This window comes from Nicotiana tabacum, chromosome 10, assembly GCF_000715075.1.
Source record: "Nicotiana tabacum cultivar K326 chromosome 10, ASM71507v2, whole genome shotgun sequence".
Classification (NCBI taxonomy): domain Eukaryota; kingdom Viridiplantae; phylum Streptophyta; class Magnoliopsida; order Solanales; family Solanaceae; genus Nicotiana; species Nicotiana tabacum.
In genome coordinates this window covers 57,322,914-57,395,002 of record NC_134089.1, presented here as the reverse complement: position 1 = coordinate 57,395,002, position 72,089 = coordinate 57,322,914, and the positions used below count along the sequence as shown (strand labels likewise).

Here is a 72,089-nt window from a genome sequence, read left to right as displayed (position 1 = left end):
TCCTTTTGTTAGATGTCTCTTCATTCTCCTTTTCCTCCAGGATAGGCTGAAATTTCTATAGTAGATGTCGCGCCCAATTTTTCCTTCACGGAGTCTAGGTTTCGACATTCATTGGGAACAACTCGTTTCCTTTTGGGAATTAGGTATTTGAAGAGTCGCCACCTAACGGATTAAGATGTGTTAGGGCACCTAGAGCAATTAACTCATGTAACCAGTTTGCATTACCAGAGATTAGAGTAAGGGCTCGAAATAACCTTGAGGGAAAGGTCTTAGGCACCCATCGTAGTCCACAACGGTGGGTCCCGACCGAACTTAGTTATGTGAATTAGTCATTAATAGGTGAACAGTCTAAGCACCCATTTGCAAATAAGAGAAGTGTATACAGTCTAAGCACATATATAATCAAGGAAGTTTAGATGGTCCAAGCACACATATGTAAATTTTAGACAATCTAAGCACACATACTTAAATTAAAGAAGTTTGGACAGTCTAAGCATATGTACATAAGTTAAGAAAGGGAAGTCGAAAGTTCGTTAGCCTATAGGATCAATCTGTGCAATGTTCGGACGTAATCCTCCTCAACTAGAGGGGCTACACGTGACATTAGCGCACAGGTCATCATATCCTTTTACTACACATTACCCTCCCCTTAGTGGTTATATAAGCAAGTTTAATTAACGAAATCTAAGTGTGCTTTTCCCGTCCTTTCCTTGTGGTACCGGAGGTATTTGGGACATCTATACTTAGGTAGTTCTAAACACTCCTAAGGTATTTAAAAGGTAAAATCTAAATGACAACAAAGAACACGTAGGACTGTCAAATAAGGAAGCAATTAGGGGCTCATGTTTGCCTCCACGCATAAACAGATACATAGCACGTCTCAAACAACTAATTTTAAAGAAATTCAGAAGACCCTAGAACATCATATCTAGACGAACATCATAAACATAGAATATACAGCATTTGTTTAAGAGCGAAGTAGCAGAACTCTAATTAGCTTGCTTATTGTATTTATAGCCTGTTAAACATGGATAATTTCACACATAAACAGAACCTGATTTCACAGTTATAAGACCATTAAGTACCTAAGGCTTGCCTAGGTGTGGGTCTATATGCAGTCATAATTCTATGAATTGGTTAAGACAACTTGAGATCATTCAATCCTATATGCATACTGAATTAGGTGATTAATGTTGCAGAACTAATTTCATGCAGGTTTACACTAGAACATGATATCTATGTGTTGGACTATACTTAAACCTTTTTATAGATAGTTATTCATTAAGCGATGTAAACATGATTTAGAGCCAATGCAAACAGAGTCCTACATTAGGATTTCAAATGCACAGAGAGGTGATCATTTTATCAAGCATGATTATAGCGGTAGTTTAATGATATGAGTTCTAGGTGATAACAACTTATGCAGAGTAAGAGAAAGAAGTGATGAACTGATAACATGTTTCTAATATGAAAAATATAAACGTGAGTGACCTAAGGCAAGTTTTTCTAATGCAAATAATACAGGCTTATGACATGTTTTGATGCAAGTAACATAGCATATGTGCCTAAAGCATGATTTCTATCATAATGTAAACTCCAAGCAGGATTTCTATTGCAAGTATATATATAAACTAAGAGCATGATTTCTACTGTGTATCCACCTAAAGCATGATATCTACCCAGTTTCCCACAAGCATCACATAGGAACCCTCCCTTTTTACTAATTGCCCCAATATCTGTTTAAAAATAATATTATTACAGACCATAATCCAATAATTACATAAGTAACTGAAACTATACTATAGGGAGCCTAAATAAGGCCCAAAGTAAACCTGGGGATGCCAGGCCTTCAATACAATCTCAGATGCCAAATATCTCATAGGCAATAGTGTGTCTTGGTGTGTCAGAGTTCCCTATGGACCTCAGAAATCCCGGGCAGTGCTCACATCAAGACCTATCTCAAGTAGGGGATTGATTATGTGCAGTGTGGAAGGGCCAGCCCTACTATGCCAGATTTCAGAGGGATCTCAAGGATCCCTAAGCAATACACACATGAGTAGAAGTGAGAGTTCTTGACATAAAATAGTGTTGAAATAACCTTTCAAGAGTGAAACAGGTTTTCAGGAATAGACACAGTTTAGAGAAAATACTGAGAGTGAAAAATAGTTTTGAGACCAATTCTGAGAAGAGCAATCACAATCATTCAGCAATCAGCTTTACAAATAAGGGTCAAGGAGTTTAGACATAGGGAGCTCAAATATACAACAGGGTCTAGGGGAGCATATGGAGCAACAACTGCACAAAACAAACAGGAGTTTAATAGTTTAGAGACTTATCAAACTAATCATGATAAAAAGCAATTAAGACATAGTCATGTTGAAAACAAAGTATGTGCTCATAAGGATCAACCAAATACACTAGACAACTAAATTATCAACATGATTACACCATGTAAAGAGAGTAAACAGGGGCTAAATAAACATGCTGGTAGAGTATCAAACAATCAAGTAAGACTTAGGCATGCTGACTACACATTTAACAAGAGAAAGCAGAATTTAAACATGCTGGCTAAAGCAGTAAACATGGGAGCAAATTGAATAACTAGTACACGAGCAAGCAGCATGGATGTATAGACATGGAACACATAAAGTTGAGTTTCAAAATCTAACTAGAGACATACCAGTTAAATAAGGAAATGCAGAATGTGAAAAGAACAGGTGCAATTCCACTATCTAGCCTCGGCTTTCACCAGGCTAGACACCCAGTTAGCACAAGTAGCAAAGAAAGAAGAGAGAGTTTGAATGTATGTGTGTGTATTCTGAATTGTGTGTTCGTCTGTTGAATGGAGCATAATGATAGAGCTTATATATCAGTTCAAGAGTAGAGCCAAAATAAGGTAACAGAATCAGCATTCAATCAATTAAGTAAATCATAGGATTACAGAATCCAATCACATAAAGGAGTTCAGAATAGACTCCTTAATTAGGGGTAATTGATCAAATGGTAATAACAGGGGTCTAATTAAGGAAAGAATCTCAATCATACCATGTAAAGGAATCAGAAAGAATCCATAAAACCATGCGGATAGCTTATTAAGGCGAGGCAGGTAAATATTGCAAATAAGGTAAAAGAAGTAATCAAATAATCAATCAATCTTTACAAGGGACTGAAAATCAAGGAATTATTCCCATAAATAACTCAGATTGAGTTTCAAATAAGGCAAGGAGTGGATTTAACAGACAGTTAGAGTTAGAGCCCATAAATCAAGCAATCAATCACATGAATAAGTTAATCATCTGTAATTAAAAACCAATCAAAGGTATTTAAAAGGTAAAATCTAAGTGACAACAAAGAACACGTAGGACTGTCAAATAAGGAAGCAATTAGGGGCTCATGTTTGCCTCCACGCATAAACAGATACATAGCACGTCTCAAACAACTAATTTTAAAGAAATTCAGAAGACCCTAGAACGTCATATCTAGACGAACATCATAAACATAGAATATACAGCATTTGTTTAAGAGCGAAGTAGCAGAACTCTAATTAGCTTGCTTATTGTATTTATAGCCTGTTAAACATGGATAATTTCACACATAAACAGAACCTGATTTCACAGTTATAAGACCATCAAGTACCTAAGGCTTGCCTAGGTGTGGGTCTATATGCATTCATAATTCTGTGAATTGGTTAAGACAACTTGAGATCATTCAATCCTATAGGCATACTGAATTAGGTGATTAATGTTGCAGAACTAATTTCATGCAGGTTTACACTAGAACATGATATCTATGTGTTGGACTATACTTAAACCTTTTTATAGATAGTTATTCATTTAAGCGATGTAAACATGATTTAGAGCCAATGCAAACAGAGTCCTACATTAGGATTTCTAATGCACAGAGAGGTGATCATTTTATCAAGCATGATTATAGCGGTAGTTTAATGACATGATTTCTAGGTGAGAACAACTTATGCAGAGTAAGAGAAAGAAGTGATGAACTGATAACATGTTTCTAATATGAAAAATATAAACGTGAGTGACCTAAGGCAAGTTTTTCTAATGCAAATAATACAGGCTTATGACATGTTTTGATGCAAGTAACATAGCATATGTGCCTAAAGCAAGATTTCTATCATAATGTAAACTCCAAGCAGGATTTCTATTGCAAGTATATATATAAACTAAGAGCATGATTTCTACTGTGTATCCACCTAAGGCATGATATCTACCCAGTTTCCCACAAACATCACATAGGAACCCTCCCTTTTTACTAATTGCCCCAATATCTGTTTAAAAATAATATTATTACAGACCAGAATCCAATAATTACATAAGTAACTGAAACTATACTATAGGGAGCCTAAATAAGGCCCAAAGTAAACCTGGGGATGCCAGGCCTTCAATACAATCTCAGATGCCAAATATCTCATAGGCAATAGTGTGTCTTGGTGTGTCAGAGTTCCCTATGGACCTCAGAAATCCCGGGCAGTGCTCACATCAAGACCTATCTCAAGTAGGGGATTGATTATGTGCAGTGTGGAAGGGCCAGCCCTACTATGCCAGATTTCAGAGGGATCTCAAGGATCCCTAAGCAATACACACATGAGTAGAAGTGAGAGTTCTTGACATAAAATAGTGTTGAAATAACCTTTCAAGAGTGAAACAGGTTTTCAGGAATAGACACAGTTTAGAGAAAATACTGAGAGTGAAAAATAGTTTTGAGACCAATTCTGAGAAGAGCAATCACAATCATTCAGCAATCAGCTTTACAAATAAGGGTCAAGGAGTTTAGACATAGGGAGCTCAAATATACAACAGGGTCTAGGGGAGCATATGGAGCAACAACTGCACAAAACAAACAGGAGTTTAATAGTTTAGAGACTTATCAAACTAATCATGATAAAAAGCAATTAAGACATAGTCATGTTGAAAACAAAGTATGTGCTCATAAGGATCAACCAAATACACTAGACAACTAAATTATCAACATGATTACACCATGTAAAGAGAGTAAACAGGGGCTAAATAAACATGCTGGTAGAGTATCAAACAATCAAGTAAGACTTAGGCATGCTGACTACACATTTAACAAGAGAAAGCAGAATTTAAACATGCTGGCTAAAGCAGTAAACATGGGAGCAAATTGAATAACTAGTACACGAGCAAGCAGCATGGATGTATAGACATGGAACACATAAAGTTGAGTTTCAAAATCTAACTAGAGACATACCAGTTAAATAAGGAAATGCAGAATGTGAAAAGAACAGGTGCAATTCCACTATCTAGCCTCGGCTTTCACCAGGCTAGACACCCAGTTAGCACAAGTAGCAAAGAAAGAAGAGAGAGTTTGAATGTATGTGTGTGTATTCTGAATTGTGTGTTCGTCTGTTGAATGGAGCATAATGATAGTGCTTATATATCAGTTCAAGAGTAGAGCCAAAATAAGGTAACGGAATCAGCATTCAATCAATTAAGGAAATCATAGGATCACAGAATCCAATCACATAAAGGAGTTCAGAATAGACTCCTTAATTAGGGGTAATTGATCAAATGGTAATAACAGGGGTCTAATTAAGGAAAGAATCCCAATCATACCATGTAAAGGAATCAGAAAGAATTCATAAAACCATGTGGATAGCTTATTAAGGCGAGGCAGGTAAATATTGCAAATAAGGTAAAAGAAGTAATCAAATAATCAATCAATCTTTACAAGGGATTGAAAATCAAGGAATTATTTCCATAAATAACTCGGATTGAGTTTCAAATAAGGCAAGGAGTGGGTTTAACAGACAGTTAGAGTTAGAGCCCATAAATCAAGCAATCAAACACATGAATAAGTTAATCATCGGTAATTAAAAACCAATCAAAGGTATTTAAAAGGTAAAATCTAAGTGACAACAAAGAACACGTAGGACTGTCAAATAAGGAAGCAATTAGAGGCTCATGTTTGCCTCCACGCATAAACAGATATATAGCACGTCTCAAACAACTAATTTTAAAGAAATTCAGAAGACCCTAGAACATCATATCTAGACGAACATCATAAACATAGAATATACAACATTTGTTTAAGAGCGAAGTAGCAGAACTCTAATTAGCTTGCTTATTGTATTTATAGCCTGTTAAACATGGATAATTTCACACATAAACAGAACCTGATTTCACAGTTATAAGACCATTAAGTACCTAAGGCTTGCCTAGGTGTAGGTCTATATGCAGTCATAATTCTGTGAATTGGTTAAGACAACTTGAGATCATTCAATCCTATAGGCATACTGAATTAGGTGATTAATGTTGCAGAACTAATTTCATGCAGGTTTACACTAGAACATGATATCTATGTGTTGGACTATACTTAAACCTTTTTATAGATAGTTATTCATTTAAGCGATGTAAACATGATTTAGAGCCAATGCAAACAGAGTCCTACATTAGGATTTCTAATGCACAGAGAGGTGATCATTTTATCAAGCATGATTATAGCGGTAGTATTCTAGGTGATAACAACTTATGCAACTTATGCAGAGTAAGAGAAAGAAGTGATGAACTGATAACATGTTTCTAATATGAAAAATATAAACGTGAGTGACCTAAGGCAAGTTTTTCTAATGCAAATAATACAGGCTTATGACATGTTTTGATGCAAGTAACATAGCATATGTGCCTAAAGCATGATTTCTATCATAATGTAAACTCCAAGCAGGATTTCTATTGCAAGTATATATATAAACTAAGAGCATGATTTCTACTGTGTATCCACCTAAAGCATGATATCGACCCAGTTTCCCACAAACATCACATAGGAACCCTCCCTTTTTACTAATTGCCCCAATATCTGTTTAAAAATAATATTATTACAGACCAGAATCCAATAATTACATAAGTAACTGAAACTATACTATAGGGAGCCTAAATAAGGCCCAAAGTAAACCTGGGGATGCCAGGCCTTCAATACAATCTCAGATGCCAAATATCTCATAGGCAATAGTGTGTCTTGGTGTGTCAGAGTTCCCTATGGACCTCAGAAATCCCGGGCAGTGCTCACATCAAGACCTATCTCAAGTAGGGGATTGATTATGTGCAGTGTGGAAGGGCCAGCCCTACTATGCCAGAGTTCGGAGGGATCTCAAGGATCCCTAAGCAGTACACACATGAGTAGAAGTGAGAGTTCTTGACATAAAATAGTGTTGAAATAACCTTTCAAGAGTGAAACAGGTTTTCAGGAATAGACACAGTTTAGAGAAAATACTGAGAGTGAAAAATAGTTTTGAGACCAATTCTGAGAAGAGCAATCACAATCATTCAGCAATCAGCTTTACAAATAGGGGTCAAGGAGTTTAGACATAGGGAGCTCAAATATACAACAGGGTCTAGGGGAGCATATGGAGCAACAACTGCACAGAACAAACAGGAGTTTAATAGTTTAGAGACTTATCAAACTAATCATGATAAAAAGCAATTAAGACATAGTCATGTTGAAAACAAAGTATGTGCTCATAAGGATCAACCAAATACACTAGACAACTAAATTATCAACATGATTACACCATGTAAAGAGAGTAAACAGGGGCTAAATAAACATGCTGGTAGAGTATCAAACAATCAAGTAAGACTTAGGCATGCTGACTACACATTTAACAAGAGAAAGCAGAATTTAAACATGCTGGCTAAAGCAGTAAACATGGGAGCAAATTGAATAACTAGTACACGAACAAGCAGCATGGATGTATAGACATGGAACACATAAAGTTGAGTTTCAAAATCTAACTAGAGACATACCAGTTAAATAAGGAAATGCAGAATGTGAAAAGAACAGGTGCAATTCCACTACTAGCCTCGGCTTTCACCAGGCTAGACACCCAGTTAGCACAAGTAGCAAAGAAAGAAGAGAGAGTTTAAATGTATGTGTGTGTATTCTGAATTGTGTGTTCGTCTATTGAATGGAGCATAATGATAGTGCTTATATATCAGTTCAAGAGTAGAGCCAAAATAAGGTAACAGAATCAGCATTCAATCAATTAAGGAAATCATAGGATCACAGAATCCAATCACATAAAGGAGTTCAGAATAGACTCCTTAATTAGGGGTAATTGATCAAATGGTAATAACAGGGGTCTAATTAAGGAAAGAATCCCAATCATACCATGTAAAGGAATCAGAAAGAATCCATAAAACCATGCGGATAGCTTATTAAGGCGAGGCAGGTAAATATTGCAAATAAGGTAAAAGAAGTAATCAAATAATCAATCAATCTTTACAAGGGATTGAAAATCAAGGAATTATTTCCATAAATAACTCGGATTGAGTTTCAAATAAGGCAAGGAGTGGGTTTAACAGACAGTTAGAGTTAGAGCCCATAAATCAAGCAATCAAACACATGAATAAGTTAATCATCGGTAATTAAAAACCAATCAAAGGTATTTAAAAGGTAAAATCTAAGTGACAACAAAGAACACGTAGGACTGTCAAATAAGGAAGCAATTAGGGGCTCATGTTTGCCTCCACGCATAAACAGATACATAGCACGTCTCAAACAACTAATTTTAAAGAAATTCAGAAGACCCTAGAACGTCATATCTAGACGAACATCATAAACATAGAATATACAGCATTTGTTTAAGAGCGAAGTAGCAAAACTCTAATTAGCTTGCTTATTGTATTTATAGCCTGTTAAACATGGATAATTTCATACATAAACAGAACCTGATTTCACAGTTATAAGACCATTAAGTACCTAAGGCTTGCCTAGGTGTGGGTCTATATGCATTCATAATTCTGTGAATTGGTTAAGACAACTTGAGATCATTCAATCCTATAGGCATACTGAATTAGGTGATTAATGTTGCAGAACTAATTTCATGCAGGTTTACACTAGAACATGATATCTATGTGTTGGACTATACTTAAACCTTTTTATAGATAGTTATTCATTTAAGCGATGTAAACATGATTTAGAGCCAATGCAAACAGAGTCCTACATTAGGATTTCTAATGCACAGAGAGGTGATCATTTTATCAAGCATGATTATAGCGGTAGTATTCTAGGTGATAACAACTTATGCAGAGTAAGAGAAAGAAGTGATGAACTGATAACATGTCTCTAATATAAAAAATATAAACGTGAGTGACCTAAGGCAAGTTTTTCTAATGCAAATAATATAGGCTTATGACATGTTTTGATGCAAGTAACATAGCATATGTGCCTAAAGCATGATTTCTATCATAATGTAAACTCCAAACAGGATTTCTATTGCAAGTATATATATAAACTAAGAGCATGATTTCTACTGTGTATCCACCTAAAGCATGATATCTACCCAGTTTCCCACAAACATCACATAGGAACCCTCCCTTTTTACTAATTGCCCCAATATCTGTTTAAAAATAATATTATTACAGACCAGAATCCAATAATTACATAAGTAACTGAAACTATACTATAGGGAGCCTAAATAAGGCCCAAAGTAAACCTGGGGATGCCAGGCCTTCAATACAATCTCAGATGCCAAATATCTCATAGGCAATAGTGTGTCTTGGTGTGTCAGAGTTCCCTATGGACCTCAGAAATCCCGAGCAGTGCTCACATCAAGACCTATCTCAAGTAGGGGATTGATTATGTGTAGTGTGGAAGGGCCAGCCCTACTATGCCAGAGTTCATTGGGATCTCAAGGATCCCTAAGCAGTACACACATGAGTAGAAGTGAGAGTTCCTGACATAAAATAGTGTTGAAATAACCTTTCAAGAGTGAAACAGGTTTTCAGGAATAGACACAGTTTAGAGAAAATACTGAGAGTGAAAAATAGTTTCGAGACCAATTCTGAGAAGAGCAATCACAATCATTCAGCAATTAGCTTTACAAATAGGGGTCAAGGAGTTTAGACATAGGGAGCTCAAATATACAATAGGGTCTAGGGGAGCATATGGAGCAACAACTGCACAGAACAAACAGGAGTTTAATAGTTTATAGACTTATCAAACTAATCATGATAAAAAGCAATTAAGACATAGTCATGTTGAAAACAAAGTATGTGCTCATAAGGATCAACCAAATACACTAGACAACTAAATTATCAACATGATTACACCATGTAAAGAGAGTAAACAGGGGCTAAATAAACATGCTGGTAGAGTATCAAACAATCAAGTAAGAGTTAGGCATGCTGACTACACATTTAACAAGAGAAAGCAGAATTTAAACATGCTTGCTAAAGCAGTAAACATGGGAGCAAATTGAATAACTAGTACACGAACAAGAAGCATGGATGTATAGACATGGAACATATAAAGTTGAGTTTCAAAATCTAACTAGAGACATACCAGTTAAATAAGGAAATGCAGAATGTGAAAAGAACAAGTGCAATTCCACTATCTAGCCTCGGCTTTCACCAGGCTAGACACCCAGTTAGCATAAGTAGCAAAGAAAGAAGAGAGAGTTTGAATGTATGTGTGTGTATTCTGAACTGTGTGTTCGTCTGTTGAATGGAGCATAATGATAGTGCTTATATATCAGTTCAAGAGTAGAGTCAAAAAAAGGTAACGAAATCAGCATTCAATCAATTAAGGAAATCATAGGATCATAGAATCCAATCACATAAAAGAGTTCAGAATAGACTCCTTAATTAGGGGTAATTGATCAAATGGTAATAACAGGGGTCTAATTAAGGAAAGTGTCACGACCCAAACCAAAGGGCCGCGACGTGCACCCGGTGCTTTATTCAACCGAGTACCAACGTAACATATCTTTCTTATCATATTATCATGAGTAAATGAGCCAGAAAACCTGTCATGAGATAACAAGAATAAAACATAAGGGAATACTCAACATATGAAGACCCAACATGATATACAAACTAATATATGTGACATACTGGCCTATAAGGCCGACATGACCATTAGTAAACTCGAAACATAGGCCGACAAGGCCATACAAGTATCCATACACCTGACATCTGTCTACAAGCCTCTAAGAGTACATAAAATCATAAAGGTCGGGATTGGGCCCCGCCATACCAATCAATACATATCCAAAGCATACTGACCAAATAGGAAACTCCGGAGCAAGTGGAGTGCACCAACACCTTCGCTGAGCTGATAGCCTACTGGAGGACTGTCAACCTATCAATCGAGACCTGCGGGCATGAAATGCAGCGTCCCCAGGCAAAAGGGACGTCAGTACGAATAAAGTACCGAGTATGTTAGGCAGGAAAGCTTAAATAAGAACAGTAATGTAAAGAGAGAGATAGAGGAGATACAACCTGTAATATCAGAGTGCCTCTGGGGGTTACTAATATGAAATTCATAATACATATATATACATAAACTTTTTAAAACATTCGCCTCTGTGGGCATCATCATCATCATATCATACCTGGCCTCAAAGAGGACTCGGTAAAAGCGTATCCGACCATCATAAGGTTCGGTAGAATCGTACCCGGCCACGTGGAGCTCGGTAAACCAACTGATCAGTGGTTGCCCAATAGGTGTCATACCCGACCGACAATAGTGCGGCTCGGTAGAGTAAAATAGATTCATATATATATAATGCATGCTCAACTCATGGAATCACCTTCTAAACCTTTTGGAGTGACTTAAGAGAAATATGGACATCCATACCCTCAATATGAACCTTAGTAGGATTCAAGGATCGTACACACTAGCTTAGAATAATTTTATAAGAAAAGAACAACATGGACAACCTTAGTTGCTAGGAGTAGATCCGTTATGAAGTAGCGTATTCATTTCACCTTAGATCATGCCAAAAGAAAGAAGAAAGTGCCTTAACATACCTTAAACCCGTTGAGTCCATAATCCTTTCCAAGCAACTCTTCAAACAAGTCAACTCAATCTATGATAGTATAAGGAGATTCAAAATCAGTGCTGAGCAAAGGCTAAGTCTATAACTTAAGCTAGTAGCTCGTTTACGTAAATTTGGGTAGCATCTCCCTTGTAACAAGGGCCTCCTCCAATACCATATACCAACAACAATTACCAGAGCAATCCATCAATACATAATTATCAATATCAAGACACCATATAACAACAAGTCACAACTACATTACGACAAGCGACAAGCTCCGATTGGAATCCGTATACCCCTTATCAATCCTTATAGACTTCTTAATTCAACATAAAAGTATCATTAACATGATAATGAAGTCATTAATCAATGATTAAGCCTTAAACCATATATTTATAACAACGAAAATAATCCACAACTTCAACTATCCTCAATTAGCAACTTTATTCACTAGTTCATGTCTAGCCCATCCATTTAACTTAATCAACATCAAGATAACCTTAGGCACAAACAAGATCACAATATACATACCTTATAAAATAACTTCAAGTCAAAATCCAAGTTATATTCAGTTAACAACAACCCTTAATAGCAATACAACACCATAGAAGTGACTTAAGCTAATCCAAGTATTATCTTGTAGTTTATCATCCTAACAACTTAACCAACACACAAGAAAGATTAAGCACAATTAGTAGGCTGTTATACTCACCTTATACAGCAAAAAAAACTTGGAATTTCATCCAAATACAGCCCACAACAATCCTCAATGACAACACAACCTTAAAGAGGTGTTGTTCTTCACTAGAACTAAGTTTTGATGTTGAAATATGGTGTAATCACTTCAAACACTTGTGGTATATGTTTAGGAGGGTTAGGATAAGTTTGGAGACGAATTTTAGTTTAAAAATGAGCAAAATTAGGCGTCCAAATCGTTTATAAATTGAAGTAGGTCAACCACCGCCTAACTGGGTCCCATTGGGAGCTGCTTGCGCGGTCTCGCAAAAACGCGAATATCTCTCTACTCCGTGTTGCATTGACGAATGGTTTAATGCGTTAGAAACTAGACTCGTTGATCTTCAATTTGGTAGGTAGAACACCCCATGATTCCAAGTATATTTGGAGAAATTCTCATATACATTTGACCTAAATTTCAGCAAATTTATGAATGTAACTTGTGATGACCTTTGCCAACTCTTGTTCCACAACTTGCTTGCCTTCAAAATGTAGAAAGTGAATATCATACGACTAAAATAACTCATAGAATAACCTTCTTATCATGTTAATAACCCTAGTCTCACCCCAAAGTACATGTTATAACATTCGAAACTTGTCGACTTTCGACGAAACTTATTTTCTTCAATTGGTTTAGCTTCTAAGATTTCCAACCCTCTTGGTACTCGTTATTCATGATCTTAAATATTTGTAACCTCCAAGGTAACATGATTAACTTACTTTATTTGCTTCCAAATATAATCTCTTTTCCGAGCTTACATCAATGACTTACGACGTACTCTCACGTATGAAAACTTGGGGTGTAACATCATTCCCCCCTTTGGAGCATTCATCCTTGAATGTTGACTGATGCGCTTATCAGTTTCATAAACTATGGCTCTTACGAATACTTTAATGCTCATCTTTCCATCTAAGCAATTGTTTTGTGAATAAATCCAAATGCTTGGGCATTCCCCCCTTTTAGGCCTCTTTGTCACACCATGACATGTGGTTGGAATTCTTCCAACATCGTAACATTTGATACCTTATGTCATGCAGTATGTACGGTTGTGTCCTTGTATGAGCGCCTAGCGACTCGTATTCTCTTTTTCCTCCATCTTTTAGCCAATCTCTAAGCCTCACTTTATGAACATATACAGAATTATGACAAGCTGTCCCTCTAGGCATCTATAGGTGTACTGATGTCTTTCGCTTGGTACTTTATCGAACTTAAGACTATTTCTATCTCTTATTTCATAGCCTTGTATATCTATCCTCTTATGGATTTACTACATCTAGGTAGGTTATACTATACCATAAAACTTACTTCGGTTTATTATTACCGAGGTTTGCTACCCAACTCCAGGTTACTCTCTCGCTGCTTATCCTATATGTATAAATCTAAGTCCTTTAGTGCTTCCTCATTATTATTCATCTAAGAATAACAAACAAATCTCATCTCTAACTTTGGAACTTGTACCCATCTATTGTTTATTCACCTTAATGTTGATCTATAATCTATCACTGATAACTTGCAACCTCTTACGTAATACACTGTCACTAGGGCTCACATCTTATCGGGGAACATATGAAGTGATTTTCCTCATCCACCTAGGGATAATACTATACTTCAATAACCGTATTTCATTGCATCCCAACGTGATTCATCTTATGGGGGTATTCTAATCCCGTGCAATTAATGAAATCCCTTTCTCGTTAAATCATTACTCAATCAAAGGCCTAAGAATCATCCTTTTATCTTTCACAATTACACCCTTATTCTACCGCCAGGGCAGCATTTCATCTCTTCTAAATGCACCTAGTCTCAGACTCCTCTATGTTCATTCAGGCTGTACCGAGCTTTTTATTACATATGGAAATCATCAGCTCCTTTGTTTTGATGGGTTTAATCCCGAGGACATACATATTCTCGTCACCTTCTCACTCACATTTTCATATCCTTACACCTATCTACCTAAAACCTTGTTGCTCTACAATACTTTACCTTAGGACCTATACCGATCTATTTATACTACTCGCAACCTTCCTTTAACTTGCTAGCACCATAAATTTCCTTTCGTGCCTTCTCAGTTGTCCTTAAATGTAAGCAATTACTTTTGCTGGTCGTTCTATCACTTGTTGCATGAATACTTGGCTTGTCTTTTTGCCCACGAATTAAATAATTTCCTGTACCTCATATGATCTCAAACATCACCTTTGATGTCTTTTTTTTTACCATTCATTAGCCATGATAGGTGCCACTTTATTATGGAGTGTATACAATATTGTAGTGAGACTGTTGTTACAGGATAATTTACTCTTTAGCTCACTATGCTTAGGTGGAAACCTTCTTCCTTATTTCCTCAGCTAGTCTTTCATTGTAGTACTTAGGGAGACCTTCTGGCTCTTGTAAAGTTGCGAGCTTGATATATCGTACACCCGAAGGTAATTTTCGTTATTCTTACTCGCCCATAATAATCCTTAGTTACATAAATTTATGCCTTTGTGCTCGTAGGGTTACTTCTAAGCTCAAATTTTTATTGTCTCCTTAGTGGCACTCTCTCTTATTTTTATAAACCTTAAAAATGGTACCTTTAATTGCCTCAACTCCTATCTGAAATTTTTTCAAATGATTGCGATCTCGTATCTGCGAGACTGAATTCACTATGTTGCGGTTCACTACATTTATCTTGCATGATCTATTGATTTATCCATGACCTCTTATCTAGCCATAACTGGGCTCTTCCTGAATCAACTACTAATTACTCGTTGGTCCATTCTCATATATATATATTCTGCATAATCCCTCTTGGGATATATCCTTTGTCTTAACTTATCTCTCACCACTAGCTCCTGATGTATCAAGTGTCCATTCACACTTATTTATCAATAACATCCTGGCCGGAAACTTTTACTGCCTCTCCCCGGTGTCGTGCTTGTATAATGTTCTGGAGTCGCAACATATCTGTAAGAACTGAATAAATGCAACATCATCCCTTTCTCCTTTTTACCACATTCTTCCTTTACCATTCCATAGTTAACTGAACCGCTTAACTCCAACTTAATATCATATCACACCATATTCCCCCTTCAGGGGAGTACTAAGATTTAGTACTACGATGATCTACCTATAGTTGTTTTACCTCTTCATCTTTGGCATTTTTTCACATTATCAATGAACCTTAATCACCTTATGGTAACCTTCTGTACCAGGTATAATTAAATTTCTTACGCCCGAAGGTGACACCTACGGTAACTGGCACAGTTAGTCCCTTAAGATTAACTCTGCTCATAGTACTTGCTTTAGGTAAGCGACTTCCTAAATAACCTTTAAAGATTATTCGTCTGTTGTCTATTCTATTATTGTTGGAGCACGATCTTTGAAATTCTCACGATGTCGACCATTATCAAATCATCCGATCCCTAATTCATGTTCGGTTTTATCTTGTTCACTAGCCCATACTGATTTTTATTACTCTGGGGTCTAACCTTTCCTCATGGTAATTACGTTGAAGTCACCAACTCATTTCTCGAAATAAGAATATGACTTTATGGCTTATACTCTTTTGTTGCCTTAAGGCTTGTCACCTCTTGTATTTTCCTTTACTTGACTATAGACTCTATCATCGTGTCATATTTTGATTTACTGTTATCACCCATATATCACATCTTACTCATGATGCTTCATTTATTTTCTTCTTATTCTTTGGATAATATTTCTTTTGTCTATCACTTTATTCTGAAAACTTCAACAAAAAGTTTTTTCCCTATAAGCTCCCCTAGCTTCATCTCACTGGCTCTTGGGAATGCCTAACATTCTTTTTTTTTAACTCGGGGCTAGAGTTATACTAAGGTAAATTATTTGTCCCTTCTGGGATCCCACTGCCTATCTTCTGAAATTTTTGAATATTCCAATATTCGTATCTGATTGTACTACTCTAGAGTTCACCATATGGGTGTCTTAGAAGGAGATCTATTACCACATTTGCACCATCTTTCGGAAACGTTAGTTAATGATAACAACCTATCCACAATTTTTGGGTTACTCTAACTCCAACTGGATCCTGATATCCTATCTTTCTCTTAAATAATATCTGTTAGCTCCCATAGAACATAACTGAGATGGGTGTGGCCAATTGTACTTACCTCTGTCATTGATAAAGGTACCAAAATGCTTATATTTCTCTGCCTGATTTGAAAATATTGATAATCTTCATTATCTGGGTGCCTCGTACCCCTCTTCACCTTACTTCTTTTACTTGTTAAAACTTGTATCTAGCTTCTGAATTCCTCATAGATTTTCACCATATTCGTGAATAGATATACGTGCCTTAAGGCTCCTTATTAAGAAGCATACACATCTTAGTACACACATGATCTGTTGAAGACCTCATATTTACTCATCATAAGCATGATGTGAAATCGAGTTCCTCTGACTCAACTCTTCCACATCCACATGCAATCTCTTACCAACTGTCTTTGTGGATGTATGTATCGTTGTATTACGACTAAAGTCGAATTTAGGAGTTTGAATTCTTACAACTGAGCTCTACTGCACGATCTAGAGTAAGAAGAAAGAGTGACATACCTAAATGCCCTGTAGCCTCCTGCTTATAAGTGTGGTGCACAACACACCCATAAACAAGACTCTACTAGACACGTCTTGTAGACTCCCTAGGACAGAACTGCTCTGATACCACTTCTGTCACGACCCAAATCGAAGGGCCGCAACGGGCACCCAGTGATTTACTCAACCGAGTACCAACGTAATATATCTGACTTATCATGTTATCATAAGTAAATGAGCCAGAAACCCCGTCATGAGATAACAAGAAAAAAACATAAGGGAATACTCAACATATGAAGACCCAACATGATATACAAACTAATATATGTGACATACGGGCTTATAAGGATGATATGATCATTAGTAAACTAGAAACATAGGCCGACAAGGCCATACAAGTATCCATACACCTGACATCTGTCTACAAGCCTCTAAGAGTACATAAAATCATAAAGGTCGGGATAGGGCCCCGCCATACCAATCAATACATATCCAAAGCATACTGACCAAATAGGCAACTCCGGAGAAAGTGGAGTGCACCAACACCTTCACTGAGCTGATAGCCAACTGGAGGACTGTCAACCTATCAATCGAGACCTGCGGGCATGAAATGCAGCATCCCCAAGCAAAAGGGACGTCAGTACGAATAAAGTACCAAGTATGTTAGGCAGGAAAGCATAAACAAGAACAGTAATTTAAAGAGAGAGATAGAGGAGATAAAATCTGTAACATCAGAGTGCCTCTAGGGGTTACTGATATGAAATGCATAATACATATATATACATAAAAATTTTAAAACATTCACCTCTGTGGGCATCATCATCATCATATCGTACCCGACCTCAAAAAGGACTCGGTAAAAGCGTACCCGACCATCATAAGGTTCGGTAGAATCGTACCCGGCCACGTGGAGCTCGGTAAACCAACTGATCAGTGGTTGCACAATAGGTGTCGTACCCGGCCGACTATAGTGCGGCTCGGTAGAGTAAAATAGATACATATATATAATGCATGCTCAACTCATGGAATCACCTTCTAAACCTTTTGGAGTGACTTAAGAGCACTATGGACATCCATACCCTCAATATGAACCTTAGTAGGTTCCAAGGATCATACGCACTTGCTTAGAATAATTTTATAAGGAAAGAACAACATGGACAACCTTAGTTGCTAGGAGTAGATCCGTTATGAAGTAGCGTATTCATTTCACTTTAGATCATACCAAAAGAAAGAAGAAAGTGCCTTAACATACCTTAAACCCGTTGAGTCCTTAATCACTTCCAAGCAACTCTTCAAACAAGTCAACTCAATCTATCATAGTATAAGGAGATTCAAAATCAGTGCTGAGCAAAGGCTAAGTCTATAACTTAAGCTAGTAGCTCGTTTACGTAAATTTGGGCAGCATCTCCCTTGTAACAAGGGCCTCCTCCAATACCATATACCAACAACAATTACCAGAGCAATCCATCAATACATAATTATCAATATCAAGACACCATATAACAACAACAAGTCACAACTACATTACGACGAGCGGCAAGCTCCGATTGGAATCCGTATACCCCTTATCAATCCTTATAGACTTCTTACTTCAACATAAAAGTATCATTAACATGATAATGAAGTCATTAATCAATGATTCCATCCTTAACCATATATTTATAACAACGAAAATAATCCACAACTTCAACTATCCTCAATTAGCAACTTTATTCACTAGTTCATGTCTAGCCCATCCATTTAACTTAATCAACATCAAGATAACCTTAGGCACAAACAAGATCACAATATAAATACCTTATACAGTAACGTCAAGTCAAAATCCAAGTTATATTCAGTTTACAACAACCCTTAATAGCAATACAACACCATAGAAGTGACTTAAGCTAATCCAAGTATTATCTTGTAGTTTATCATCCTAACAACTTAACCAACATACAAGAAAGATTATGCACAATTAGTAGGCTGTTATACTCACCTTATACAGCAAAAAAAACTTGGAATTTCATCCAAATACAGCCCACAACAATCCTCAATGACAACACAACCTCAAAGAGGTGTTGTTCTTCACTAGAACTAAGTTTTGATGTTGAAATATGGTGCAATCACTTTGGAATCACTTCAAACCCTTGTGGTATATGTTTAGGAGGGTTAGGATAAGTTTGGAGACGAATTTTAGTTGAAAAATGAGCAAAATTAGGCGTCCAAATCGTTTATAAATTGAAGTAGGTCAACCACCGCCTAAGTGGGTCCCATTGGGAGCTGCTTGCGCGGTCTCGCGAAAACGTGAATATCTCTCTACTCCGATGTTGCATTGATGAACGGTTTAATGCGATAGAAACTACCCGTAGACCTTAAATTTGGTAGGTAGAAAACCCTATGATTCCAAGTTTATTTTGAGAAATTCTCAGATACATTTGACCTAAATTTCAGCAAATTTATGAATGAAACTTGTGATGACCTTTGCCAACTCTTGTTCCACAACTTGCTTGCCTTCAAAATGTAGAAAATGAATATTATAAGACTAAAATAACTCATAGAATAACCTTCTTATCATGTTAATAACCCTAGTCTCACCCCAAAGTACATGTTATAACATTTGAAACTTGTCGACTTTCGACGAAACTTATTTTCTTCAATTGGTTTAGCTTCTAAGATTTCCAACCCTCTTGGTACTCGTTATTCATGATCTTAAATATTTTTAACCTCCAAGATAACATGATTAACTTACTTTATTTGCTTCCAAATATAATCTCATTTTCGAGCTTACATCAATGACTTACGACGTACTCTCACGTATGAAAACTTGGGGTGTAACAGAAAGAATCCCAATCATACCATGTAAAGGAATCAGTAAGAATACATAAAACCATGCGGATAGCTTATTAAGGCGAGGCAGGTAAATATTGCAAATAAGGTAAAAGAAGTAATCAAATAATCAATCAATCTTTACAAGGGACAGAAAATCAAGGAATTTTTCCCATAAATGACTCGGATTGAGTTTCAAATAAGGCAGGGTATAATAGTCAGTTAGATTTAGAGCCCATAAATCAAGCAATCAATCACATGAATAAGGCAATCATCGGTAATTAAAAACCAATGAAAGGAATTTAAAAGGTAAAATCTAAGTGGCAACAGAGAACACGTAGGACTGTCAAATAAGGAAGCAATTAGGGGCTCATGTTTGCCTCCACACATAAACAGATACACAGCACATCTCAAACAACTAATTTTAAAGAAATTCAGAAGACCCTAGAACATCATATCTAGACGAACATCATAAACATAGAATATGCAGCATTTGTTTAAGAGCGAAGTAGTAGAACTCTAATATAGCTTGCTTATTGTATTTATAGCCTGTTAAACATGTATAATTTCACACATAAACAGAACCTGATTTCACAGTTATAAGACCATTAAGTACATAAGGCTTGCCTAGATGTGGGTCTATATGTAGTCATAATTCTGGGAATTGGTTAAGACAACTTGAGATCATTCAATCCTATAGGCATACTGAATTAGGTGATTAATGTTGCAGAACTAATTTCATGCAGGTTTACACTAGAACATGATATCTATGTGTTGGACTATACTTAAACCTTTTTATAGATAGTTATTCATTTAAGCGATGTAAACATGATTTAGAGCCAATGCAAACAGAGTCCTACATTAGGATTTCTAATGCACATAGAGATGATCATTTTATCAAGCATGATTATAGCGGTAGTTTAATGACATGATTTCTAGGTGATAATAACTTTTGCAGAGAAAGAGAAAGAAGTGATGAACTTATAACATGTTTCTAATATGAAAAATATAAACGTGAGTGTCCCAAGGCAAGTTTTTCTAATGCAAATAATACAGGCTTATGACATGTTTTGATGCAAGTAACATAGCATATGGGCCTAAAGCATGATTTCTATCATAATGTAAACTCCAAGCAGGATTTCTATTGCAAGTATATATATAAACTAAGAGCATGATATCTACCCAGTTTCCCTCAAACATCACATAGGAACCCTCTCTTTTTACTAATTTCCCCAATATCTGTTTAAAAATAATATTATTACAGACCAGAATCCAATAATTACATAAGTAAATGAAACTATACTATAGGGAGCCTAAATCAGGCACAAAGTAAACCTGGGGATGCCAGGCCTTCAATACAATCTCAGAAACCAAATATCTCATAGGCAATAGTGTGTCTTGGTGTGTCAGAGTTTCCTATGGGTCTCAGGGATCCCGGGCAGTGCTCACACCAAGACCTATCTCAAGTAGGGGATTGATTATGTGCAGTGTGGAAAGGCCAGCCCTACTATGCCAGAGTTCAGAGGGATCTCAAGGATCCCTAAGCAGTATACACATGATTAGAAGTGAGAGTGCTTGACATAAAATAGTGTTGAAATAACCTTTCAAGAGTGAAACAGGTTTTCAGGAATATACATAGTTTAGAGAAAATACTAAGAGTGAAAAATAGTTTTGAGACCAATTCTGAGAAAAGCAATCACAATCATTCAACAATCAGCTTTACAAATAGGGGTCAAGGGGTTTGGACATAGGGAGCTCAAATATACAACAGGGTATAGGGGAGCATATGGAGCAACAACTGCACAGAACAAACAGGAGTCTAATAGTTCAGAGACTTATCAAACTAGTCATGATAAAAAGCAATTAAGACATAGTCATGTTGAAAATAAAGTATGTGCTCATAAGGATCAACCAAATACACTAGACAACTAAATTATCAACATGATTATACCAAGTAAAGAGAGTAAACAGGGGCTAAATAAACATGCTGGTAGAGTATCAAACAGTCAATTAAGACATAGGCATGCTGACTACATATTTAACAAGAGAAGGCAGAATTTAAACATGCTGACTAAAGCAGTAAACATGGGAACAAATTGAATAACTAGTACACAAACAAGCAGCATGGATGTATAGACATGGAACACATAAAGTTGAGTTTTAAAATCTAACTAGAGACATACCAGTTAAATAAGGAAATGCAGAATGTGAAAAGAACAGGTGCAATTCCACTATCTAGCCTCGGCTTTCACCCGGTTAGACACCCAGTTAGCATAAGTAGCAAAGAAAGAAGAGAGAATTTGAATGTATGTGTGTGTATTCTGAACCGTGTGTTCGTCTGTTGAATGGAGCATAATGATAGTGCTTATATATCAGTTCAAGAGTAGAGCCAAAATAAGGTAACGGAATCAGCATTCAATCAATTAAGGAAATCATAGGATCACAGAATCCAATCACAAAAAGGAGTTCAGAATAGACTCCTTAATTAGGGGTAATTGATCAAATGTTAATAACAGGGGTATAATTAAGGAAAGAATCTCAATCATACCATGTAAAGGAATCAGTAAGAATCCATAAAACCATGCAGATAGCTTATTAAGGCGAGGCAGGTAAATATTGCAAATAAGGTAAAAGAAGTAATCAAATAATCAATTAATCTTTACAAGGGACAGAAAATTAAGGAATTATTCCCATAAATGACTCGGATTGAGTTTCAAATAAGGCAAGGAGTGGGTTTAACAGTCAGTTAGAGTTAGAGCCCATAAATCAAGCAATCAATCATATGAATAAGGCAATCATCGGTAATTAAAAACCAATCAAAGGTCAGTTAACCCATAAATAGGAAAGACATGTAAATTAAGAGCCTCGGGATTAGGGGAAACAAACAGAAATCAGTAAATTACTTCAGTAAACAAATGAAAATCTAGATAATTAGGCTAATCAGTTAATTATTCCAATAATAATAGACAAGAGGGTGACATCAAACAATGAATAGTCAGTCAATTGAACCAGAAACATAATCATGCGAGAAAGATTAAACAAAACATGAGGATCTCAGAAAACCTTTTGCAAAAACAGAAGAAGTAGAAAACCCTAACTTGAAAACACTTAAGGTTGATTGACAGTATAGAAATCAAAGGACCCTTAAATAAAACAACTATGGAAACTTGAAACACTTCAAATATGCAGGGATTCGGACAACAAATAACGAAGAAACCAAAAACCCTAGAATAATATAGTGCTGAAAATTGATTAACAGTAAGGAAGTAAGAGAACCTTAAAGAAAATTAGTGATGAACTCAGAATCGCTCCAGATCTTCAAAGATCTGAACTGATTCAAGTCCAAGCATTAGGTTTTTGAAGAAAAAAGGAAAGGGTAAAGGGAAATTTGGTCTTGAACTAGAGATTTGAACCGTAAAACATCGATAGAAAAAACACTTACAGACCATTGACGGACTCTCATAGGGTCTTAAACAAGATCTGGACTAGATCTCTTCGAGATCTTTCCATGAAATCACAAAAACGAGCAACCGGGAGACGTAGGAGACAAGTATAAGTCTCAAACAGCCATGGGAATCCATGGATCGAGTGGGAATCGGAGGGGTTGGGGCTGGTTTAGGTGGCGGCGGCTACGGTTAGGGTTGGTGTCTTAGAGAGACAGAGAGGAGAGGAGTTTTAGGGCGGCTGTTTGTATCAAAATGAATTAGGTTAGGGGGTTCGTTGGGTTAAAAATGGTAAGAAGTGATAATGGTCGTTGACCTCTGTGATCAACGTCACGATTTAGATGGTTTGGGGCCGGGTTTAATTTGATTTGGGCCTGGTCTTAATGGGTTAGGGACCTGGAGGTTGAAATTGGGCTGTTTAATTAGGCTAGATCCGAAAATAAGAGGGTTATTTATTAAATTCCCATTTAATTGATAAAACAAATTTTTTTAAAAATAACTAATAGATGATAAAAAATGATTTTCATGCCTATAAATGTTTTAAAGTAATTATTTAATGTCTTAAAAACATAAAAGACTATTTTCTGGTAAAATAATGTAATAAAGCATGCATGAGCTATAATTGCAAATTTATTGCAATTGTAACCAAAAGGTATAAATCTGGCCATTTGTGAAATAATTTGAACTTAATATAGCTATAAATAGAAAAATTAAATCAATGAAATGTTATAGAGTCATTTGTGATGCATCTTTGTAATTATTTATATAAATAAAATACTAGAATAAATTAATTTAAAAATATAGAAATTATGGAAAAATATCAATTGATGCTAATGCATAGTTTTGAAAGTATATATGCACTTTAAAAATATTATAGGGAAAAATTGGGTATCAACAGCTGCCCCTCTTTATCCGGGAAAGATGAAACAGTTTTCGGGTAAAGAAATGATGACCAATTTTGACCGAATGGGATGTTTTTAGAAGAACAATAGAGGCTGAACTCTTGTCTTTGAGCTGCCTACATATCCCTGGTTTTACAGGAATCGGGCCATGTGTAGTTCTGGATCCACCGGTAAATGAAGTCGGTAGAGTTCTTATAGGAATGGTAACCAATTTTGGCAAAGGTTCTTTTATGAAGGGTAATATCGGTTGGAGTTATGATTTTGGGTTTGAAGTGTATCGGATGTATTATACAGTAGATAGCTAGATATCATGAGGTAAGATGGGTAACTAATGAGAATCGGTAGAGAAAATGGTATGAGCGGAAACCGGAGTGAAGGTTGGTCCTATTTGAAAAATGGTTACCTCCGGGACCACCTGCAAACTCAAAATACGATGCGTGCAAGTACGTATATTACTAGAAAAATTTAAACGTGATGAAAATTCTCTTTGGACCATGAAAGATTGCCCTTGGACAGTGCGGATGACGTCCTTATACTATGGTATCCTAGGCCATGAATTTTGAGATAGGAGATTCGCAGGCCATGAAATGATGTTCTCAGGCCATGAAAAATGGTGCCTCCGAACCATAACGCCTTTGAATAATGATATGCAAATTTGAGAGATCCTTAGGCCGTGGCGTGGTGTCTTCAGGCTATGAGGATGATGCCTTTAGACAATTATGCCTTTTGACAAGTTGGTGATATTTTAGCCCATGAGATGTAATAATATGATGCTAAAATTAACAAGACAAGGCTTAGTCTTGTGATGTTGAGGGGAGAGCTTAGCCCAAAAGAGGAGCAAATAGATAGTGCTGGAATAGAGCAACAGTTATGCAATGAGGGACAATGCTTAGTCCCATGGAAGGTAGAGCTTAGCCATATGCAAATATGGAGGCAGGGGTTAGCCTCACGCAAGATTCCAAACAAGGCTTAGTCCCACGGGAATGAAAGGCAGAGCTTAGCCTTATGTAAATATGGAGGCAGGGCTTAGCCTCATGCAAGATTTGGGACAGGGCTTAGTCCCATGCAAGATTTGGGATAGGGCTTAGTCTCATGCAAATGAAAGGTAGAGCTTAGCCTTATGCAAATATGGAGGCAGGGCTTAGCCTCATGCAAGATTAGGGACAGGGCTTAGTCCATGCAAATGAAAGGTAGAGCTTAGCCTTATGCAAATATGGAGGCAGGGCTTAGCCTCATGCAAGATTCCGGATAGGGCTTAGTCCCACGCAAGATTTGGGATAGGGCTTATTCCTATGAAAATGAAAGGCAGAGCTTAGCCTTATGCAAATATGGAGGCAAGTCTTATCCCCATGAAAGATTTGGGACAAGTCTTAGTCCCATGTGAATGAAACGCAGAGCTTAGACTTATGCAAATATGGAGGCAGGGCTCAGCCTCATGCAAGATTCGGGATAGGGCTTAGTCCGATGCAAATGAAAAGCGGAGCTTAGCCTTACGCAAATATGGAGGCAGGTCTTAGCCTCATGCAAGATGGAGATAGAGCTTAGTCTCATGCAAATGAAAGGCAGAGCTTAGCCTTATGCGAATATGGAGGTAGGTCTTAGCCTCATGAAAGATGGAGACAGAGCTTAATCTCATGCGGGACAGGGCTTAGTCCCATGCAAATGGAAGGCATAGCTTAGCTTTATGCAAATATGGAGGCAGGGCTAAGCCTCGTGTATGATTCGGGTTAGGGCTTAATCACATGCAAGATGCAGGACGGGTCATAGTCCCATGCAAATGTAAGGCAGATCTTAGTCTTATGCAAATATGGAGGTAGGGCTTAGCATCATCCAAGGTGCGGGACAGGGCTTAGTCCCTTGCAAAGAACAAATAGCAAATATGAGTAGAATATTTCTTAGCTGGAGATATGTTCAGTGTCTGGTGGCCCGATTGATAGTGATTTCGCTGCATGTATATATATTTGCGAATGCTACTACTACGTCAGATGTGCCTACGCTTAAAGAAATTGTAAGTTTCGTAAGGGGAGGTTGGTTCATTCCTTCATCTGCTCGCCTTGCTCTCCCGTTCTAGATGCCTTGTTTGAGTTTCCATGGGTAACACCTGACTGTTATAGAAATAGAGTTTTCAAAAATATGCAATCATTGATGAAAAATAGAGTTATTTTAGAAACATGGTGAAATATCAAGTAATTTTTGCTGAACTGGTGACTATAACACACTTCAGAGACATTACAGTTTTCTCGTGTTAGAATTTTGAGGGCCTTCCTCAAAATTCTTCCCTAGTATGGTAGATGATCTTTCGGTCGTTTATGAGTGACGAAACTTGTTGAACTTTCTTCGGAATTTTGAGAATCCTTCTCAAAATTCTGCCCTAGTTTCTTCGTCAATTGCTCACTTTCTAGCCTATGAAGGCGTTGGTTGGACTTGCTCCGAAATTTTGAGGGTCCTCCTCAAGATTCTGCCCCAACTTCTTGTGAGGCCCCGTGAAAAAATTTCCACCCTAAACCCAAAAGCTTGTAGTGGCAATTAGGATCATGTGTTAGAGATGAGTAAAATTCTTCGCGACGAGCTTGCTTGCTGCGGTTCGGACCTTTTTGGACTGATCTATGCTATAAAAAGTCAAGAAATAATGTTTTTCAGTAAAGTGCGATTCTGCCGTCGAGAATGTGGTCGCATATTAGGTATGCAGACCGCATAATCGCTGCAAAGCGAGTCAGTATGTTGGGCAAATTTGAAGTTAAAATTGTTGTCCATTATGCAATCGCATAACCGATATGTGGACCGCATAGTCGTCGCATAATTCCCTTGGGATTTTGTAAGGAACAGTTCTGCGGTGCATTATGCGACCGCAGAATGGTTATGCGGACCGCATTTCTACCGCATACCCAGATAGTGTGTTCAGGTTTTGGGGAGCATTTTTGCGGTCCATTATGCATGCCGCATGTGAACTTTACGATCGCAGATCTGACTCGGGTCTCCTATTTGCTAATTTTTAAAACCCGACCCCATCCTATTAAAAACACCCCAATAGACCATTTTTCTTTTATTTTTCACGACATAGAGAGAGAGAGAGAGGGAGTTCTAGAGTGAGAAGGAGTAATCTTCATCAAGTTCTCTCTAAATCCTTGCCCCAAATCCTTGAAGATTGTCAGTTGAAGCTACTAGGTCTTCATCCTGAGAGGTAAGAACTGTACCCTCATCAATAATTTCAAAATTTTTGTTAAAATAGGTAATTAGCAAATGGGTACATGGGTATAAGGCTAGTAATGTTCCATGCACAAGAGATAATGGGGCATGGGGAGGATAAGAACTAAGGAAACAACAATTGGGGTATAATATTAAAGAAATTTCATTCAAAAAGGGGTCTAAGATCATAATGCACCTTTGATGTTTGATGATATGCTCAAAACAAGCTAGAATCTTAATCTTGTCTCTAATTCTCGGTTTAATTTGTAATTCTTACACAATAGATCGAAGTACTAGAAGTTCCGGAATTTTGTAAGGAATAAGGAAAGATGTATTGAGGTATGTATGGCTAAAACCCCGTCTTTTAGAAATTGAACTTCATCGTTGGTTGTGAGAGTACAGTAAGACTAAATTGAACTGTTGTATTGATTGCTATTTCACTTGATTTGGTGTTTCAACCTTATATGTATGGAAACTGTGTCTCAAATTGATCAACGTGCTATTCTTGATAATTTGAAAAGGTGCAAGGACTATGAATCATGTATCGAAATGCTTAGAATTTACATTGAAATTGAAGTGTGTTGTTGTTCCATTTACATAAAGTCTCATCTACGCCTACAACCTTATTTGCTCTTGTGTGCTATACTCTCTTGAATTACATACCTAATGTTGAAAATGGGAATAATGTGAAACGTGAATTGTGGAATGTGAAAATTGTGGCCCCAAGTGCTGGTAAACTAATACATATGTAACCAAAGATTGGAGTGAGATGAATAATGGAAAATGGTAACGCCTCGGTAAGGCGGCCTAGCCGATCAGCACGTGATCGAACGCCATGACATATACACATGGCGGTTATGCATTGATGATTAAAACTGGAAAGTGTGAATAGAATATTGGTAACGTCTCCGAGAAATAGCCCAGCCCATCGGGTCGAGATCGGACTCTGCTCAAGATAGCGGTGGTAATGTGAACGATGTGGAACAGTATGAAATGCCCAACTAAAGGCTATAGAAACATGATGTGAAGATTGTGTAATTCGTTCATGTTGATAATGTTGTGATCGTTTAAAGTTTTGGAGTGATATCTCTGATTTCCTTATTTGTGTATGAAAGTTCTTTCTAATTTTATGGTGTTTAGTTATACATACTATTACTATTCCATAGTACTAACGTCCCTTTTTCCGGGGGCGCTACATTTTTAAAATGAATGTAGGTGGCTCCATAGCGGATAGTGCCGATCATGGGTAGCAGAGCATCCTTTTCTCAAAATCTTGATGAGCCCCTTCCTCCTTCAAGGGGTCATGTGGTACACCTTTTGTTATAGACATCCATTTTGAGATATAGTCGGGGCCTTGTTGTCGGCATTGTTATCACTGTCTTTGTACTCTTAGAGGCTCTGTAGATGTTTGTGTGGGTTATGTACGGGTATTGGATAGGTCAATGAACCATGTTGTAACCTTGTACTCTCGCTTCCTTTTAAATTATAACTGTATGGAATCTTGGTCACTTAACTACGATTTAATGTTGTGATATAAAATGAACTAAAATGTTGAATGTACTATCTTTCCTTGTCTAAATAAATGAAAGCATGGTTTCCCTATTCATATTGAGTTGGATGGGTAGTGTTTGATGAGGCTTGCTCAGTTGGGTTCACTCGATTGAGTGCCGGTCGCGCCTCCCGAGGTTGGGGCGTGACACTTCTGGTTCTGGGGGAAATGGAAATTTTATTATGATATGACCGAACCCACAGGGCTGCTTTTGTATCCCCTCTTAAATGGGAATCACGTCAAACGTAGTTCAATTACATCAGATGAAAGAGTGTAAACAATATAAACATAGTATCTCTTGACTACGTCTAAATTAATTGGTTTTGGTTAGATTTCTTTGTCCATTTCTGCAAGTATGAGTGCTCCTCTTGTTAGTACCCTATGAACCATGTAAGGACCTTGCTAGTTAGGAGAGAATTTCCCTTTGGCTTCATCTTGATGCGGGAAGATCTTCTTCAGTACTAGCTGTCCTGGTGCAAGCTGCCTTGGTTTGACCCTTTTGTTGAAAGCTCTAGACATTCTGTTCTGATAAGGCTATCCATGACATACTGTGTTCATCCTTTTTTCCATCTATAAGGTCCAATTGCTCATAGCGGCTCCTTATCCATTCTGTATCGCAGAGTTCGGCTTCCTGTATGATCCTTACAGAAGGAACCTCTACCTCAGCTGGGATGACAGCTTTGGTACCATAAACTAGTATGTAGGGAGTTGCCCCAGTTGATGTGCGAACTGTAGTGCGGTATCCCAACAAAGCAAAGGGTAGCTTCTCGTGCCATTGTTTGTGATTTTCTACCATTTTCCTCAGTATCATCTTGATCTTTTTGTTGGCAGCTTCTACGGCTCCATTCATCTGAGGTCTATAGGTTGTGGAATTCTTGTACTTGATTTCGAAAGTTTCACACATGGCTTTCATCAAATCACTATTGAGATTGGTGGCATTATCAGTTATAATGGACTCAGGAACTCCAAATCGGCACACAATACTATCCTTGACAAAGTTTGCGATGACTTTCTTGGTTACAACTTTGTAGGACGCAGCCTCTACCCATTTTGTGAAGTAGTCAATGGCTACTAGAATAAACCTATGCCCGTTTGAAGTAGTGGGCTCGATAGGACCGATGACATCCATTCCCCAAGCGGCAAATGGCCAAGGTGAGCTTGTGGCATTGAGCTCATTTGGCAGCACTTTTATCATATCGGTATGTACTTGACACTGGTAGCATTTTCGGACATACTGGATGTAATCTGTCTCCATGGTCATCCAAAAATAACTGGCCCTAAGTATTTTCTTGGCCAAGACAAAACCATTCATATTCGGGCCGCAAGTTCCATCATATATCTACTCATGTAGCTTAGAAGCCTCTTTTGCGTCAACACATCTTAGTAATCCCAAATCAGGAGTTCTTCTATACAAGTTTTCTCCGCTGTGGAAGAAGTGATTGGACAATCTATGAAGTGTGCATTTATGAGTATGGTTCGCATGCTTCGGGTATTCTCCTTTCACCAAATGTTCCTTGATGTCATGTAACCAAGGTTTTCCATCCGTTTCTTCTTCAACATGGGCACAATACGCTGGCTGATTATGAATTCTCACTAGGATAGGATCATTGAAATTCTTATCTGGATGTTGTATCATGGATGACAAAGTGGCCAATGCATCGGCAAACTCATTCTGAATTCTAGGCACATGCTGAAACTCTATCTTCATGAACCTTTTTCTCAATTACTATACATGGTGCAGATATGACAATATTTTGGAATTCTTGGAGGCCCACTCTCCTTGTACCTTGTGCACAAGCAAATCTGAATCACCGATTACCAGCAACTCTTGAATATTCATGTCGATTGCCATGTTGATTCCTAGTATGCAGGCTTCATACTCTGCCATGTTTTTGGTGCAGGGAAATATCAGTTTAGCAGACACCGGATAACGCTGGCCAGTTTTCAATACCAAGATGGCTCCAATGCCCACTCCTTTGAAATTTGCAGCTCCATCAAAGAACATCCTCCACCCGTTGTAAGCTTCGGTAATGTCCTCTCCTACGAATGACACTTCTTCATCAGGATAATATGTTTTTAAGGGTTCATATTCTCCTCCCACGGGATTTTTAGCAAGATGGTATACCAATGCTTGTCCTTTGACCGCCTTTTGAGTTACATAGATGATATCAAACTCACATAACAATACTTGTCACTTGGCTAACTTCCCAGTCGTCATGGGTTTCTGAAATATGTACTTTAGGGGGTTCATCCTAGATATTAGGTACGTGGTGTAGGCACAGAAGTAATGCCTCAATTTCTGAGTTGTCAAGGTCAAAGCACAGCAAGTGCGTTCCAGCAGAGAGTATCGTGCTTCATAAGGTGTGAATTTCTTACTCAGGTAGTATATGGCTTGCTCATTTCTCCCTGTCTCGTCATGTTGTCCCAAAACGCATCTGAAGGCCCCATCTAATACAGATAGATAGAGTAGCAAAGGTTGACCTGGCTCTGGCGGGGCCAAGATCGGTGGTGTGGACAGGTACTCCTTGATTTTGTCGAAAGCTTTCTGATAATCCTCAGTCCAACTTGTTTTGGCATCTTTCCTCAACATCTTGAAGATGGGTTCACATATAATTGTGGACTGCACAATGAAGCGACTGATATAGTTGAGACGTCCTAGGAAGCTCATCACGTCCTTTTTGCTCCTAGGTGGCGGTAACTCCTGAATAGCCTTAACTTTGGATGGGTCTAGCTCGATCTCTCGATGGCTGACAATGAATCCCAGTAACTTTCCTGTGGGAACCCCGAATGCACACTTTGCGGGGTTCAGTTTTAAGTTGTACCTCCTTAACTTGTCAAAGAACTTGCTCAAGTCCTCTATGTGATATGCGGCCCTCTTGGATTTGATAATGACATTGTCAACATATACCTCTATTTCTTTGTGTATCATATCATGGAAACTGGTTGTCATGGCTCTTATGTAAGTAGCCCCAGCGTTCTTTAGACCAAATGGCATCATCTTGTAGCAATACACCCCCACGATATAATAAAAGTTGTTTTCTCTACGTCTTCTTCATCCATCCAGATTTGGTGATAACCTGCAAAGCAATCTATGAAGGATTGGAGCTCATGCTTGGTGCAATTGTTGACCAGGATGTGTATATTTCACAGTGGGAAGTCGTCATTGGGAATTTCTCTATTTAAGTCTTGATAGTCAATGCATACTCTAACTTTCCCATCTTTCTTCGGAACTGGAAAAATGTTGGATAACCAGGTGGGGTACTCAACCTTTATTTTGTCTTTGTTCTGCTTAGTAACTTCCTCCTTGATTTTCAGGCTCATATCTAATTTGAATTTTCTGAGTTTCTGCTTCACTGATGGACATATTGGATTGGTGGGCAACTTGTGAGCAACTATGGATGTGCTCAGACCGGTCATGTCATCATATGGCCATGCAAATATATCCTCATATTCCTTCAACAAGCAAACATACTCCTCCTTCTCTGTTGGTGATAGGTGAATGCTTATGCGAGTTTCCTTGATGGTTTCGGCATCTCCCAAATTTATTGCTTCGGTTTCGTCCAGGTTGGACTTTGGCTTATTCTCAAAGTTCTCAACCCCTCTAACAATCTCCTTAGGTATTTCATCTTCTTCATCCGAGCCACTATCCTTATATTGCGTTGCCTCATTACATGTCACAGTCACTGATTCATTAGGAAAAGCAACAATAACAATGTGGAAAGAAAATGTGGAATATAATAATGAATAATAAATAGCAACGCATTGATTAAAACTGAAAACATCCAAAACAAGTATGGCTCGATGAATCGAGCAATTATTTCTAAACGAGTCTTTAAAACAAAATTACTAAAAATATTTTAGATTCCTAGTATGGCTATAAAAATAAAATTAAGCTGATTGCCAAGCTACCCAGGGACTCGGTAGGCCCGGGATGGTGTGGCAGTCCAGTTCCTAAGAACAACTCCCTTCTCTATAGTTTGAATGGTGAGGCCTTCCTTTTCCTCCTCCTCGATTATTGCACCGCAATACATATCCTCGTCTTCTAGGAACAGATTCTTCAGCCCAGCTAACACTTCTTCTTCTCCAGTTCCCCATATTATATCAGCTTGGTGAAAAATCTGACCCAGATGTGGCACTAGTTGCTCGAGAGGGTAATAAGGTCCATGCCATGGAGGCGAACAATCATCATACTCTTGCCATGTATACTGGTATCCGAGCCCAAAAGTAGTACCATGATGTTTCAGCTGTATTGGTTTGGTGATGCCTTGGAGATTCTTCCCAAGCCCTTTGTTGGGTTCATACCTAGACCATGCTAGTATACTTTCTATCTTGTTACTCCACCATCTGTTTTTCTCAACGGCATTGACACGTTTGATGTGATGATAGGTTTTCCCTCCTAGCCTTCTTCTGTTCCCGATAACCGGGATGGTTTGATTAGTGTAAATGGAATTACTCCCGTCGCCATGAATGATCACCTCCTAATGGTTCCATTCGAACTTCACGGCTTGTTATAGTGTGGAAGCCACAGTCCCAGCGGCATTTATCCAAGGTCATCCCAACAAAAGATTGTATGAGGCTAATATGTCAAGCACATGGAATTCAACATCGAACCAAGTTAGCACCATCTGTAGACAAAGATTAATCTCCCCAATCATGGCCCTTTGAGACCCATCAAAGGCTTTCACATTCATGCTTCTTACCCGTATTTCATGGAAACCTTTGCCCAATCATTTCAGAGTATCCAATGGACAAATGTTGAGGCTTGAAACTCCATCGATCAGAACTCTGGCAATGAATTTGTCTTCAAATTGTACCGTGACATGCAATGCTCGGTTATGATTCAACCTTTCAGGCGGTAGTTCATCCTCGTGGAAGATTATCTTATGACTTTCCATCACCTGCCCTACCATGTTGGCCATCTCTCCGCAGGTGATATTGTTGGGTACGTAAGCTTCACTTAACACCTTCATCAAAGCATTCTTGTGTGCCTCTGAATTTTGCAACACTGATAGGATGGCTATCTGAGCTTGTGTTTTGTTCAAATGCTTAATGATGGAGTATTACCTTGCATGTACTTTCCTCTAAAGGTCATCTAGTCCTGTTTCAATGACAAGGTTCTTGGTAATAGCATCCTTACTTGGTCCTCCCAAATGTTCATGTGTATAGATTTTTTTGGTCCTGGTCCTTCCTTGTGCAGCATCAGATTCTTCCAAAAATATTTTAAAATTGCATATATACCTTCAAAATCATGCATTAATAGAAATTAGTATTTTTTCATAATTTTCCTATATTTTTAGTAATTTACTCAGCATTTTATTTCCAATAAATAATTACAAAATGGCATTACAAATGATTTCAAAAGTTGTTTACCGTGAAAATGGTAATAATAATTAGATTTGTTAATGGGACTCTAAAAATACATTATCTATTTTTATGCTAATTGTTTAGAGTAGTGGATGCTAGGCATGTGAAGCTTAACGACGGAATACGAACTAAAACGGGGTAGTAATCAAACCGAGGAGCTAGCCGTCCGGCCTCAGGCTAACCGACGAAAGGCCTCGAGGTCAATGCCTGGGCTCGAGTTCGAGCTATCGGTGGTAACCGAGAAGGGAATAACAGTTAGAATATAATTAAAGGAGGCTCTTTATGGCCAATATCAAGCAATAAATGAAGAACAAGTATGAAAGCAATGAATGAGAGAGGCAGCCTCGAGCGAGCAAGTTAGAGAAAAGAGAGAGATAGTTGTTATTGATCTTGTATAGAATAGTTGGAGTAACTTGCTTACAGAGCGCCAATGATTCCCCTTTTATACGAGGGGGGATCCAAACTTTGTACAAGATACGTTAAATGATAAAGGAAGTGGGATGGGACAGCTAACTAGCTTCGTGATGTAGACGTAGACCAGTGTTAGACTGCCCTAGTATACTTACTCTGCCCCAAATGCATTCTTCGGAAGCCTCTCATGCTCGTCGGGGTCTCGACCAACATTATCCCCGGGCTAGGTGTCGATAGATCTTGAGAGAAGTATCCGGCTCGAGGTCTCGATCCTTCAAGGCGATCTCCTGAAATACTTTATCAACGAGAAATCAGTCCCCCTGATTTTGCCCTTATGCATATATAGGCTTTGTTTTCCTCTCATTAAGGACTTTTTGAAATGATTTTACCCGACCCGTCGTCAGTTCGGGAAGAACCTCGATTTCAATTCGTTTGCAGCGATGTTCGAGCACCTCGGAAGGTTTAGCTCGTAGGCTGAGTAGCTCGAAGCTTTGTGATTTGGAGCTGACATGGTTGAAGCTCATTTGCCTATCGAGGTTAGCCTGTTTAACTGTTTCTTTTCGAAGTAGATTCGAAGTAATGGCCTGTAATTTTATAGCGATGGTCGGGCATCCCCGTGTCGCGTTAATTTGGCTGGTGCAACCGTATTGACCGTAGTTATTTGTGTTTTGCCAGATCCATTTTTGATCCCGAGTGTGGTAATTTAGGTGTCTACATCGAGGGTATGTCCTATTAGGAGTCTTACAAATGCGACATATAGCCTAAACTTCGGGATCGAGTTTTATGCCTGTAGTAAGGTCTTACAAAATTTTCATGCCTGTTGAGGTCTTACAGTTTTTTCATGCATGTTGAGGTCTTATAGTTTTTTCATGCCTGTTGAGGTCTTACAGTTTTGTATGCCTGTTGAGGTCTTACAGTTTTTTCATGCTTGTTGAGGTCTTATAGTTTTTTCATACCTTTGAGGTCTTACAGTTTTTTCATGCCTGTTGAGGTCTTACAATTTTTTCATGTTGTTGAGGTCTTACAGATTTTTTATGATGTTGAGGTCTTACAGGTTTTTCATGCCATTGAGGTCTCACAGATTTTGTTGCTATGTTAAATAGATCTTTCTAGACCGAGTTGTCCCGTTCGGGTTCTTACGGCCTCGGGTTTTTAAGTGAGTGGCAACTATTGACAGTCTCCGAGTCATCGAGTTTGCTTAGGCTCGAAGGCCATTACTCATGAGTTCAGAGTTGCCTCATTAAGGGCTTACGAGCATGGAGTTCCGACTCTTGAGGACGTGCGTTTCTCTTTCGATCTTTTGACGTCAGTCCCCGAGTACTCGAGGTACCTTCGATGTTGGAGATGCTTAGCAATTTTCGTGTTGCCTTACCTGAAGGCTTTATGATTTCTGTGTTTCGACCCGGAGGTCGTTTAAGTGTTGAATTGCCGATGTCAGTCCCCGAGTGTTTAGGACGTTTCTAGCAGAGGAATTGTTGCCTTGTCTTGCGAAGGTGTCTTGACAAACGATATTCTTTGATTATTCGGTACAATAGTACACGTATTCGCTGACGGGAGCCCGGCTATATGGACACGGTTCGTTTGACCGTTTAGCCCGGTACATTACTTTCCTACAAGGACCCTATTTGGCATTTCATGACTTTTCTGAGCGGGTGGCTTCCTGGGGGAATGCCCCCCAGCGTTCAAAGTTGACTGCAAAAGAAGTTTTGAGCATTTGTTGAGTTTCCCTTAGGTTGCACGCAGACGTTGCCTCATTAAAAGCCTTGCCGGTAAAACCCTTCTTTTGGGACAAAAACTTGATCGAAGGAAAAGAGTGCAACGGGTGCTTTTGGAACCTTAAGGTCTTCGAGTAGGGTTAGCGTTCTGACCGCTCCGATCGAGTGCCTGCATAAGGGTTAGTCCTAAATTCGAAATAAAAAGGGAGATGGTCGTACCTTGAAGTGAGATATGTTGGCGACGCCTCGAGGATTGATACGCTACAATCGTGAGGGCTGATTTATTTCAATCGCCCGAGGTGAGGACGTGGTATGGTCCTTTACTTTGTTTTGTCAAGTTTGATCGAGGGTGAGGCCCGATCGCCTTTTGGTTTATTCGAGGGCGGAGGTACGAGCGTTGGTGCCACATCGTGTATTGTGAATATTTCCCTTGCCGCATACTATTCCCCGTAAATGGTTTTAATTTTGTCCTTTGTTGGGAATTTCATCATCTGGTGAAGGGTGGACGGTACTGCTCTCATGCAGTGTCTCTATGGCCGTCCGAATAAGGCGTTATACCTCATGTCTCCTTCGATGACAAGGAATTTGGCTTCTTGGGTTGTGCTGGCCACGGAGACTGGAAGGATGATTTATCCTTTCGCTGTTTCAATTGCCATGTTAATTCGTTGAGGACTCGAGTGGCGAGCACGATTTGGTTGAGCAATATGAGCTGCTCTATCACCCTCGACCTGACAGTATTGGCCGATCTATCGGGATCCACGAGTACACGTTTTATTTGAAAAGAATTTACAAGGAAGGAGATTACCAGTGCATCATTATGAGGTTGACACAAGGTCTCGGTGTCTTCTTTGCTGAATGTGAGAGCATCCTCGGGAATATATCCCCGGGTCTGCTTTTCTCTGGTGATGGATATTTTCGTTCTTCTCATTACGTGTTCCTACGGGGCATCGGTACCCCCATGATCATGTGGATGATATGGTGTGGCTCGTTTGCCTCACTTTCCTCCCTTTCTCAGAACTGATTTTTGGCTCGATCAGTAAGGAATTCTTGAATATACCCTTTGTTAAGCGGTCGAGCTACCTCTTCTCGTAGCTGATGACAATCCTCGGTCCTGTGGTCGTGCGTGTTGTGAAATTTGCATACTAAGTTGTAATTCCTTTGCGAAGGATCCGACTGTATAGGCTTGTCCACTTGGCGTCTCTGATTTTACTGATGGCGAACATGATGTCTGACACATCGACATTAAAGTTGTATTCTTACAAGTGGGGCGCACTCGTTGGCACTACGTTCCAATCGAACCTGGCTCCGTTGATGAGCCCTCGAGGATCTTCTCCTCGATCCACTCTCTGATCATTGAGAGATAGGTTTCTCCTCGGGGCATTCCTCCGATCTTTGAGGTATGGAAGATACCTTTCTTTGTTTGATTTTGGTTCCTTTGCTAGGAGCCTACTCGGGTATACTGATCTTCGACTGGTACCGGTTGTGGACGTCTGACCAGGTAATAGCTGGATACCCGATCAGGTTCTGTTCAGCTGTTTTGAAGCCACCGAGCTTCGTTCATTCAGACCTTGAGTGAAGGCCTGCACTGCCCAGTCATCAGATATTGGCGGTAGCTCCATCCATTCCATCTGAAAGCGAGACACGAATTCCTGCAGTATCTTGTTCTCCCTTTGTTTGATTTTGAAAATGTCGGACTTCCTTGTCGGTACTTTGATGGCACCGGCATGTGCCTTTACGAAGGAGTCTGCTAGCATGGAGAATTAATCTATGGAGTTAGGAGACAAGTTGTGATACCACATCATGGCCCCCTTCGAGAGTGTTTCCCCAATTTTTTTCAACAATACGGACTCAATCTCGTCATTCTTTATATCGTTGCCTTTTACCACACAGGTGTAGGCAGTAACATGTTCATTAGGGTCTGTGGTCCCATTGTACTTAGGGAGTTCCGGCATTCTGAACTTCTTTGGAATGGGTTTCGGGGTTGCTTCTTCAGGGAACAGCCTTTGTATAAACTTCTTTGAATCCACACCCTTGAGGACCGGGGGTGCACCCGGGATTTGGCGACCCTAGAGTTGTAGGTCTCAACCTTCTTGTCGTTGGCTGCTATCATTTTCTCTCCCGATTTGATCCTTTTGGTAAGATCCTCAAGCATTTTACCATGGCAGTATCAACTATCAATCTGTTATTGCTCGATCTCTCGGGTATCCGTTCGGCTGGGGGAGCTGTTTCCGATACTGCTGTGCTGGGAGTCTTGGGGTGGCTTTGAAACTGAGCGATAGCCAACTGTTGTGCCTGCAACATTTCAAAAATAACATGAAGACTAACTTCTTGTTCTTCCCGAACTGGGGTCTTTTGGGCTTCTTGTTGGTCGTCATGTCATATGCTTCTATCGGTGTGTGAGGTTTTGTCGACCTGCTGCGTGTCTTACGAATCCGCGTCCATTGGAATCGGTCCAGGTGCGTTATCGGGGTTCTGTGGTGGCGCCCCAACGACTGGAACAGCCACACCATTTTCTCCATGGTTTTCAAGGTTATTGTTCTCAACTCTATTTACTGAGCCAGATATTTTGACTTAAATTGAAGATCTTGGACAAGAAAAAGTGTGAAAGATAACTTGCGCGGTGTAACGAAACCAGCAAAAAAATAATCATTATTATTTTTAGCCCCACGGTGGGCGCCAAACTGTTTATCGTGAAAATGGTAATAACAATTAGATTTGTTAATGGGACTCTAAAAATACGTGATCTATTTTTATGCTAGTTGTTAGAGAAGTGGATTCTAGGTATGTGAAGCTTAACGACGAAATATGAACTAAAACGGGGTAGTAATCAAACAGAGGAGCTAACCGTCTGGGCCTCAGGCTAATAGGCGAAAGGCCTCGAGGTCGATGCCTGGGCTCGCGTTTGAGCTATCGGGGGTAACTGGGAAGGGAATAACAGCTAGAATATAATTAAAGGAGGCTCTTTATGACCGATATCATGCAATAAATGAAGAACAAGTATGAAAGCAATGAATGAGAGAGGCAACCTCGAGCGAGCAAGTTAGAGAAAAGAGAGAGAGAGTTGTTATTGAACTTGTGTAGAATAGCTGGAGCAACTTGCTTACAGAGTGCCAATGATTCCCCTTTTATAAGGGGGTGATCCAAACTTAGTACAAGATACGTTAAATGATAAAGGAAGTGGGATAGGACAGCTAACTAGCTTCGTGATGTAGACGTAGACCAGTGTTAGACTACCCTGGTAAACTTACCCGGCCCCGAATGCATTCTTCGGAAGCCTCCCATGCTCGTCGGGGTCTCGACCAACATTATCCCCGGGCCAGGTGTCGACAGATCTTGAGATAAGTATCCGGCTTGAGGTCTCGAACATCCGAGGCGATCTCCTGAAATACTTTACCAACGAGAAATTGGTCCCCCTGATTTCTCCATACACAAAATCATTTCTTGATTTAATTTATTATTCATGGTCCTATTTAAATCAAATTATTTCATAATTAGCCAAATTGGCATCTTTTGGATATAATCACAATAACTTTGCAATTATAGCCTAATCATATAATTTTATACCATCTGTACCCAAAATTTAGTCATTTGTATTTTAAAATACTAAATAATCATTTTAAATTATTTTCTATGCATGAAATTCATTTTTGTCATTATTAGCTATTTTTACAAATTATTTTAATTAATTTAATTGGATATTTAACAAATAGCCTACTTTCATTTCAATTCTAGTCTAATTAAACTAGACCCCAAACCCAATTAAAACAGCCTAAATGTCAGGCCCAATCCATTAATTCCACCCGACCCAACGTCTTGTTTAATCTGGACCGTTTATCGATTTTGATCAACGAACCAGATCTTCTCTTACCTTAATTAACCCTAAAGACCTACCCCCCCCCCCCCATTCTCTCATTTCTCTCTTTCTCTCCGCCGTTACATCCTCTCATCTCTCTCAAGCTCTCTCTGCTAAACCCTACTCTCCTCTCACCGGCCGTTGGCTCGCCGGTAACAATGATGGTTCCACCACCACCCCTAGCCTCCATGGCTCCCCCCATGCTATATTATTTCTACCCTAAGGTCCTCAAGGGACTAGCGGTTGTTCAACTCACACCTATGGTCTGATTCTGGCCGTTCTCAGGCCATCCTTGGCCTGTCCGAGTAAGATCTTTCTTTTTCCGGCTAGATCCATGGCTTCTAATTCGGAATCTCTCTATATCTGGGTTCTCTCTCTCTCTCTGAAACCCTAATTTTAGCTCTTGACTTCTTAGATCTGTAACAGATTGAAGAATTTTCTGAGTTATCTTTACTATTTTCTTAAGAATCTCTCCGATTTTTCAAAAAACGCCTTTTCATCTTCAAACTAGGGTTTCTTACCCCTTTTCAAAATGACTTTCCCTTTGATTTTTTTGTATTTTTCTATGATTCTTACTATGTTTAAATGGTTATTTAAGTTTTTCCCTTTTATCTAATTTATCATGTTAAAAATCCTAGTTCTTGGTCTTAATCCTGGGTTTTGAGTCTGTATTTGATGATTGTTCTGTATACGTGCTTGTTTCTCATGAATGTTCTGAGTTTCTGTGATTTTACCCTATTATGCTCATTAGGGTTTCTGATTTTTGCTTCTTCCGCCTATATTATGTTTATTCTGTTAATTCCTCTAATCAGTACTATGTTCTATGCGAATCCCCAATTTTGTGTGATTTTTACCCTACTGTGCTATTAGGGTTCCTGATTTTTTGCCTATTCTTGCCTATTATGTGTTTATTCCGTTTGTTCATAGAGATTTATGGTAATTTCCCCTTAATCAGTACTATTGTCCATTAGAATCCTAATTTCTTATAATTGATACCTTTCACTAATCTCTTGCTATAATTTCCTTATTGATTTTCAACCTCTAAGATATTTTCTTGCCTTATTTTTTGGTCGACTATGTTGTCAATCGATTCTTCAGTACTTTCCTTAATTAGTTTTTCCGAATCTATCCTAATTACCTGTTCTATACTTACTATGCCTGAAAATATTTCCTTATGTGCTATGTTCCAGTCTTATGTGATCTCTTTCCTTATTTGTCTTTACCGTTTGAAGTTAACTCCCTTAATTGAGGAGTACTTACATTGATTTTATAATGATTGATTCTGAGTCCCCATAATTACTGCTTGACTTTGACTCTTACCTTATTATTCTACCTAGTTTCAAACTATATATACATATGCTCTCTCATTAACAAAAATACACGAACACATTGGTTCAAAAACTCTCTCACACTCAAAAAGCTTTTTGTTTTCTTTCTTTGTTACTTGCTACAATTCTGAATTAGCCTGCTGCAAGCCAAGGCTAATTATTGTGCTCTCCTATTCTTCACTTTGTGTTTACTATCTCTATACTGGTATGTTCTGATTTCAATTCAAGTCCCAAAAACAATATGTTTCTTTTACTACTTCAATTCATCATGTTCCTGATTTGTTTCTTCCTATGGTTTTGCTGTTTAACATGTAATTAATCTCTTTTGCTTTATCTAATTGTGCTAGCCACGTCTTACCTCTTTAGGGTCAGCATGCTCTCGTGAACCAGTAACTTGACTTTACTTTGTTTAGTTCTTGTATACTGTTGACTAGTTCTAGTATGCACCTATTGAGCTATTGTCCCAAGTTGTCTTAATATTATGCTCAGCCATGTTTAGTATAAAATCCTATACTCTACTATCTCACAACCCCCGTGAATCTCCCTAAAGCATCTTTGGTTCTGTAAGTGTGTTCTAATTAACACTCCTAAATCTATGTGTTACTACCTGCACCAAGTGCAAAGGATTTATGCCTATCATGTGTTCACCATATATGCTCTATTTGTCCCCAACCTCTAATTGACCCTGTGTGAAGGTTTGTTCTCTCAGTGTTGCTGAACTTGTTTGACTGACCTGCTGTTTGTTTAATTACACAACTGTTTTCAAAAGTTGTTTTACTAAAAAACTCCCTTATTTACAAAACTATTTCAACTAAGTCTCTTTTCACACTGCTTTCCTGCTAAAACCTTTTCAAAACTATGTCAAACACTCTCACTCTACTCTTAGGTCTTTAAGTTCTGCCCCTCCAATCTGTGACTGCTTAGGGATCCCTATGAGATCCCTCTAAACTCTGATGCATTGGAGTTGGCTCTTCCACATTTCACCTACTCAGTTATGGTTGTGAAATCTGGGTGTGAGAACTACCCGGAATCCTTGAGGTCCTTAGGGAACTCTGACACACCTGGATATGATAAAGGCTATAAAACATCTGGGCATTTGAGGTTCTGGAAATCTGGGCCTGTTTTTAGGGTCCCTATAGTGTAACTTCTTATTTTCTTTTTCTACTTATGTAATTTATTTCAATACTGGTTTGTAATAATTATTGTAACTGAATATTGGGGTTGGCTAGTGAAGGGGGGAGGGTAGTCATATATGTTATCAATATCAATGGGTAGAAACCATGCCTTAGGTTTACATTTCCCATATGTGCATTAGAATCCATGTTTATGACCAATACATTCCAAGCATGTCATTCATTAGATATCACGTTCTTAGATTTACTGTTTCAGCATCTCATTTGACATTATTTTTATCACTTAAAAATCCTGCTTTAGGCTAAATAATAGCATTAACATAAAAGTTGTTATTCCTGCACATCCTGAACTCATGTTTTAACAATTCTGTAACTCTTTTGTGCATTTAGAGATTATGCTTTAGGAATTCTATTAATTTAAAGATCATTGTCATAAAAATTGTCATTTCTGTGCATTTAGAAATTATGTATTAGGCACTCTGTTTGCATTTTCTTAGCCACGCCTAGTTAACCTACTGATCATGAAAGGATGTAAAAACAATTTCACGTCTAATTATTCGGTTTAAGTAAAACTGGTAATAATTATGTATCTTGTAAAACTGAGAATAGCATGTTTTAGGGAAAATATCTCCTACCCTATTTTAATAGTTCTGGTAATAATTGTGCATTATCCCACGCCTAGGCAAGCCTTAGGTAATCAAATTTCTTATAAAACTGGAAACTGCCTCTTTATGTTTACTGCTTAATGGTTAACAGGCTTAAAATCAGTATGCAAACTAATTAGGCCCCTGCTTCTAAGTTTCAAAAAATAAATCTGCATGTCTCTTGTGTTCTGATACTCACCTAGACATCATTTCTTAGGATCCTATTTAATAATACTACCCTTGTTTGTGTTTGAGTCGTGCTATTTACATGCATTATCTACGGAGGTCAACCTGAGCCTCTTATTTGCTCCTTCTTGCTTTTATTTGCTAAAGTCCTATGTGTTCTTGCTTGTCGCCTTAGTATTTTCTCCTTTAAACATTAGGGGTCTATCTATAACTGCCTATAGGTAGAGGTCCTAATTTCCTCTAGGACCATTAAGAAAGGACGGGTAACAGCACGCAATAGAGATCGTTAAACAATACTCGCTTTAATAACCGCTAAGGGGTGGGAAGGGTAGATATGGATATGTTGACTACGCGCTAATGTCACGTGTAGCCCCTCACTGAGGAGTGTTTACTGGACATTGCGTGGGGTGATCCTGTAGGCTAACCAACCTAGGACCCCTCCTTCCCAAAACATTCCTTTGCTTAAACTTTTCCTATATGTATACAATTTGTTTAAGCTTTTCCTTTGTCTCATTATTTGAGTCGTGTAATGTCCAAACCTGCTCTTATTTATAATTATGTGTTTAAAACTATTTATTTGTTAATGGACTAATACATAAGTATAGGTTTGGCCAGGACCCACCGTTATAGACCAAGAGGGGTACCTAATACCTTCCCCTCAAGGTTATTTTGAGCCCTTACCCTAAATATCTGGTAATGCAAACCAATCCAAGAGTTAACCGCTCTGGGTGCCCTAACGCACCATAATCCGTTAGGTGGCAACCATTCAAATACCCAATTCCCAAAGGGAAATGAGTTATTACCCCCATGAACGTTGGAACCCGGACTTTCTCCACAGAGGAAAAAATGGGGCGCGACACTTGGTATGTGGGTGGGGATGTTTGGTATGTGGGTGGAGGTGTTTGGTATGTGAGTGGAGATTTTAGGCCTTGAGCCACCATTATTGCCTCGACGTCTTTCTTCTTTGATATACCGCTTGATTGTAGTGCTTTGTTTATGGCCTGTAGTGCCTCAAAGTTTGTTACCATCCCACTCTTGATGCCTTCTTCGATCCTTACCCAAGTTTGATGATGTTAGAGAACTTATGGTTTTCAATAACCATCAACCTTTCATAGTATTGTAGATCATGTTCTCTGACGAAGAACTTGTTCATCTGTTCCTCGTCCAATGCTGGTCTGACCTTGGCCGCTTCCGACCTCCATCGAGTAGCATACTCGCTGAAAGTCTCGGTGGGCTTCTTCTTGAGGTTCTAAATGTAGAATACATCCAGTGCATTTTCTGTGTTGAACCTGAATTGGTCCATGAAATCAGACGCCATACTCACCTAGTTGGACCATTTCTTAGGATCCTGGATGATGTACCAGGACAAAGCATCTCCTGTAAGACTTCTCTTAAAAAGCTTCATCCGGATCTTTTCATCATTTTTGACCCCTACAAGTTTGTCACAATAGGTCCCTAGATGAACCCTGGGATCACATGTACCGTCAAACATCTCGAACATGGGAGATTTGTAACCCTCTGGCAGTTCTACATCCGGCTGTATGCATAGGTCTTCATAATTCAAACCTTCTATCCCTTTGCCTCCTTCGACACCCTGAACCCGACTTGTCAATTTCTAGAGTTCCTCGGCCATGTTCTTTATGAGTAGGTCCTTCTCAGCGGATTCTGGTGTATAGGAGGTTGGTTTAGTAGAGTGAGGTGTGGTTTCCACATATATAAGGTTGTTTTGGTGAGTGCTAGGAACCTGGGTGTAGTGGTGGTCATTGGTTGAGTTTTGAGGATCGGGAATGGGTTGTGGTATGTTCTGGGGAGTGTGATAAGTAGCGGTTGATGGGTACTGGATTGGTTGATGGTGGTGTTGTTGTGGAGTTGGTATCGGTAAGGGATTGATATTTTGAGGTGGAGTTGCATATTGATGTGGTGCATGAGGGTTTTATGGATGTTGGTTCAGTGTATTTTGGGGAGGTGCTGGGTTTTTGGTGTTTGTTGGTTGACATCGAGGACATTCAGGGTGAGGGATAGGTTTGCTAAGTTGCGGACCTACTCAAATTCTCCCTGTAGCTCTAGTATCTTTTTTTCCAACCGTAAAACCAAATCATTTGGTGCCGGAGTACTCCGACCATCTGAAGTTTCTACATTCTCCGCATTTTCCTTTCGAATACCACTTAAGTCATCCATTTTAGCTTTTCCTTTGCTCTTTGTATTACTTGGAGGAGGAGGAGGTGAAGGGCCTCTAGATCTGGTGTGATACGATGATGATGCCAGTATGTGTGAACCAACCTTAGGTGATGGAAATAAAGAATAAAGAAAAATAAAAGGTAAACAAGTCAGTAAGGGTTTTGAAATGTCTTGCAGTATTTAAACACATATTCCGGGAATGTAAATTTGTGTCCTAATTTGGAAGTTTCATTGTGCCTGCGGTAGACCTAGCGACAAATAGATTTGGAGAAATCCAGTGCCAATAATTGCCTCATTTCATTAATGTAAAAATAAACGACCCAAAACGACACCAAATAATGTTACTAATGGCACTTGGCCTTATTACATTTAAAATAAAAGCAAGTAAACCTAATCTACTTGGTCCTAGAAGGACCCTCTCCAGACCGGATGCTATTGTCGATCAGTTCTCCCAGCTCGTGCAGGTTCAGCAGTAAGAATGCCCTCGCCAAATGCCCTCCTTCATTTCCCTCAGCGTTCTGGCAGTCGGTGACCCTCTTTCTTATCTTCCCTTCTAATTCCATTAAACTGTACTCCATATATTCCACCCTTTTGCTAGATTTAATAGCTCTCTCTTTCCACTCATTAATCATTTCCATATCGGCCTTATGTTGCGCCATATGCTCAACTTCAGACTCTCGAACTCTTTTGCGTAGTTTGTTATACTTCACCTCTGCTTCGACAAACTCATCTATGACCCTATTTCCTAGATCAACCCTTGGCTCGAAGATTCCTAATAGATTATCATCCAACCATGAAGGGGTAAAAGTATGAATGACCCGCATGATATCGGCCCGGCTCGATGGTATCCTTCTCCATAATAATCTTCAAAATCTACATATGTTGTGCTTCATTCTTATATGGGATGGCGTCCCCCTGGAAATCAGCTATGAAGTGACTCATTTTAGTGACCCATGGTATGACCTATCTCATGCTTGCCTGTCTTATAACCCTGAGGGAAGCATACGAGTATATCCCCCTTAACCCAATCAACACCAAGTGTGGGACATCTCTGGATCTGATGATAAACTCGTCGGTGGGGAACCACTCGAATATCCACTAAACATAGTCCTCAGTTAACTTATTGAAAAACTACACCCATCCTACAACATCCTTAGGTTGAGCAAACATGTCCGGAATGTAAGTCATTCTCTTAGAGTGATGGAAAGCTATGTGGTCATTCCACGGCTTTCATGGAAACTCCTGACGGTATTGACCCCTTTGGAGATGTTCTAACAACCAAACCTATAGCAGCAAATTGCAACCCTCAAAGAATCTGGATCCCTTCTGACAGCATTCTAAGGCCCGGTACATATCTTTAATGATCATAGGGAAAATGGTATATGTCTACCCCTTAATTACGTCCATCAAAGTTTTGGCCACCATGGCCAGCCTAGTATTGATTCTATCCCCTTGGATCGGGAATACCAGCATGCCTAAGAAGCACACAATGAACACGAAGACCCTACGATGAACCCATCCCAAGGGGTGACTGAGAACTCATCATCAAAAAATACGGTAAGAACTACTGTGACCGTATCTTTCATAGAGGAAGTCAAAAGGTATGTAGGAATTCTTCAGGCACTCCAAATCGTCATTTTTCTTCAGCCCCATCATTTTAAGGAATCCTCTAGTGGTGCGATTTTCAGGTGCTAACAGACCAGGTCTATCCCAAGGCAACCCAACAAATCCTCTTATTTCTTCTAGGATGGGAGTCATTTCTATGTCCCCAAAGCGGAACACGACCCTTTCCTTGTACCAAAGTATAGTGGCCGCCTCGATCAATATTTTGTTTGGCTAAAGATCCAACAGTGAAGGCCAATTTCCTAAGACTCGTTTCACATGATTTTGGTCATTTGAGGGAAGATCTCTCCACCAATCTAGCAAATGTGAAGGTATGCTACCGACCATACCGAATCTGGGGACTTCGTGCCTCATTTTTTTGCAAAACAAAAGGTGGTTAGGCCCTTTCCCCCTCCAGGTTCGTCTATTTATACAATAATGATTAGCGTATTGGCACCTATTTCTCCAAAATTAATGCACACAATCGTGTTTGCGTCCTTTGGGAATATGAAAAACCCGGTGTACTTTTAGACGAGGCTTGTCTTAAAGGGTTATTATCCAGACAACATATTAACCCGGCTAGGTTTGACCATGATGCATGCACAATTAATTAGAGTAAAGTTGCTATAGAGGACTAGACTAGGACTCTCAAGCGGACAACTTGAGGGGGAAAGGCACGGAACTGTCGAACGCACCACTGATCAACTAATTTTACCGCAAATACGCCTTTCCGAATTTAAAAGGGTGATATATGAGAAGAGCACAAACACTCATCAAGCGTTGCTATAGTATTGATTACGCATGAGTGGAATATGATGTTGACCATGATTTATGCAACAATAAATAGCATGTTGTCAAGTATTTTCACGTTAAAAAAAATGATAAATGCAGTATTTAAATAATTGAAAGACAATTACGGAAAAAGAAAACAAAGAGACAAATCAGTTTCAGGAAATGAAGGAAATCATAAATAAGAAGTTAAATCCAAATAAGGGGGAGGGTGCACGGGATAAAGCATGCTTAAGACTAATTCAAAAAATAAGTTTGTTATGGTAAGAGACTAAAATATCCCCAGAAGAGTCGCCATGCTGTCGCGCCCCCTTTCTCCTTCACGGAGTCCGGGTTTCGACATTCATTGGAAAACACTCGTTTCATTTTGGGAATTGGGTATTTGAAGAGTCGTCACCTAACGGATTAAGGTGTGTTAGGTCACCTATAGCAATTAACTCATGTAACCAGTTTGCGTTATCAGAGATTAGAGTAAGTGCTCGAAATAACCTTGAAGGGAAGGTGTTAGGCACCCCTCTCGGTCCACAACGGTGGGTGCCGGCCGAACTTAGTTATGTGAATTAGTCATTAACAGATAAATAGTCTAAGCACCTATTTGCAAATAAGGAGAGTTTATACAGTCTAAGCACATGTATAATCAAGGAAGTTTAGAAGGTCCAAGCACAGATATGTAAATTTTAGACAGTCTAAGCACACATACTTAAATAATAAAAGATTGGATAGACTAAGCATACGTACATAAATTAAGGAAGGGAAGTCCTAAGTTGGTTAGCCTATAGGATCAATTTGTGCAATGCCCGATAATCCTCCTCAACTAGAGGGGATACACGTGACATTAGCGCACAGGTCATCATATCCTTTTACTACCCATTACCCTTTCCTTAGTGGTTATATAACCGAGTTTAATTAACGAACTCTAAGCGTGCTTTGCCCGTCTTATCCTTGTGGTCCCGGAGGCGTTTGGTACCTCTATACTTAGGTAGTTCTAGACACTCCTAAGGTATTTAAAAGGTAAAATCTAAGCGACAACAAAGAACACGTAGGACTGTCAAACAAGGAAGCAATTAGGGGCTCATGTTTGCCTCCATACATAAACAGATACATAGCACGTCTCAAACAACTGATTTTAAAGAAATTTAGAAGGCCCTAGAACATGATATCTAGATGAACATCATAAACACAGAATATGCAGCATTTGTTTAAGAGCGAAGTAGTAGAACTCTAATTAGCTTGCTTATTGATTTTATAGCCTGTTAAACCTGGACAATTTCACACATAAATAGAACCTGATTTCACAGTTTTAAAATCATTAATTACCTAAGGCTTGCCTAGGCGTGGGTCTATATGCAGTCATAATTCTGGGAATTGGTTAAAACAACTTGAGATCATTCAATCCTATAGGCATACTGAATTAAGTGATTGATGTTACAGAACTGATTTCATGCAGGTTTACACTAGAACATGATATCTATGTGTTGGACTATTTTTAAACCTTTTTATAGACAGTTATTCATTTAAGCGACGTAGACATGATTTTGAGCCAATGCAAACAGAGTCCTACATCAGGATTTCTAATGCATAGAGAGATGATCATTTTATCAAGCATGATTACAGTGGTAGTTTAATGACATGATTTTCAGGTGATAATAACTTATGCAGAGTCAGAGAAAGAAGTGATGAACTTATAACATGTTTCTAATATGCAAAATATAAATGTAAGTGTCCTAAGGCAAGTTTTTCTAATGCAAATAATATAGACTTATGACATGTTTTGATGCAAGTAACATAGCATATGGACCTAAAGCATGATTTCTATCATAATGTAAACTCCAAGAAGGATTTCTATTGCAAGTATATATATAAACTAAGAGCATAATTTCTACCTAAAACATGATATCTACCCAGTTTCCCACAAACATCATATAAGAACCCTCCCTTTTTACTAATTGCCCCAATATCTGTTTACAAATAATATTATTACAGATCAGAATTAAATGAATTACATAAGTAAATGAAACTATACTATAGGGAGCCTAAATCAGGCCCAAAGTAAACCTAGGGATGCCAGGCCTTCAATACAGTCTCAAAAGCCAAAGATCTCACAGCCAATAGTGTGTCTTGGTGTGTCTGAGTTCCCTAAGGACCTCAGGAATCCCGGGCAGTGCTCACACCAAGATCTATCTCAAATAGGGGATTGATTATGTGCAGTGTGGAAGGGTCAGCCCTATTATGCTAGAGTTCAGAGGGATCTCAAGGATCCCTACGCAGTACACACACCAGAGGGGTAGGACTTAAATAATCTAAGTGTAGAAGTGAGAATGCTTGACATAAAACAATGTTGAAATAAACTTTCAAGAGTGAAACGGGTTTTAAGGAATAGATACAGTTTAGAAAAAATACTAAGAGTGAAAAATAGTTTGAGATCGGTTCTGAGAAGAGCAATCACAATCATTTAGCAATTAGCTTTACAAATAGGGGTCAAGAGGGTTGGGACAGAGAGTTCAAACATACAATAGGGTCTAGGGGAGCTATGGAGCAACAACTGTATAGAACAAACAAGAGTCTAATAGTTCAGACACTTAACAAACTAGTCATGATAAGAAGCAATTAAAACATAGTCATGTTGAAGACAAAGTGTGTGCTCATTAGGATCAACCAAATACACTAGAAAACTAAATTATCAACATGATTACACCAATTAAAGAGAGTAAACAGGGACTGAATAAACATGTTGGTAGAATATAAAATAGTCAAGTAAGACTTAGGCATGCTGACTACACATTTAACAAGAGAAGGCAGAATTTAAACATGATGACTAAAGCGGTAAACATGGAAACAAATTGAATAACTAGTACATGAACAAGCATGGATGTATAGACATGGAACACATAAAGTTGAGTTTCAAAATCTAACTAGAGACATACCAGTTAAAGAAGGAAATGCAGAATGTGAAAAGAACAGGTGCAATTCCACTATCTAGCCTTGACTTTCAGCCGGCTAGACCCACAATTAGCACAAATAGCAAAGAAAGAAGAGAGAGTTTGAATGTATGTGTGTGTATTCTGATCTGTGTGTTCGTCTATTGAATGGAGCAGAATGATAGTGCTTATATAGCAGTTCAAGAGTAGAGCCAAACTAAGGTAAAGGAATCAACATTCATTCAATTAAGGAAATCATAGGATCACAAAATCCAATCACGTAAAGGAGTTTAGAATATACACCTTAATTAGGGGTAATTGATCAAATGGTAATAACAAGGGTCTAATTAAGGAAAGAATCTCAATCATACCATATAAATGAATAAGTAAAAATCCATAAAACCATGCGAATAGTGTATTAAGGCGAGGCAGATAAATATTGCAAATAAGGTAAAGAAAGTAATCAAATAATCAATCAATCTTTACAAGGGACAGAAAATCAAGAAATTATTCTCATAAATGACTCGAATTGAGTTTCAAATAAGGCAATGAGTGGGTTTAATAGTTAGTTAGGGTTAGAGCCCATAAATCAATCAATCAATCAATCACATGAATAAGACAATCATAGGTAATTAAAGACCAATCAAAGGTTAGTTAACCCATAAATAGGCAAGAGATGTAAATTAAGAGCCTCATGATTAAGGGAAACAAATAGAAATCAGTAAATTACTTCAGTAAACTAATGAAACCCTAGATAATTAGGCTAATCAGTTAATTATTCCAACAATAACTGACAAGAGGTTGACAAAACAATGAATAGTTAGTCAATTGAACCAGAAACATAATTATGTGAGAAAGATTAAACAAAACATGAGGATCTCAGAAAACCTTTTGCAAAAATAGAAGAGGTAGAAAACCCTAACTTGAAAACACTTAAGGTTGATTGACAATATAGAAATCAAAGGACCCTTATAGAAAACAACCACGGAAACTTGAAACATTTCAAATAGGCAGGGATTCAGACAACAAATAACGAAGAAACCAAAAAGCCTAGAATAATATAGTGCTGAAAATCGATTAATAGTAAGGAAGTAAGAGAACCTTAAAGAAAATCAGTGATGAACTCAGAATCGCTCCAGATCTTCAAAGATCTGAACCTATTCAAGGTCAAACATTATGTTTTTTGCAGAAAAAGGGAAGGGTAAAGGGAAATTTGGTCTTGAACCAGAGATTTGAACCGTAAAACATTGATAGAGAAAACACTCACAGGACATCGACGGACTCTCAGAGGGTATTGAACAAGATCTGGACTATATCTCTTCAAGATCTTTCCATGAAATCACAAAAAACGAGTAAGCAAGAGACGTATGAGACAAGTAGAAGTCTCAAACAACTATGAGAATCTATGGATCAAGTGGGAATCGGAGGGGTTAGGGTTGGTTTGGGCGGCGGCGGCTAGGGTTAGGGTTGGGGTCTCAGAGAGACGGAGAGGAGAGGAGTATTAGGGCGGCTGTTTGTATCAAAATGAATTAGGTTAGGGGGGTCATTTGGTTAAAAATGGTAAGAGTGATAATGACCGTTGAACTCTGTGATCAACGGCCAGGATTTAGAGTGTTTGGGGCCGGGTTTTGATCCTGGTCTTAATGGGTTAGGACCTGGAGGTTGAAATTGGGCTGTTTAATTAGGTTAGATCCAAAAATAAGAGGGCTATTTATTAAATTCTCATTCAATTGATAAAACAATATTTAAAAATAATTAATAGATTATAAAAAATGCTTTTCATGCCTAGAAATGTTTTAAAATAATATCTTAAGATTAAAAACATAAAAGGCTATTTTCTAGTAAAATAATGTAATAATGCATGCTTGTGCTATGATTGCAAAGTTATTGCAATTGTAACCAAAAGGTGTAAATCTGGCCATTCGTGAAATAATTTGAACTTAATATGGCTATAAATAGCAAAATTAAATCAATGAAATGTTATAGATCCATTTTTATAATTATTTATATAAATAAAATATTAAAACAAATTAATTTAAAAATATAAAAAATTATGAAAAAATATCAACTGATGCTAATGCATAGTTTTGAAGGTATATATGTACTTTAAAAATATTATAGGGAAAAATTGGGGTATCAACAGTAGAAAGCTACCAAAGGTCAATGGTTAAAGTCCTGTGGCCGGAGTGATCTTCGATTCCTCTTCTGTCGATGGATGGTGCTGAACAATTGTTGGTGCACTACCCATACCTGTGAGCCAACGCCCCATTTGAGAAGGGGCAGGTATTTCCATGGCTTCTTCATCCCCATGAGAATTAGGGTTAGGAAGCTTCTTTCGTTGCTTTGTCATGGCGGATGGCGTACGTTAGCTATCCTCGCTTCTTCTCTAACTCTTATCTTGAAGTAATTTCGTAGATGAGAGAAACATCTAGTTTTGGAGGATGATAAGATCACATAGCAAACATAGAAAAGGACTTATATATAATTGATTTCATTATTTTTGAAGTTGAAAACTGCGAACTTTAAGTAGAGTAAATTTCATGGGTGCTCATACAATTTTGTGTTCATTATGCAAATATCACTTTTCTTCTTTTTGTTACGTAAAAATTATTCAATTTTGTATTTATTATCCAAAACTCATTTTTCTTTCTTTTGTTACACAAAAATTATTTTACTTTGCTCTATTTATCACAAAAATAACCTTGGCCATATTATACTACTTTTATTTGAAAAGTCTATTATGTCCTTGACATTATAAATCCTCTTATATATGTAATACTTTCTATATTATGTACTATATAATATATTTTTACCTAGTTATTTTACTTATAATTAAAATAACTTTAAATTATTTTATTTATAATTTTTATAATATATTCATATATTTAATTTTTCCATGGCACTCAATTTGTTTAATCATATTCAAACATGAACATACTTTAAATATAAAAATAATAAAAAAAATATTTATATTTTAAATATTTATTTAAAATATTAAAAATAAATTTGTTTACCAAATGATAGTTTTTTATAGTCAATAAAAATTTCAAAAGAAGTTTCAAAGATATTTGTTTAATATTAAGTTTTTAAAGTTTTATCTATTAATATTATTTATTTAAAAGTGTTAATCTGATGTGTTATTTTTTTTAAATGTAGGTATTTTATTTATTAATTAATGGGTATGGCTTGGCTGATAAATGAATGAGCTTTGATTTTTTAATTTTTATTAAACATATTTCATTAAGCATGATTAATAATGTGGACTTGAGATTTGTTCATGGTAATGTTACTGACAAATTTAATAATGCTACTTATATATCTTGAAAATTAATATTAAAAATAAATAAATTTACGAATATATTATAAAAATAATAAATAAAATAATATTAAGTTATTTTAATTATAAGCAAAATATATGTATAAAAGTATATTATATAGAAAGTATTACATATATGAGAGGATTTTTAATGACAAGGGCGTAATAGAGTTTTCAGGTAAAAGGTTTGCAAAATTTGGTCAAAGTGATTATTATTATGATAATTACAACATCGTAAAATGATTTTTGTATAACAAAAGAAAGAAAAATAACTTCTAGGTAATGAACACAAAATTGAATGACTTTTACGTAACAAAAGAAAGAGAAGTGACTTTTGAATTATAAACACAAAGTCAAATGACCACCTACAAAATTTACTCAGGAATAATTATTTTGTTTTTCCATTTTTAAATAATTTATTCATTTTAAAGTGCACTTACGAAGGGTAAAAAAACAATAATACTTCGCAATCAGGTAACCGGTTTTAGACGAAGGGGATCCATAACCCGAATGACCCAATTGAAGAAAGAAAAGAGTGGAAACCGATAAACCAGCAAAATTTGTAGATAACACTTTTCATCACCTCCAAAGGTTTTGCTCCTTCACTCAAACAATGGCTGCTTCCCTCTCATTCTTTTCTTCCTCCATTTTCCTCTCTAACCCCAACATCCAATCTTCAAAGCACCTCCTTTTCAGATCCCCCAAACAACTTTCCGTCGCTGCCATTGCCACCATCCGTTCAGAGGTCGCCACTATTCCAATTCTGTCCTTCGATGGTGCCGAGGTGGGCTCCACCACTCTCAATCTAAAATCTGCCCCTCTAGATACCGCACGCGCCGTCGTCCATCGTGGGCTCACCACCGACCTCCGCAACCAACGCCGCGGCACTGCCTCCACTCTCACACGCTCAGAAGTCCGGGGCGGTGGTATCAAACCTTACCCTCAAAAGAAAACGGGCCGAGCTCGCCGCGGTTCAAATCGAACTCCTTTGCGGCCGGGTGGTGGGGTTGTGTTTGGGCCGAAGCCCAAGGACTGGTCAGTTAAAATCAACAAAAAGGAAAAGAGACTGGCCATTTCTACGGCGCTTTCAAGTGCTTCGGAGAATACTATCGTTGTAGAAGAGTTTAATGATAAGTTTGAAAAGCCAAAGACTAAGGAATTTATTGATTTGATGAGGAGGTGGGGTTTGGACCCTAAAGAGAAATCTTTGTTTTTGATGACGGATGTTTCAGACAATGTGATTCTGTCCAGCAGAAACATTGGGACTTTGAAAATGTTGACTCCAAGAACGTTGAATCTGTTTGACATATTGGATTCTGAGAAGCTGGTTTTAACTAAATCGGCTGTGGATTTCTTGAATGAGCGGTACGGCGATGAAAATGAATGGGAGGATGAGGAAGAAGACGACCAAGAAGATAATGATGGTTAGTTTCTCTTTTTCGAATTTTGGAATCTGAAAATTTCCTTTAAAGATCTCTTCTTTTTCCTAACTCGTTAATTTTGAATTCAGGTGGTGAGGCGGAGGAGAGCACTGAAAGTTCTGAGTAATAATATTGCGGCAGAAAGAAAGGGTCTGTTCCATTTTAGAGGGGGGTGTCCGCAAATGGCAATGGCTTTATCTTAAATCTTACAGGGAGTTTGCATATTTCACTTTTAATTGTATGATAAAACTAGGGGATTTTGGTTGATCCAAGCACCGTCTTTATGGATAGTTGTGCATTTACCTTGCCTTATTTTTGTCCTAATTTTTGTTTCTCCCTCGTTTCCGGCAACTCAGCTTAATTTTAATGCATTCATTTACAAGTATCTTCCATTCTTTCATAAATTGTTTTTTCTAAGAGGAAAATTATAATACCATTTCCCTTCCTGCTTGCTGTTGTTTTACGCTGCTTCATTTGTTCTACTCTGACACTTATATCTCTCTCCAAACGATACTGGTATATGTGCCAACATTGTGTTCTTGAGAACTCTCTTAATGATTGTTTGTGTCTAATTGATACTCTGAATAGGCATGGAGAATTACTTTAACATTATAGTCCCTTGAATTGGTCTATGTGATCCACTACATTGCAAGAACTTTGTGAGTTTCTGGCAAGCCTTTCATTTTTTGTTATCTAACATCTTGTTTTCATCGTTGTTATGTATCCTTTCATAATGTATTTTATAGTGTTGCATTATATTGTACTGTATCATTTTAATATACACAATATTTTGATAGATTATATTGTTTGTCGTTATTTCATTAAGTCATGCACCAACAATATGATTAAAAAAAATAAACTTGCAATATTATAAACAAAAAATAAGGTACGAGGTAGAATTATTATTATATAAAAAGGTAGGGTAAAGGATAAAATATGATTATTTAATAATAAGGAAGAACAAGATGAGGAAAAAATAAGGTAACGACATGACCACACTAAATTGGTCGTTCCATAAAGTGGTATTTTTCGTCGTCATGTAACGACAAATTTAACGATACAATATAATATAATTTAAGTAACAATAAATATAAACATTCCACTTAAAGTTACAATACGATACAGTACAATACAATAGGTAACAATTTGTAGGGGTCATTTGGTTCCGGAATGTTATGCCCCGCAATATTACGTCCTGCAGTAAAATATTACGGTGATGTCACGCTCTGCAATATTAAGTTACGGCAGTGTTGCACCCAGCAGTATCACATTGATGTTACACTTCGCAATAGTAAGTTACGACAATGTTGCACCCTGCAGTATTTTACGTTGAATTTGTCGTAAGGTAATTGACATCAGACCAAAGAAAAGATTATTTGGGGATTATAAGGATTATGCTATTTCACAAATGATTAGTAAATCCATGAAGGTGGAAGGGGGAGCAAGTCTAAGAAAACGAATTTTTATCAAAGTTTGGCATTTTGGGATAAAATACGGTCCGAGCTAAAATACCTGGTATTTATGGACTAGTGTCATACAAGGTACTACATGACCATGATAGTAAGGTGTACAAGGTATGTTAAAAGAGAATAGTATTTAATTAAGTTGAGATAATTTTTTAAATTATACGGATAATTGATTAATTACCGGGTAACAGGATATTACCTAATTAACTAATAAGTGGATAGGATATACACGTGGCTAGAAGCCACAATTTAAGAAATAATTAATGGTCTTATTTGCCTAGGTGGCAACCTAGGCATAAAAGTATATGGATGACTATCATTGTCTGGTGACAATCCAAATGAATCAAAGATTAGTCTAAAAAACTTCCAAGAAATTTCTTTCAATCTCAAGGAACCAAACACATATTCCTTCCAAGATTTAAAGTAACAGAACGTTACTCCTCTCAATGATTCCAAGAAATTCCTTTCAATCTCAAGGAACCAAACACATATTCCTTCCAAGATTTTAAGTATGCAGAACTTTACTCCTTTCGGAAATTTCAAGGAAACAAAAAACGTTATTTCACTCCAAAATTTTTAGGAACCAGAAGCAATTTCGTCCATGAATTTCTAAGAAGCAGGGGCAAATTTCGATCAATCAATGAAGGTTTTCCAACGGAATATTATACGGAGTTTTTCCTACTCCAGGTATGTTAAGACTATCCCTTCTTTCTTTTGGCATGATCCATACGATACGAACGAAACGTGTAAATGCTCAAATTCCATAAACGACTCTATCCATAGAAGTATTAGAGATATCTATGTTCTTGAATTTTCATGTGTCATAATATTCTATCATCTGTTCATGGGTCTCAAAAAAATACGAAAGTTAAAAAGAGTTTACTTTATGATATTACTCAAAGGCAAAATGGTCTTATGAAGCTCCGAAAGATTTTATTAACGTACTTTTTATGCATTGCATTCATGTGCATTGACCCATGACCAGATGGCGTTATATACGCGTATATATATATGTAAATATATGTATATGGGATATGGGAAAAGGTTACGGTGTTATATACGCACCACCACCTGATCAGCTGGTAAATGGCGTTATATACGCATGTATATGTATGTATTCAAACGGCGTTATATACGCGTATATATGTATGTATATATATGTATATGGGATATGGGAAAGGTTATGGCGTTATATACGCACCACCACCTGATCAGCTGGTATACGATGATGATTTTGCCCACAGTGGCCGATATGATATGATGGGATGCCCTCAGAGGCTGATGATGTTATGAAACATGTACCTATGCACGACATGACATTCATACGCATACGCATGACGCTAAAAGTAATTTATGATTTACAAAGTTATTCAGACTTACAGGTTGAGTCATGTACTCTATATGTCTTCCATGTCTTTTATGTATTTATTTATGTGCCTTACATACTCGGTACATTATTCGTATTGACGTCCCTTTTGCCTGGGGACGCTGCGCTTCATGCCCGCAGGTCCCGATAGACAGGTTGAGAGCCCTCCAATTAGGTTATCAGCTCAGCAGAAGATGTTGGTGCGCTCCATTTGCTTCGGAGTTGCTCGTTTAGTTAGTATGATTTAGATGTGTATTGTTTGGTATAGCGGGACCCTGTCCCGACCTTTATGACATTTATGTATTCTTAGAGGCTTGTAGACATATATCGTGTACATAAAAGATTGTACGGCCTTGTCAGCCTATATTTTGAGTTTATAAAGGATCATGTTGGCCTATTAGGCCCGTATGTCATGTGTATATGATGATGTTATAAGGAAGATACGTTATATTGGTACTCGGTTGAGTAAGGTACCGGGTGCCCATCGCGGCCCATCGGTTTGGGTCGTGACAAAAGTGGTATCAGAGCAGTTCTGTCCTAGAAGTCTACAAGCCGTGTCTAGTAGAGTCTTGTTTATGGGTGTGTCGTGCACCACACTTATAAGCAGGAGGCTACCGGGCATTTAAGACTGTCACTCTTTCTTCTTACTTTATATCGTGTGGTAGAGCTCACTTATAAGAATTCAAGTCCCGAGCTTCTATTTTTATTCGTACTAAGACAATGCCTACGTTCAAAAAGATGATCGATAAGAGATATAGCTGTGAAAGTGTTGAATTAGAGGAACTCGACTTTGTATCATGCTTATGATAAGTAAATATGAGGTCTTCAGCAGATCATGTGCGTACTGAAAGGTGTAAGCCTCTTGATAAGGAGCCTTAAGGCAAGAATACATATCCACCTTTATGGTGAAAGACAATGAGAGATTAAGAAGATAAATACAAGTTTCAACAAGCAAAAGAAGCAAGATGAATAAGGGTACGAGGCGCCCAGTTTAATGAAGGTTAACAACGTTTATAATTGAGGCAGAGGAACATACATTTTTTAAGTTATATTCAACAGTAACAGAGGTATGTAAAATTGGCCGTACCCATCTCAGTTATGCCCTATGGTGGCTAATAGGTGTAATTTAAGAAAAGGACGGAACATCAGGACCTGGCTGGGGTTAGAGTAAACCAAAATGGTGAATGTATTATTTGTGTTAGTTGACATTTCCGAAGGACATTGCAAGTGTGCTAGTAGATCTCCTCGTGAGACACCTAGATGGCGCACCCTAAAATATTAAAGCTAGATATGAGCACTGGAAGCCTTGAAGTAATAAATATTTCTTTAGTGTGGCTCCCGCCCCTAGTAAAGAAAGATTGTTAGGCAATTGAAAGAGCAAGTGAATGGGGCAAAGAGGAGCTAAAAGCGAAAGAATGTCGTATTGAAGTTTTCACAAAAAAAAAGGATATGCAGAAATATTAGCAAAGTAATGAGAAGAGAGATAAGGAAGCATTATGAATAAGGTGTGATACATGGATAAAAATGGTAGAGTGTTACAGAACCTATAGTCAAATGAAGGAAGAGACGAAAAGTAATGGGCCTCAAGACAATGATAGAGTATAGGCCATAAGGTTATATCCTCATTTCGAGAAATAAGTTTGTGACTCCAACGCAACTACCAGAGGGGAGAGTTAATCCACATAGTAACAGAAATCAGTATGGATTGGTAAACAAGATAAACTAAATATGAATTAGGGACTGAATGATTGAAAAGTATTTGGCATCATGGGAATTTCAAATTTCATTCCGGCAATAATAGGATGGACAACAGAAGTATTACATTACTGTGATGTTACACTTCGAGTAGTAAGTTACGACAATGTTGCACCCTGCAGTATTTTACGTTGAATTTGTCGTAAGGTAATTGACATCAGTCCAAAGAAAAGATTATTTGGGGATTATAAGGATTATTCTATTTCACAAATAATTAGTAAATTCATGAAGGTGAAAGGGGGAGCAAATCTAAGAAAACAAATTTTTGTCAAAGTTTATAAAGGATCATGTTGGCCTATTAGGCCCGTATGTCATGTGTATATGATGTTGTAATAAGAAAGATACGTTACGTTGGTACTCGGTTGAGCAATGTACCGGGTGTCCGTCGCGGCGTATCGGTTTGGGTCGTGACACGACACTTGTTATGTAGTCCATACATTATTCGTGGATTTTAAATGGTAAAAAAAATCGAACTTCAACTGTTTGTAATCTTAATCCAGAATTGCACGAGGCTCTGAAATTCTATTGGAGCAAAAAAGTATTTTATAGTTTCCAGGAGCAATTAATTAGGGCTTTTGATTGGGGCTACTAATTTTTTTTTGTTCTTCTAAATTGGAAGGTAGAGGTCTGGATTTTTTGGATGGTCGGCGACAGGGATATTATTTTGCTGGAGAAGAGAAAGAGTGTCACGGCCCCAAAACCGACCAGATCGTGATGACGCCTATCATGAAATTAGGTCAGCCGACACAAATCCTAAAACTTAACTAGTATTTTATAAAAATTATTTTTAAGCTATTAATTAACAGAATCTCATAACATAAATCTAGATAACCAATGCGGAAAAATAACACAAGCCCGATATTGGGGTGTCACAAGTCACGAGCAACTACAAAATCTGTCTAAGTACAAGAAAAACTACCATAGTCCGGAAATAAAATACTAAAAACAGTCTAAGAAAGGTAAGAAGGAGAAGTGCAGGGTTGCGAACACCAGTCAGCTACCTTGCCAACTCCGAAGACCTGCTGGAACAATGATCAACACTCACTATCGCGACCCGCAACTCCTGGATCTGCACACAAGGTGCAATGAGTAATGTGAGTACGCCAACTCAGTAAGTAATAAAAGTAAATGAAAGCTGAGCAGTAAAAAAATAGATAATTCCACGTCATAGCACCATAGCTAATACAACATATTTCCAAAATAGTATCGAAATCAATTATCCCATAAAACAATGCAATTTCAGTAAAACTTTTTCTTTTAAAAACATCTTTCAATAGTTTCAAACAAGGGATGAAGCAGTGAGTAAAAATGATAGAAACGTAAACAACCCCTCGGGCATAACATGTATCATAAACCGTCCCTCGGGCAAAATATCAACAAAACCAGCCCCTCGGGCTATCTCACAATCACTCGTAATCGGCCCCTCGGGCAATAACATGAATCAACAACAGCCCCTCAGGCAACATCACATCACTCACACTAGGTACCCACACTCACTGGGGGTGTTCAGACTTAGGAGGGGCTCCTACAGCCCAAGCGCTATCACAAGCCATCTCATGGCATAATAAATCAGGCCCTCGGCCTCTCATATATTACAAATCAGTACAACATGCTGTGACACGCAGCCCGATCCCCTGATATCCTTACAACACAGGCCCTCAACCTCACTCAATCAGAAACCTCTCAAGCCACTTGGGCAACAGTAAAACAGGATGCTCAGCCCAAAATATCATTTAAAGTATCAAAACGGAGTAAATACGGCTGAGTTGTGAAATCAGTAAAACACAACATGACTGAGTACAGATCTTAAGTCAAAATAGTGAGGAATAATAGTTAAAAGCCCTATGGGTCCAAACAGTTGGCACGAGGCCCAAATATGGCATTCAGCCCAAAAGATAGTAATACTTTCCAAAACACAATAGTATCAAATAGTTTTCAATCAAATACATGACTTAATAGTCGTACGGGATGGACCAACTCACAATATCTAACGGTGCATGCCCACATGCTCGTTATCTAGCATGTGTGTCACATCAAAGTAGCACAACGATGTAAAATTCGGGGTATCATACCCTTAGGACAACATTTACAATCATTACTTACCTCAAACAGGACAAAACTCTAGCCCGCGATGCCCTTGCCTCTTGAATTGGCCTTCAAATGCTCCGAATCTAACCAAAATCAGTATCACATCATTAATACACACTAAAGGAACAAAGCCCAAGCAAAAATAATCAAATTCACTCAAAAATCCCGAAATTGGCCAAACCCGTCCCTCGGGCCCACGTCTCAAAATCCAATAAAAATCACATCACTAGAATCCTTTTCCTCCCACGAGTCCATACACACCAAAAACATCAAAATCGGACCTCAAATGGCCCCTCAAATCCCCACTCAAAGTTCTCCAAAACTCAAGCCCTAGCCTTCTATTTTAACCCTTAAATCCCACTAATTTTATGTCTAATTAGGTAGAAATCACCATAGAATCGAGTATTGAATTCAAAAATTTTGCCTCCATGTGTTACCCATTGAATCCCTCTTCAATTCCTCTCAAAAAGCTCCAAGTCCGAACACAAATGGTGGAAAAATGACCAAATTTTGTGAAGACCTCTATTTATACTTTCTGCCCAGCAAAATCGCACATGCAATACCAATGTCGCATCTGTGGTCTGCACTTGCAGACAAATCTCCACTTCTGCGGATTTTCATTAACTAGCCAAACTCTGCTTCTGCGGTCGCCTAACCGCATATGCGGGGACCTAACCGCACCTGCGATTCCTCTGCGCGCCTGTGCCTCAATATCTCTCCTGCGAAGCTCGCACCTGCGGTCCCTAATCCGCAGGTGCGGATATGACAGAAGCAGCACACCAGTTGCATTTCCTCAAGTCTAAACTTTTTCAAAAACCATCCGAAATCATCCTGAGGCCCCCGGGACCCCAACCAAAAATACGAGCAAGTCACAAACTATTATTCCAACTTATTCTAACCTTCGGAACATTCAAAACAACACCGAAACACCCAAAACAACATTGAAACACCAAATCACTCTCGGATTCAAGCCTAAGGATTTCCAAACTTCCAAATTCCGTAACTGATCCAAAAACCTATCAAACCTCATCTGAATGACACGAAATTCTGCACACATGTCATAAATGACACAAGACCTACTCCAACTTTCGGAATTCCAATCTAACCCCGATATCAAAATTTTCACTACCGATCGGAAAACACCAAATTTCCAATTTCGCCAATTCTAGCCTAAATCTACCACGGACCTCCAAAATACATCCTGATCATACTCCTAAGTCCCAAATCACCTAAAGAAGCTATCCGAACCATCAAAATTCATATCCGAGACCTTCTACCCATAATCCAACATCCGGTTGACTTTTCAAACTTAAGCTTACTCAAAAGAGACTAAATGTCTCATTCCTCTACAAAACCACACTGAACCTAAACCAACCAACACAATACGATGAAATACAATGAAACAACACATAAAGAAGCAGAAATGGGGGAAACAGAGCGGTAACTCATGAAACAACCGGCTAGGTCGTTACATCATCCCCCTCTTAAAAAACATTTGTCCTCGAACGAGTCAATAAATATACCTAAAGCCTCAAACAGGTGGGGATATCTGCTCCGCATCTCCCGCTCGGTCTCCCAGGTAGCCTCCTCCATGGGCCGACCTCTCCACTGCACTTTCACTGAAGCTATATCTTTTGACCTTAACTTTTGGACTTGCCGCTCCAAAATAGCCACTGGCTCCACATCATAAGTTAAATCACTGTCTAACTAAATCGTGCTGAAATCCAAGACATGAGACGGGTCACCAATATACTTTCGGAGCATAGAAACATGAAATACCGGATGCATACTCGACAAGCTAGGTGGCAAGGCCAACTCATAAGCCACCTCCCCAATCCTCTGAAGCACCTCAAAAGGCCCAATAAATCGAGGACTCAATTTACCCTTCTTCCCAAATCTCATAACACCCTTCATGGGTGAAACCTTCAGTAGAACCTTCTCCCCAACCATGTAAGACACATCACGGGCCTTCTTGTCAGCATAAGTCTTTTGTCTCGATTGAGCTGCACGAAGCCGCTCCTGAATCACTTTCACCTTGTCCAAAGCATCCTGCACCAAGTCTGTACCCAAAAGCCTAGCCTCGCGTGGCTCAAACCAACCAACTGGAGATATACACCGACTCCCATATAAAGCCTCATATGGAGCCATCTGAATACTTGACTGATAACTGTTGTTATATGCAAACTCCGCAAGTGGTAGAAACTGATCCCATAAACCCCCAAAATCAATGACACAAGCATGCAACATGTCCTCCAATATCTGAATAGTTTGCTCGGACTGCCCGTCCGTCTGAGGGTAAAAAGTTATGCTCAACTCAACCTGAGTACTCAACTCTCGCTGCACGACCCTCCAAAACTATGAAGTAAACTGAGTACCTCTATCTAAAATGATGGAAACTGAGACATCATGCAAGCGAACAATCTCTCAGATATAAATCTCTGCTAACCGCTCTAAAGAATAGGTAGTACACACCCGAATGAAGTGCGCAGACTTGGTCAGCTGATCCACAATCACCCAAATAGCATCAAACTTCTTCAAGGTCCATGGGAGTTTAACTACAAAATCCATGGTGATCTGCTCCCACTTGCACTCTGGAATATCTAACTGCTGAAGCAAGCCACCCGATCTCTGATGCTCATACTTCACCTGCTGACATTTGAGACACCGAGCTATGTATCCCACAATATCCTTCTTCATTCTTCTCCCCCAATAATGATGTCTCAAATACCGATACATCTTCGCGGCACCCGAATGGATGGAATACCGCGAGCTATGGGCCTCCTCCAGAATTAACTCTTGAAGCCCATCTACAGTGGGCACACATATCCGGCCCTGCATCCTCAATACCCCATCATCACTAATAGTCACATCTCTAGCATCGTTGTGCTGAACTCTATCCTTAAGAACAAGCAAATGAGGATCATTATATTTGCACTCTCTGCGATCAAACAAAGAAGACTGAGAAACCATACAATCTAAGACCCGATTGGGCTCCGAAATATCCAACCTTACAAACCGATTGGCCAAGGCTTGAATATAAATTACAAGATGTCTTTTCCGAGCAGGAATATATGCCAAACTGCCCATACTTACCGCCTTCCTACTCAAAGCATCGGCTACCACATTGGCCTTCCTTGGATTGTACAAAATAGTGATATCATATTCTTTGAGCAGCTCCAACCATCTCCGTTGCCTCTAATTGAGATCCTTCTGCTTGAACAAGTGCTGGAGGCTACGATGATCAATAAACACCTCACAAGACACACCATACAAATAATGTCTCTAGATCTTCAACGTGTGAACAATGGCAGCCAACTTCAAATCATGAACAAGGTAGTTCTTCTCATAAGGCTTCCACTGACGAGAAGCATAAGCAATAACTCTACCCTCCTGCATCAACACACACCCAATACCAACTCTCAAAGCATCACAATACACTGTATATGAACCTAAAGCTAATGGAAAAACTAACACGGGAGATGTGGTCAAGGCAGTCTTGAGCTTCTGAAAGCTCGCCTCACACTCATTCGACCACATGAAAGGCGCACCCTTTTGAGTCAATTTGGTCAAGGGTGATGCAGTAGATGAAAATCCCTGAACGAACCGATGGTAATAACCCGCCAAACCAAGAAATCTGTGAATCTCTATAGCTGAGGATGGTCTGGGTCAATTCTGGACCACCTCTATCTTCTTCGGATCAACCTGAATATCCTCAATGGACACCACGTGCCCCAAGAAAGCCACTGAACTGAGCCAAAACTCACACTTGGAGAACTTTGCATAAAGCTTCTCCTCCATCAACTACTGCAATGCCACACTCAAATGCTCTGTATGCTCCTCCTGACTACGCGAATATACCAGAATATCATCAATGAGTACAATAATAAACGAGTCGAGCTAAGGCCAAAACACGGTGTTTAACCAATTGCATGAACGTTGCTGGGGCATTGGTTAGCCTAAAAGACATAACAAGGAACTCATAATGACCATATCGAGTCCTGAAAGCTTTCTTAAGAATATCCGAGTCCCTAATATTCAACTGGTGATACCTTGAATGGAGATCAATCTTGGAGAACACTCTCGCTCTCTGAAGCTGGTCAAATAAACCATCAATACGAGGCAAATAATACTTGTTATTCATTGTAACTTTGTTTAGCTACCTATAATCAATGCATATCCTCATAGTGTCATCCTTCTTCTTCACGAATAGAATAGGCGCACCCTACGGCGACACACTAGGTCAAATAAACCCCTTAGCAAGGAGTTCGTGAAGCTGCTCCTTCAACTCCTTCAACTCCGCCGGTGTCATACGATACGGTGGAATAGAAATGGGATGAGTGTCCGACACCAAATCATTACCAAAATCGATATCCCTGTCTGATGGCATGCCCGACAGGCTTGCAGGAAACACATCTTGGAATTCCCTCACTATCGGGACTGAATCAATGGTAGGAGTCTCTGCACTGACTTCCCTCACAAAGGCTAAGTAAGAGAGACAACCCTTCCCAACCATCCACCGGGCCTTCAAAAATGAGATCACCCTACTGGAGACAAAATCAGTCGAACCTCGCCACTCAATCCGTGGCACACCCGTCAAAGCCAACGTTACTGTCTAAAATAGCACGACACAAAGATAACCAGTCCATGCCTAATATCAAATCAAAGTCCACCATACAAAGCAACAAAAGGTCCACTCGGGTCTCCAAGCCCCTATTAGTCACCACACACGATCGATATACGCGGTCCACGACAACATTATCACTCACCGGAGTTGATACACGACTAGATGAAACAAGAGACTCACGGGGCATGTCACACCTCCTTTTTTACACACCCGAAGGGTATATAAGAGAGTTTTCCAATTAAAGTGACATTATTCAAAATGGGATTATTTTGTTTATCAGAGTCGCCACTTGGAATAGTTTATTTGGTGTCCCAAGTCACCGGTTTAGTTTAAAATCCCAAATCGAGGAAATTCGACTTTTATTTTTAAAGTCTGTGAACCAGAAATTCTAGATAAGGAATTCTGTTAACCCGGGAGAAGGTGTTAGGCATTTTCGGGTTCCGTGGTTCTAGCACGGTCGCTTAAACTATTAAAATTGGCCTATTATCTGATTTATTACATGTTTTAACCTATTGTGCATTTTTAGCTTATTAACCACTTTTAATTATTTTAAAACACTTTTAGGAAGATTCAACTTTATTTAAAACATGCCTTGAACGATGCCACTTGAAATGCACCCGCGGTTAGCGACACGCTCTATTTAATATTGTTAAAATTGAAATTGGGTCACATGAAATGTACACCCAAATTTAGTAATTAAAAGAAAATCAATTTAAAGAACGCGCCTAAAGCAACTACGAAGGTTCAAATTAATAACAACGTTTGCGAGGGCCATGAAAAATTTGACGGCGCACCTCGATTTTGAAAAGAGTTAGTATTAATTACATGAGGGCCATGAGTTATATAATGAAAATGGCACACCTCAAATTTTCTATAAAAGCTAGCTAGTTTTATGAGGGCCGTGGACTTAGGGATTTTATTTGGCATGGCACGCCTCAATTTATTTCAAAAGATTTTATTATTCGAAGTTGTTATAATCGAGTCACATGAAATGCACCCCCGAATTTTGGAAATTAGGCATCATAACTATGTGAATTTTAAATTCCAATTTACGAACAAAATTCAATACACTACTTATCATTCCCTATCATTCCCTTTGGCAGTGAGAAAACGATTTTCGAAATAATAGGAACCAAATTAACTTTTAATAGAAATCCAAAAAATAAAAATAAATACTATGGAGTAAAATGGCCAGAACTAAATAAATCAAGATATCCTTGACCAAAGCTTCACCTAGAGAAAATCTTTGAAATTTCTTATAAATTAAAACTCATAAGGAAAACAGTTTTTTATAACTTTGTATGATACTCCAAATTTCTAATGACTTCATCAAGAATTTTAACCCAGAAGAATTAGAAGACTATGGGTCAATATCATGTTTAATGTCACATAACAACACATGGAGTTAAACTTGAAATAAGGGAAGGATAAGAGTGAAACCTCTGGTGCGAGACTTCTTTATTAAACAAGAGAAAATCCAACAGCTACAAATGAATTTGATGCCGCTAACTCGACTAAAAATACTCCAAATTGGCAACAAAAACCGCGAACAATCGACGGAACCAACAAACCTACGGCCTCGAATAGGAACTCGACTACCAGATTTTTCAAAAATCGGATCTCTCAACCAAATCGTATTTTTTTTTTGTTGCTCATCGTTGAATTGATTTCTCACTTTAAGAAAGACCTTGGAGGCCCTTTGTTCTAATGGTTTTAATAATGAGAAAATTAATGGAATCCTCTGTTCCAAAGTGTTGTCTCTCACTATCAATTCATCTCCTCTTTGTATTTTCCGTTTCTGTTTCGCCACCTGCTTTTCTCATCTTTTTTTTGTTATGTTTGTGTGTGTGAGCTTCCGTAAATTGCGAGAATGAAGCTTTGAGATTTTGCAATTTTGGAATCGGCTGAAGCTTTTAGAAAATGGGGAGGTCTATTGTGTTTGGTTGAAAAAATGGGGGAAGGCTTCTCTTTGTTTGGAATTACAGCTGACGAAATTTTTTAAGAAAACAGCGTTGATCCTTTAGCTTTTCCCTAGGTTTTCGTTCTTTTTTGTTTCCTTTTTTTTGGCTGATTATCATTTGTGTGAAGATAGGTCTTTCATTTTTCGTTTTTTTTCTTTTCTTCCATTTTTTCAGAGAAGTGGCGGATTGGGTTGTGTGTAGAGTCTAAGGTGTTAGTGTTATTTTGTAAGGGGTAGGAATTAGGTTAGGGGTATGGGCCTAGAAATTATGGGCTTAGGAGTTATGGGCTAGGTTAAAAAATTTGGCCTAAAAACGGGTTGCTCGAGCCCAAGTTTTATTCTTTCCCTGCGAATGAGATTAAAATACGATCTCATTTATTATTAGTCCTACTTAAGTAAAATAACTGTTAAAATAAGATTGACCGTTAAAATAAAACTTTTTTTGGTATTTTTCAAGATTAAAAATGATTACAAAATATTAATGAAACTATTTTTGTAATTTTCATTTTCTTGTAATTAAAATAAAGTGACGGTGTAAAAATTAGTTGAAATAGCTATATTAGGCCTAAATTAAATATTTACGTGCTAAAATATGAAAAATCTTAGGGAGGGTCAAAAATCACATGTCTATATCCAAATAACGAGCAAAATATGATGACACATATGAAAAAGTGTAACCAGGATCAAATAACACAGAGGTATCTCTGTGGCAAACTGAGACAATACCTGTAATCACAACATCTGAAGCAATAACATCGGGTCTAGCTGGGACTACATAGAAACGGGCCTGACTACCACCTGATCGACCTCCCCCTAGCTAACTGTCCTCTACCCCTACATGGGTGGGTGGGTAGTGAAGTAACTAGTGCTGAAGTCGATGGCTGACTCCTCTGCTAAGACGAACCCCCAAGATGACGAGGACACTGTCTCCACATATGCCCCAACTCTCCACACTCATAACAAACCCTAGGTGCTGGAGACAGGGACTGAAGGGAACCCCTAGAATTACGATGACTAGTAGAAGAACCTGGCATGGAAGAGCCCTAAACTGATGGAGCACGGGATGAACTCTGGCATGGAAGGGCACAAAGTTATGAATGGCCCTGATGAGAACTGTGAGAACCATGGCCCAATGATGCCCCACGATAAACTGGGCATGCTGACTGAGCATGCCTGAATGGACGGCCTCTACCGTGCTGAAACTAACCTTCATGAGAAGAACCACTGAATCCACCCTGACCACGACGCCTATAATCCTCCCTCTCAACCCTCTTCTGACCACAAACTATCTCAATCTGTCGAGCTATGTCAACAACCTCATCAAAGGTAGCACCAGATACTTTCTCTAGTCATGAGCAACCGAAGCTGAAAACCGAGTCCATCTATAAACCTCTTGATCCTCTCTCGGTCTGTGGGAACCAACCAGACCACATGACAAGCCAACTTGGAGAACCGCATCTCATACTATGTAATAGATCTGTCACCCTGACGAAGCTACTCAAACTGCCTGCACAGCTCCTCTCGGCGAGACTCGAGTACAAACTTCTCCAAAAAGAGAACGGAGAACTACTATCAAAAAAGGGGCGCTGCGCCAACCGGTCTATGCCTCTTGTAAGCTACCACCAACTAAGTGCAGCCCTGGAGAACTGGAAAGTAGTGAACGAGACCCCACTGGTCTCCAAAATACCCGTGGTCTGAAGCATCCTTTGCACTTGTCTAAGAAACCCTAGGCATCCTCGCCCTCTGCACCACTGAAAGTTGAAGGCTGAAGTCTCCCAAAACTCTCCAATCTGCGTTGCTCGTCCTCTGGCATAACTGGAGCTGCATAGTCCTGAGCAATTGCAACTGGCTAAACTAGAGGTTCCCTCGGTGTCTGAAGTCCCTGCACAACCTGCTCAGGTGTGCGAGCGGCAGCAGTTTGATTGCCTCTCCTGTCCTGAGAAGTAGTTGTGGCTGTAGTAACTAAGATCGCCTGAGCTAGGCCAGTGCACACTGATAGAATCTGGGTCAGGGCCTTCTAAAGGCCTGGTTTAACAATAGGCACAGCTGGTGCTTGAGATGGGACTGTTGTAGCGTCCGCAACTTGGACCTGATCATGAACTAGGGCGGCTGGTGGATCTACAGGTACTACCCTAACTGCTGTGCGAGTTACACCCGTGCCCCTACCACGGCCTCGACCGCATCCCCGTCCTCTAGTGGCCCCAACTGGTGGTACTGGTGGTCGTACATCCTAACCGGTAGCACGTGTCCTCATCATCTGTGAGAGAATGGAATAACAGAAGTTTATTTACCAGAATCAATAGCTTCGCACGACAGGAATTCAAGAATGTGAAATTTTTCCTAAAGGTTCTACAGCCTCCCGAGGATAACTACAGACGTCTCCGTACCGATCCGCGACACTCTACTAAACCTGCTCATGACTCGTGAGACCTATGTAACCTAGTCTCTGATACCAACTTGTCATGACCCTAAAACCGACCCGGTCGTGATGGCGCCTATTGTGAAACTAGGCCAGCCGACACAAACCCCAAAACTCAACCAGTATTTCATAAAAGGCATTTCATACAAGTAAATTCTGTATTTTGAGGCCTTAAAACCTCTTTTTGTCCCACCTCGATTTGCATGCACAGTCCAGGCGCATTTCTGGAAAGCTGTTATATGAAATCAAAGAAAAATAAGGAAAATGACCTTTAAAATTTAATAAAGTTGACTTTGGTCAACATGCTTGGTAAACGGACCTGGACCCGTGATCCAACGGTCTCGTAGGGTCTTTAGTAAAATATGAGACTTGGGCGTATGCCCGAAATCAAATTTCGAGGTCCCAAGACCGATAAATAAATTTTTAAAGAAAATTATTTTCTGGAAAATATAAAGGCTTTTAGAAGTGAATTGATGTAAATTCTTGATGTTATCGAGCCCATATCTTGGTTCCGGATCATGGTACAAGTTTGAATAATAATTAAGTTGAATCTGTGAAGTTTGGTAAGAATCGGAGTTCGTTTG

The 72,089-nt window shown here is 38.6% G+C and overlaps 1 protein-coding gene and 1 long non-coding RNA gene across 2 annotated transcripts; one reads left to right on the top strand and one right to left on the bottom strand.

The window, feature by feature from the left end:
- The first annotated feature begins 54,928 nt into the window (after positions 1 to 54,928).
- On the top strand, positions 54,929 to 56,139 carry LOC107817573 (50S ribosomal protein L4, chloroplastic). Its single transcript, NM_001326001.1, has 2 exons — positions 54,929 to 55,830; positions 55,917 to 56,139. The coding sequence occupies exons 1-2, from the start codon at positions 55,020 to 55,022 to the stop codon at positions 55,952 to 55,954; spliced, it is 849 nt and encodes a 282-aa protein (NP_001312930.1). The 5' UTR covers positions 54,929 to 55,019; the 3' UTR covers positions 55,955 to 56,139.
- Positions 56,140 to 61,168: 5,029 nt separating this feature from the next.
- On the bottom strand, positions 61,169 to 69,322 carry LOC107766106 (uncharacterized). The gene is made up of 2 exons (XR_001643590.1): positions 68,567 to 69,322; positions 61,169 to 61,483 (listed from the first exon to the last, which is right to left on the bottom strand). It is a non-coding gene; the product is annotated as an uncharacterized LOC107766106 (long non-coding RNA).
- Positions 69,323 to 72,089: the final 2,767 nt, after the last annotated feature.

Excerpts from the sequence above, each read along its gene's own strand:
- LOC107817573 (NM_001326001.1), top strand. The coding sequence starts at position 55,020 with ATGGCTGCTTCCCTCTCATTCTTTTCTTCCTCCATTTTCCTCTCTAAC. Across the intron at positions 55,831-55,916 it reads CGACCAAGAAGATAATGATG|GTGGTGAGGCGGAGGAGAGC; the intron begins GTTAGTTTCTCT and ends TTTTGAATTCAG.